Source organism: Lactuca sativa, chromosome 2 (assembly GCF_002870075.4).
Source record: "Lactuca sativa cultivar Salinas chromosome 2, Lsat_Salinas_v11, whole genome shotgun sequence".
NCBI lineage: Eukaryota > Viridiplantae > Streptophyta > Magnoliopsida > Asterales > Asteraceae > Lactuca > Lactuca sativa.
In genome coordinates this window covers 170,464,416-170,534,490 of record NC_056624.2, presented here as the reverse complement: position 1 = coordinate 170,534,490, position 70,075 = coordinate 170,464,416, and the positions used below count along the sequence as shown (strand labels likewise).

Genomic DNA, 70,075 nt, shown 5'->3' with positions numbered 1-70,075 from the left:
CCTCTCAAGGTCCAGATCTGATGTCTAAGCCTCAAAGGGACTTCACATGCTTCATATCTCAACTTAGAAGAGGGTAAAGAAGCCCTAAATTCATGAGATCTACTAATAATTTGAAAACAGGTATGGATTCTTACCTCCAACAGCAGCCTTGAATGAAATAATGGAAGATCTGAGCCCCCTCTAGCCAGTCAATCTTGAACCTTCTCCTTCTTCCTTGCAAGAATGCACCAAAATGAAGCAATTATCTCCCTCCATCTCTCTAAGCTCTCTGGATCGATTTGGGGTCTCTCAAGGGGAAGTGTGGCCGCAAATGAAGGCCATGAGAGCCTTTAAATAGGTTACAAACCCGGGAAATTAGGGTTTTCCTCAGCAGCGCTGACTCAGCGAGTCAGATACCCGACTCATCGATTCCATTCATTAAACACATCACCAAGCTGCGGCCCTACTCGACGATTTTAGGCACCAACTCGTAGAGTCCCTATAAAATTCTTAAATTAAATATTAAGAATAATATACCTGGAAAACCGGATGTTACACAACAAGTTACACCCTACTTAATTCTTAGCTACGCCATGCGTAGCAGCTATGCCCTGCACAACTTCCCTACCCCCTGCGTAGGACAAAATCCCCTAATTTCCACTTTAACTTCAAACAACCATAACTTCTTCGTTTTAACTCCGTTTTCGGCGTTCTTTATATGCACAGAAAGGTATTGAAGATCCCTATAATCCTATCTAATTACTGTGGACTTAAAACATACTGAAATAAAAACATAATCCATGAAAGAAACCTGGAATATTATTTTTTCCATTTTAACATTTTTGCTTCGAAGCACAATTCGATGGCTTTAATCACTTAACCCAACATTATCAACATCCGATAGGGTCTAAATTCAATTCCCTTGAAGTCCAAGGCTTTTACTTGAATCATTTATTATCCACAATTCTAAAATAATATACTTCTCGAAACAATTAGGGGTGAGCAAACCCAAACCAAAAAACCGAGAAACCGACTAAAACCGACAAAACCGAAACCAAAAAAACCGAAACCGAAGCAAAACCGACGGTTTGGGTTTGATATTTTTAGAAACCGAAAAATCGGGTTCGGGTTCGGTTTCTAACTAGAAACCGACCCATCCAACCCAAGAAACCGACCCATACTTAAAACCGACAAACCGCCCCAAGAAACCGACCCATCCAACCCGAAAAACCACCCATACTTGATTGTGTTTTAGTTGTAATAGACTATTTCGGGCTTTAGTTGTAAGTTGTAATTGACTATTTGTTGTAAGACTCATATTTTTTGAAGTATTTAACTTCAATTTGTTATTTTTTGAAGTATCTAACTTGTTGCTTCATTTATGGAAAATGGGTTAAAACCTTAAACCCATGGGTTTAAACCTAGAACCCGTGAGTGTATGGGTTGAACCCAAGAAACCGAAAAACCGCCCAAACCGACCTCAGAACCCAAGAAACCGAACCGACCAGAAACCGATCCTATTGGGTTCTAAAAACCAGAAACCGACCATTTATGGGTTGGGTTGGGTTTGAGTCCAAAACCGACCCAAACCGACCCATGCGAAACATGATGTTACACTAACCCAAATATGATGTAGATTCACTAACCCAATTGTCATGGAGATTCTCTCCCCCTTCTCTCTTACGTGCATAAAACCTAGACTTCATAAGTGTAACACCCAGAATCTGAAGGACCAAGAAAGGAAAGAAAATCCCTTAGTCAAAGGAGTCAACTCGTCGAGTCCAAGGAGGAACCCGACGAGTCGGAGCGTGACCCGTGTCGCGGATTAAGTGACCGACTCGGCGAGTTTGGGAGACTGACTCGACGAGTCTGGTCTGGGTTGAGAAACCCTAATTTCGGGATTTGGCACCCTATTTAAGCATCTCATTCTCATTTCTAGGGTTTCATTTATATCCTCCATTGTCCAGAGACGAAACCCTAGCCACCCAACTTCATTCTTGAGCTTGTGTGAGAAGATTAAGGCTCTTGGTGTGCATCTTGAAGATTGTGGAAGAAAGGGAGCAAGGAAAGGAGTATAGATCCAAAGATTGGGTGACATTCCAGATCATTTGAAGGTATAAAGCTTATACCTTGGCTGTTAATCATCTAGATCCCTTTTCTAGCTTATATTTTGTTACATTTGGACCATTTCCAAGTGGAATCCAGGTGATAAGCCTTGGAGGATGGATTGGACATTAGATCTGGACACTTTTGAGCTCTAGAAGCTTAGAGTTGTTGGCTTTATCTAGCTAAGGCTCCATGTCTTGACCTTGAACTTCTTATTTGCTTGGATTTGGTGTTCTAGCCTCATAACCCCTTGCATGCACGTAAAGTTAGCAACTTTACGTGCAATTCTAGAATAAGGAGTCCAGATCTATGAGTTGGAAGTGTGGTATAGGATGAAATCGACAGATTAGAGTTGTCACTAGGAGGACTCGGCGAGTCGAGTCGCAATCCTAAACTCTTCTATTATGAGTCGGATCAGTGAGTGGGGTTAGAGGAGGACTCAGCCAGTCTGTGTCTGTGTGGGACATGAGGATCATGGTACTCGACGAGTTCAAGGAGGAACTAAGCGAGTCCAAGGTAATCTCCTTAGCTGATGAAGATGGACTCGGCGAGTTGTAGAACAACTCGGTGAGTCGGTTGAAAATAGTCCCGAAGTGTTAGATGAAGGAGAACTCGTGGAGTTCTCGCTAGACTCAACGAGGGGAGTCGGGGATTGTTTGGGGTTTGAGGAGTATGGACTCGGTGAGTTAGTAGAACAACTCGGCGAGTCGAGTCAACTGGAAAGTTGACGTTGACCAGAGTTGACTTAGTTGACCTCGGGAGGACAGTTTAGGCTAAGTGTTATTATTGGTATTGGTAGCTCAGGGAGCTAGAGGAGCAGCATTTCGGAGAGTTGCCAGTTAGCAGCCAGAGGGTTATCGGCCGATTTCAGCAGTTCAGGTGAGTTTTCCTTCTAGTAGGAACGGGTCTACGGCCAGTTTAGATAGCAATAGTTCCGGACTTTGGTCTGATACAATAGTTCAATATGCTTGATGTCTTTGTGATTCAGGCATGTTTATGTGTTAGTTAGTCCGGACCTCAGTCCGATGCAGTATGCAGTATATGTGCTTATGTTATATGCTATGATTATGTTATGTTATGTTCAGTTAGTCCGGAATTCAGTCTGATGCAGGGGGTAAGACCCCAGTTAGTCCGGACTTCGGTCTGATGCAGGGGGCAAAGCCCCAGTTAGTCCGGACTTCGGTCCGATGCAGGGGGCAAGGCCCCAGTTAGTCCGAACTTCGGTCCGATGCAGGGGGAAAGGCCTAGTTAGTCCGGACTTCGGTCCGATACAGGGGGCAAGGCCCCAGTTAGTCCGGATTTTGGTCTGATGCAGGGGGCAAGGCCCCAGTTAGTCCAGACGTCGGTTCGATGCAGTGGGCAAGGCCCAGTATGTGCTTTATATGTTATTGTATGGTATGTGGTAGTTTGGGGGAACTCACTAAGCTTTGTGCTTATAGTTTTCATTTTTGGTTTCAAGTACTCAGTTTTCAAAAGAGAAGCTCGGGAAGATTGCAGTGCGCACACCATTTGTTCAGCCTGGGATGTTTATACTCTGATATACTTGATAGTTGTTATAATATTTTGAGATACATTGCTTATGATTTTTATATGAGGTTTATCGACTATGGTTTTTATTATTAAATTAAACGAAAATTTCAAACTGTGTTTTTGGGATGTTACAATAAGCTAAGGTTTTGGTCTTCTTGGTCCCTAATAGATTACAAAGGCTAAAAGGAAGAGTAATATGTTATTGTTTTGAAAATTGTCTACTTTTAGGTGTGAACTAATAAAGAAACTCTATTTTGGGATTTCAAAGATCATAATATATTCTTTTAATCTTTCTTGTAGTTGGTTTGTTGCTTTTTTTCATGAACATAGATCGTCTATTGTAGTTCCATTGGTCAATTTTGCTATGTTTCCATTGCTTTACTTTGTATTTTGAAAGACATCATAACAAAACATGTGTGTATGCATATGTTATTTCCAATTTTCTTATATATATATATATATATATATATATATATATATATATATATATATATATATATATATATATATTCTAATAAATGAATAGTTTTAATGTCCTTTTGCCAAGTGTCACTCTAATACAACACTTCATTAATATTATGTAATGTGTCATGTAGATATATTAGGCAACTCATTTCAGAATTCAAATTTATATTTTCTAATTATATGTTAAATTTAAAGTTATAATAACTTTAAAAACTTGATATATCTCTTAATCAATAATTTATTGACAAAATTACACAGATGGTCCCTGTGGTTGGCACGAGAGACCAAAGATAGTCCTTATGAGGAATTTTGGACGAGTGTGGTCCCTGTGGTTCCAAATTGTTGCACGAATAGTCCTTATGACATACTTCGTTTAATTGTTGCCGTTTATCTAAATCACGTGACCCTCACACGAGGGTATTTTTGTCTTTTGCTTTGTTACACGAAATGATCATATTCATAAATGATCCTTACATCTAGCTGCCATTTACATTACCCCAAGAAATCGTCCCTTTCTTTTCTCCTCTGGTTTATCATCTTCGTCACTTCAAAACATCAAACGGAAACTAGGGTTTTCATCTTCATCTTTTGCAATGGTTCTAACTTTGTGGAATGTCCGTTCAAAATTCTCAGAAAATCCTGACCTGATCAAAGCTTATGGTGAGTGATCAGTTAACAACTTCCAATTTTGTTAAGTAATTTATGCACATTCAATTTTGAGACTTCATTCTTTCCTCATATCATTATTTATTTGTTTTTCAGATGAGTTAAGTAGTTTTTGCACATTCAAGATTCACCATGGGGGTATGTTCACAAAATACCCAGGAAGACGTTACGTTGGTGGGAGTATTGACTATGTTGACTACGTAGACATGGACGTGTTCTCCGTACATGAGTTAGACGATATGATGAAGGAGATAGGTTATATCAACGGTGAGCCTATCTACTACCACTTCTTGATTCCAGAGATTGAAATCGATTATGGGTTACTTCCTTTAGGTAACGACTCAGACGTACTTTTGTTAAGTAATCATGTCGCTAATCATAAAGAGATTATGGTGTATACTGAACATGGAACTACTAGACTCCATACATACTTTATGTCTCCAAATAAGGTCGTATTGGAAGAAATCAATGAGCCTATTTCTCCGGAACTCAATCGAAAAAAGTTTACAAGTACAGAGGTAGGATCATGTAGTAGAAAATTGGACTTGAATGAGAACTATGACTTTTCTAGGTCTGTTGTACCTTTTGGACATTTTGATAGAGATGTATTGAAAGATGTTGGAGTTCAGCCTGCAAGTGAGGAGCTTAACAAAGCCCAAGATGTTGGACCTTCAGAAGACTTTGATCCTTTCTTTTATATGGATCATAATGATTACCAACAGATGGGGGACGATGATTACCAACAGATGGGGGACAATGAAAAAATTGGAGATGCTATTAGTGATGAGACTAGTACCAATGGAAGTATAAGCGACGATAGTGACTTTTTAGTGGATGAACTTAATATGGTGGAGGATGTCGAAGTGAATATGAAAGACTTCCACAGTGGTGTTTATTCTTTTCCAAATCTAGATAACCACCAATCATTCAATGCACCTGATGTCACAGTTGATGAGGATTTAAAGGTGATAGATACACAGTTGTTTGAATCATCTGGTGTAGAAGAAGATGAGAGGAAGAAGTTAATGAGAAGGTTAAACAAACCAACCACATGTCCATCAGGAGTAGTACATGAAACTGCATTCCATCTGGGTCAAATATTTAAGTCCTCATCAGAAGCGAAGGACTACATTAAAATGCATTCAATTCGAACTAGGAGAAACATTTATTTTGCAAAAAATGATAAACAAAGAATTAGGGAAAAATGCAGGGGTGTGGTCCCGGAAATGACAGGTCGGCCATGGACAAAAAGTAGAATCAAATTCAAGGACAAAACAGTCAGTTCACAAAAAGCAACATGCCCTTGGGTGGTATTAATTTCTAGATCTGATGAAGAAAGCGATTGGATGGTGAAAACTTTGGTTCATGAGCATAGATGTGTGCAATCAAGATCTATTAAAGTGTGTACTTCTAAGTTTCTTGCAACCACCATTCTTCAACAAGTGGAAGGAAGCCCAACTATCCCAGTCAAAGCTTTGCGTGTAGAGTTACAAAAGACATACGAGGTGGGGATGTCAAGAATGAAGGTCTTTAGGGCTAAACAGCTTGCACAGAAACATGTTTATGGAGATTATGAAAAGCAATACAGCCTTCTTAGGGATTACGTATTAGAATTACAACAGTGCAACCCAGGAACAACTGTGAAGATTGATGTATACAATGAACCAAATGCAAACTTGGAAACTAGGATGTTTAAGAGAATTTATGTCAGTTTAGGTGCATTAAAACTGGGTTTTAAGGCAGGTTTAAGAGATTTTTTAGGATTCGATGGGGCTTTCATGAAGGGACCTTACCCTGGACAGGTTCTCACTGTTGTGGGTCTTGATTCCAATAATAGGATCTACCCACTAGCATATGCCATAGTTGAAGCCGAGAACAAAAGCTCATGGAGTTGGTTTCTAGAGTGTCTAGGTGAAGATTTGGAGCTCTCTACAAATTCAAACTTCACATTTATTTCTGACAGGAAAAAGGTTAATCTTCTTATGATACTTGTTCATGACATCTGTGTAATTTTGTCTGCTACATTTAAAAAATAACATTTTTGTTACTTGTTAATTAGGGGATTTTACCTACCATTGCCAACCTATTCCCTAGCGCTGAACACAGGTTTTGTTTAAGACATATTCACGAAAACATGAAGCTACAATGGAGGGGGAAGGAGCACGGAGATCATTTATGGGAATGTGCAACAACAACAACAGTTAGACACTTTGACAGATTCATGGAAGATTTTAACAAGTTCAATTCAAAGGCATGTGATTGGTTAAAGAAAATTCCACCCAAACATTGGGCCAGAGCACATATTTCAGGTATATTTACCCTTATATAACAGTTAGACACCTTGATAGATTCAAGGAAGATTTACACTTTGACAGATTCTTATAAGATATTTTGTTGCATTGTACAGGAAGAGCACATACAGATATTTTGTTGAATAATTTATTTGAAATTTTCAACTCAAAGTTGTTAGATGCTCGAGACAAACCTATAATTACATGTTTAGAATATATTAGGGAATACTTAATGAAACGAATTTGTATTGTGCAAAATGTGATAGATAAGTCTCAAGGGCCTCTTACCCCAACAGCCACAAAACTTTTAGATAGAGTTAAGAAAGATGCTTCTCAATACACTTGCATATTTAATGGTGCTGAGAAGACTCAAGTTACTGGGACAATGGGGAAACAATTTGTGGTTAATTAGAGGGACAGGAACTATAGTTGCAGGCATTGGGAAATCACTGGGATACCATGCTCTCATCTTGTTAGTGCCATTTGGGATAAGGTTGAGCATGGGGCAAAAAATGTCCCACCTCTTGAGGAGTGGGTACATCCATGTTATAGGTTAAGCACATGGAATGAAATGTACAAGTACAAAGTTCAACCAATCAATGGAAGAAGTATGTGGCCAAAGTCTGATTGCCCCACAACACTAACACCCCCCAAGCATACTAAACAGGTAAATAATTTTCAATTTACAAGTTAGTATACGTTTATATTGTTTTATAATTTATTAATTATGCAGGTGTGGAGACCAAAAAAGAAGAGAAAGAGAGCTCAAACTGAAGAACCAAATAATCAAGGTAAAAGTTTGACCAGGAAGTTCCTTAAAGTTACTTGTAGCAAATGCAAGAACAAGGGTCACAAATCTAGGAGTTGCAAGGGACAAGAGGGACAAAATGAAGTTAGAAATGTGGTGGCAGGGGGCAAGCAGCTTAGCAAGGCAAAGAAGCAGGGAGATGGAAAAAAGGAGAAACCCAAAATGAAGGAGAAAACCAAAGTTAAGGATAAATCCAAAATGAAGGAAAAAGTTTGATTTGTTGTCTTTTGTGTTGTTTGTTATGGTACCTTAGAAAGGTCTTTTGTGTTGTTTGTTTTGGTACCTTAGAAAGGTCAGACTAAGTTGGTTCTTGTGTGTCTTTATCTTTTGTTGGTATTATGGTACATTAGGGTGCTAGACTAAGATGGTTCTTTTGGTTATGATACATTAGTCTACAAGCTCTTTTGATATTTTTTTGGTATTATGACTTTGCACTTTAAGGTTATGTAATGAACTTTATGACTATGCAAAAGTTTGCATTTTATTTTTGAACATTTCTAATGTTGTTATGGCTCTACAATGGTTTACACATTATACTACAATGGTCTAAACCCTATAAAAACCTTTCACTTTCATTTTTTATACTTTAATGGATCTGGATAGTTCATTAAGTTGCAGACCAATATTTTACACTCATTACGTTCCAGACCAATATTTTTCAATGGTTGCAGACTAAAAGTTTCCCAAATAAAAAGCATTCCATTCATACATACGAACATTTCTTACATCACAAACAAACAAAACGAAATCATCTTCAAATTAATACTACTATCTGATTCTACCCACAAGCAAAAGAACCATCATCTATCTACCCACAAGCAAAAGAACCATCATCTCCAGACTAATACTATTAGCATCTTTTGTACACATACATGAAAAAGAAAACCCAACTAAAAACTAGCATCATCTTCACTTTTTTTGCTTCAAAACTTGCTTGCAGCAGAGATTCTTGAAGCTTGTTCATGGATCTTAGCAAAACTGGAATGACAGCCACAGCCCTTCGACACATGGGCTCATCAAACCATGCAATGAAACCGCAACCGCTAGGACATTTCCAAAACCTACGCCCTGGGTTGAGATCTGTCCATGATGTCACTATCACCGCTTTCCTTCCACAAAAACAATTTACCATTCTTACGCAAAGTTTCTTACAAACACACAGAAGAGAGAAGAGAGAAGAGAGAATAGAGGAGACGATAAATAATGAAGGAAGTGATGGGGGTTTAATTTTTATAGGGAAAGGGAAATCTTTTGCAGATCATGAGAGAGAAGGGATAAGCAAAAGACAAAAATACCCTCGTGTGAGGGTCACGTGATTTAGATAAACGGCAACAATTAAACGGAGTATGTCATAAGGACTATTCGTGCAACAATTTGGAACCACAGGGACCATACTCGTCCAAAATTCCTCATAAGGACTATCTTTGGTCTCTCGTGCCAACTACAGGACCATCTGTGTAATTTTGTCTAATTTATTTAAAATGATTTATTTAAAATAATTGATTAATAATTATAATTTTTTATTATGAAAGTTTAATTAATTTTATAATCCGTGGTTTCCGCGGGTTATAAACTAGTATATATATATATATATATATATATATATATATATATATATATATATATATATATATATATATATATATATATATATATATATATATATATATATATGGAAAAATTCAATAGAGAACCATAATTATGGGTTCTTCAATGAACAAATTTTTTTTTTCAATTTCTAGAGCTTATTCTTTATCGAAAAAAAATCTAAAATCATATATTAACATTGTGAATGTGAAAAATATTTTTCGGATTCACTGTGTGAATCCGAATTCACGTTGTGAATTTTCGAAGATTCACATTGTGAATTTGACGTAAAAACAAAAAAAATCGAATTTTATATCATTGGAAAAAGGATGAAAGATTATGAATTTCTGTTTTTTTTTTTTTTTGATAAAAAATAAGTTCTAAAAGTTGAAAAAAAGATTGGTTCCTTGGTTAATTATGGTTCTCTATTGAACCTCACTATATATATATATATATATATATATATATATATATATATATATATATATATATATATATATATATATATATATATATCCATTTTTTTTGCTCTTGTGATGAGGGCCACAAAGGAGAGTGAGGGGAAGAGGGGGCAGCTCTCGACCCGATCATCCAATTCGCTCCAACAGACAGGCATGGTTCTGAAGTCAAAGCAAGCTCTAGTGATGAGGGCCTAGTGGTTGAAGAGTGAAACTCAACATAGGAGGTCCATCGTTTAAACTCAGACAAATCAAAAATATTGTTAGCGTTCCACGATTGAGTTTCCAAATAAACATTAAAATAAATTGAGGTGAGCATTTGAAATGATCCGTTTTAACCATTTTTAGATACATTTTCTTTTAGATTGACATATGCTTTTGTTCTCATCTTCTTTTGAAGCATCTTCAAATTGAAACTCAAATTCATGGTCATATGCCCATGTGTATATCAATATAGCCACTTGACAAACATGAGGTTTCTAAAAAAAGACAATGGATTCAATCTAGATATATATTAACTCTTTATTCTAAATAAAATAAAATAAAATAGTAAAAAAAAATCCTTATTCAAACTTGTCACCCAAATTTAGTCCAAACTATCACCCAACGGAGCCTCATTTATCGCCTCTATCAAATCCGGCCGATATCGATCTTTTATCTACTGAAATTAAAGCAAAATAAAAAGTTCATTTCCTTCCCATTTTTAAATTCCATCTCACCAGTAATATATGTATGTCATGCAGTATCTATGTATGTATGTATGTTTGCATGATACATGTATCATAAACGTGAGTGGTTTAACTTTGGAAACTTTGCCACCTCTTCTCTCCCACTCTCATCTCTCTACAGCCGTCTATCCAATTCTCTCTCTTTAAAAAATCACCTGAATCAGAACCAATTTACACGCGCCGCCACTCACCACCTCCAATAAAACCGTCAGTCACACATCGCAGTCCCATAATTTCTCCTCCACCCATTCAAGAACCAGCATCGGAATAACAAAAAGAGAGATCTGTCAGATTCATCAATCCACCTTTTTCGGAAGCTAAACCCAATACATAAAAACTTTTCAACAAAATCGAGTTTAATTTATGAATCGAACTCACTCAACCATTAAAAGAATTACAGATGGGAGTAGTAACATCATCAATCGCTGCAAAACTCGCTTTCTTCCCACCAACTCCGCCGTCTTACACGGTAGTCGGCGACGCTTCCGGCAACGGCAAACTATTTATTCCAGAGGCTCCCAGGAGAGAAGGTGTCGACGTATTGAAGCTTAGAACTAAAAGAGGAAACGAAATAGTCACTGTTTATATCAAACACCCTAAAGCTTGTGCCACCCTTGTTTATTCTCATGGTAATGCCGCCGATTTGGGACAGATGCTCGAGCTTTTCGTCAAATTAACTCATCGTCTTCGCGTTAATGTTGTTGGGTATTCACCTCTGTGTAATTACTTACTTTTCTGCATAAATTTGACCAATTTCTGATCTGATATTTATGAATAAGGGCACGAAATTTCTAGCCTTTATTTAACTTCACTGAAAACAAGAGTTGATTGTTGACTTTTTCGTTGTCAGATTAGTGTTTGATAATTAAAAGATTCTGATAAGTGATAACCAGAAGTGTATAACATTATTCGAATAGAAAGAGACAAAAAAAACTAAAACAATCAATCTCAATTTTATATTGGATTCAAACATCAACATCTTTTTTTTTTTTTTTTTTTATCTGCAGCTATGACTACTCTGGCTATGGACAATCAAGCGGAAAGGTTTGTGAATTGTCATCTTTAATTTTCTTGAAATGATATTAACACAACCCCTTGTCGTATATTTCATAAAAAGAGTTTCTTTTTTTCTTGTTTAACAGCCTTCTGAGTGTAATACATACGCCGACATTGAAGCAGTATATAAATACCTCAAGGAGAAACACAAAGTCAAAGACAATGAGCTAATCTTGTATGGTCAATCTGTTGGTAGTGGGCCCACCATTGATCTTGCCTCACGTGTATCTGGCTTGAGAGGCGTTGTTCTTCATAGCCCTATCCTCTCAGGGTTAAGGGTACTCTACCCTGTCAAACGAACCTATTGGTTCGATATTTACAAGGTACATTACACTGTCTAATCTGTTATCTGTTATCTGTTATCTGTATGTTTTATGCTTTTTTTTTTGGTTTTAGAATATTGAGAAGATTGGTTTGGTGAACTGTCCGGTTTTGGTGATTCATGTGAGTTTCTTTTTTAGAACATTGTTAGGATATTTTATAGTTGATTATTGGGCATTGTTAAAAGGTGAAAATGTGTGTGTGTGTGTGTGAATATTAAACAGGGAACAGCAGATGAAGTTGTTGATTACTCTCATGGAAAGCAGTTATGGGAGCTTTGTAAGGATAAGTATGAACCATTGTGGCTAAATGGAGGTGGGCATTGCAATCTTGAGCTTTATCCTGAGTTTATTGTACACTTAAAGGAGTTCAGTTTGGCTCTTGGAAGGAAATAATGTCTGTAAAGAATAGTTTAGATGGTAGACTTAAGTAAATGGAAACATCATTATGTAAGAAAAAAATATTTTTTTTCAGGTTAATTTTTGGTATTGAATTACTATGTATGACTTTGTAGTTTGTATATACTATATATCCTTGATTTTCAGATACAACAAGTCAACAAGTCAACAAGTAGATATTGTATTCATGTATTATGAGTATGTGTATGAAGTATGAACATGGTAATATGACATGAATACTCCATTAGTACTACTACATGAATCTGTTTGTTTGTTCTATTTCTATATATGTGTGTGAAGGGCATAAGTATGGTGCTGTTTGTTTTTCTATAAAAACCTCTTCAAACCACTTATTGCTGCGCGGCGCAGCACACGCGCAGCACTTTCCCTCTTGCAGCAGTTTGTTTTTTGGAAAACTTCAGACTACAAAACCTCTGCGCGTGTGCTGTGTGGCGCAACACTTGACTTGCCTCTTCTAACCTCTTCAGCTTTCATTTTTTTTAAGTGTTTTTTTAAGAATTTTTGTATAACTTTTTTTTTTTTTTTAAACTTTGATTTTCTTAAATTTTTATTTACGGATGTGACACATATTATTTTTATAATTTCCACGATTTTTTTAACATGATTTTTTTAATTTTTTTTACCGTTTTATTAATTTTTCATTTTTAGTTGCATCTTTTTTAACGTGTGTAATTTTTTACAAACTTTGTAGACAATGTTTGCAATACTTTCTTAATTTTTTTATTATTTTCTTTTTTAATGTTTTTTAAAATTAGTTTTTTTTTCTAGAATAAAACTATTAGCTTCTTTTACATTTTTTAAAGTTTTTTTTAAGAAAAAAAGTTTTATATTTTTGTTTTTTTACATGTTCTTTTTATTATTATTTCAACGTTTTAAAACTAGAATTATTAAATTTCGGTGTTGAGAACTATTTTCAGTTTATAAAATTAGTTTATTTAAATTTCAATTTACTGCAGCAGTCTGCAGATGTTAAAAAACAAACATGCTTCTTATTATAGGCTGCAGCCGTTTGTTCCACCTCTTCTGCTACAGAGGATTGCAGAGGTGGTCCGCAGACTTCATGAATTTTTGCTTCGAAAAAACAAACAGCACCTATGTGTCGTAATCAATTAATAAAGTAAGTGAGTACGAGATTGTCCCATGAAGACTTAATTGTAATTTTTCATAATGTTAGACTTAGAATTGTGATAATCCTTTTTCAGTAAAGTAAAATAAGTAGTGGATTGGAAGTCAATTTGTGAATAATATGAAAAAAAAGGACTAGGATGCTTAATATTCGTTGGTTGTGGGAACCATCCGAATGCTATGAAAATGTTGCAATGTCACGGATAAGAATAATGGTTGGTTGGATATTTGGAGGGTGGCGTCTAAAAGGATTAAAGAATAATACGAATAAGACATAATATATTTCATGCAATTTTAGAGGGAACCATAATGATGAGGAAATACAAATAAAAAAATACAAGTATTTAGGGTCTATAATGTAATCGGGGTGTTTGGCATTGCTTTTAGAATGACTTTTAACTTTTTTAAAAAGCCAAAAGATGTGTGGGAAATAGAAAAGTCCTTTTGAAAATGACTTTTTGCATAGAGGAAAATGAGGGATTTCAAAAGTCACAAAAACCTGACTTTTAGTGACTTTTTTTTATTGTACATGTAAAAATTACACTAAAAGTCATTTTATTAATCCAAACACATTTTAAATAGCTCATTTTGCAAAAAGTTGTTCTACAAAAAGTCCTACAAAAAGGCTTTTGATGTTCAAAAGCAATCCCAAACACCCCTTAAGATTTAAGATTGTCTATATCTAACTTCCCATTACGCCATTTTGGTATGAGATTTGGGTCTCAACTTTCTTTAATTAAATTATCATATTCTTATGTAGGATTTTAATATAATTCGACTTTTTCAGGTCCAAGTTAAACTTAGGTTTTTGGTCGGTCCATATTAAACCTAGCTGATGTGGATGCACAACATCATGGTTGATGGGTAGCGTTGTCTCTTGTATGTTTTTGTTTTTATTCTTTATAGTTATACCTTGCTTCTTGTTCATATATTTGTCTTCTGATTATTCATGTATTATTTTGTTCTTATTGATTTACATCATGTGATTTGTCATTTTTTTATGTTATCGGGTTCATATGCTTATTTATGATGTATATGTTTTTCTATATCCACCGATTTTTCTCTCATTTGCCTCATTCACAAATTATTGTTTTTGCACATGTCATATGTCATCTTTGTGAAGCAGCCATTGCCCCTCTATAAATACAGAACTGTCGACATCTACCTCACCTTACGATATGATGTCATCTTCATGGTTTGTTATTTATTTAGGTCAATGTTGATTGTAAGATATATGTGGAGTCATTGGTTCACTCTCCATAAAAACATTTATAGAAAGAAAATAGTCTCCAACATATATATAAAGACTGTGTTGTTCAATATGGAATACACTAACAAAACATCAAACGAACCGAAATAAACATTCAATCACATAATAAATAACAATATGAAAAAACCAATAATTTTGAACTATAGAAGATTCAACAAGTTTTTACTTAAAACATGTTTAATAAAAAGATAAAAAGCAAAAAGAGGAAATAAAAAATATATCTAATTGATGATGTCCTCTTCTATTTTGTCTTCGATCTTCAATGATTTCTCAAATACAAGTCCAAGCCAACTGTTCTTCTCCCCCCCCTCTCTTTTCCTCCTCCAAATTATATGGAGGCTAAAGACAAAAGAAAAAGACAAGTCAATTACCTCACCGCCCCTATTGTTAAAAAGACATAAAAGATGTCTTAATGGGCCAAGTGGGTAGGGGGAGCATTACACATTTGGATCATCCATCTTTCCACCTTATAGTTGATTTCCCTACAATAAAGCACACATAGATTAGCATCAACTTCTCCCACAATCTACCCACTTAACTCTAGAACAAATACTTTTAATAAAAAAAAATACAAGGGAATAAGAATAACAATAATAAATTAGAATCATCACCTTTTTCATTGTGTCAAAAAGGATTCACTTTGCAGCATTCCAGACATAACCATTCTCCCAATATCATATCTAAAAGCAAAGTAGAACTAGGAGAATATCTACATGCCTCAAAAGGATGAAAACTATTTGCTAAGCTTCTCCAATTTGCACTTGAGTTCATAAATAGCTTGTTGTCTCATATTTGCAAAAAACTTCAATGACTAAAACACAAACCATTATTTTAACCTTCATTCTATCTTTAAAAAAGAAAAAGATAAAACAACACAAACATGAAGATCTTTACTTTACTTTACTTACCCCAATTCTTTGCAACTCCAAAGATTTCTGCAATGCTTCTCTTTTACTAAGTAGATTTCTTGAAATCTTTAAAGGACGTTTATAATTCTTCCCACGATAAATAATTATCCCATACCCAAGTTTCAATTTCTCTATGGAAACAAGAATTCCACCACTTTCTGCTTCAAGACATTGTGAAGTGTACAACACCCTTGAAAACACTCTTTGCATTGTAACCACTTTCACTATTTCCCTATGCTTCCAATGTTGATGCATACCTTCTATTACTCCATCAAACACACCACGTCTCCCTAAAATCCAACATTTTTTAATCAATAATATAAACATAATCACCAAAAAAACAAAAACTTTATATCTTTTATATTCTTTAATTACCAAGAACTAATGTGCTATCCATTTTCAACCCCATCTTTCTGTAACACTCTCTTTCTTCACTTGTCATAATCTCTTGATCCTCATTTGGCTCTGTGGGCTTGCATGCAGAGGATAATTTCATTAACTCTTTTGATGCTTTGTTTATCTTCATCTTGAGCTACAAAATGAAACAAAAAGTAATTGATTATAAATCTTTAATATCCGTTTTTCGAATAAAATGAAATGTGAAAGTAATTTGAGTATAATATCCATACAATGAAATACTTGCGTTCTTGATTCCGGATTTCTTTTTCTAACTTAAACTTTTCAGCTTCGACTTCAACTTCGGAATCACTAATTCCGGAGTTGAATCCATGGTGTTTTGATTGAATCATTTCGAATTCTTTTAATGTACCAATTGTGCTAACATGATCAAGATCCGATAAAGTTTCATCAATATAGTCAAAGGTTTGACTTATGTTGGAACGTGTGGTTTCTTCTAGATGTTGGAAACTTCTGATCTCCATTTCTCTGTTGGAAACAAGGTCTGCAATGGTGGGAGAAAGGAAATCTTTGCCTCTATAAAGAATTATATAGAATTTATTACGTAGTAACAAGACTCCACCTGTCAAAACCTGCACATGTTAACAAATTATCACTTTAACGTCTAAATTTCCCTTTGACTTTTTGGTCAACCGAATATTACCTTCAGCTCATAAGCCATCTGTTCATTGTTTGTATTGGGAATTCCCCATTTCACTGCGATCTTTGCAATGTGACATTTCTCCCATAGCTTTAAAATGGCGGAAGCTAAGCCTTGCAGGTTTTGATTTCTTCCTGTAAAAAGGTTAACAATGGCGTCCTTGTTATCTCTTTGAATCATTAAATACACATAAGTTATCGAAAAGATTGATGAACATACCGAGGACAAAATGGGTAGGAAAATGGTAAGCTTGCTTCCTCAAGTGGGTTAACTCGTTGTCTGTGAGTTTAGATGGAGCGTTCATTAGAGAAAGTCTTGAAGGTGGTTTATATCCATGAACGATTTCAGGAAGCAAGTCTGCATCAATCGGCAATGGCTTTGGCATCCACCAATCAATAAAGCGAGGGCCCAAACCATCTAATAATCTATCAGTTTCTCTTTCGTAAAGCGACCCTTGTACAGGCTTCGTCTCCTCTTTTCCACCATGGAAACTAGATCGCATCTCTCTGTAATTGCATCCTCTGTAGATAACATGGGTATCTTTTTTACTCCATATCACTAAGCCTCCCGTTTTAATCTGCCATGAAGAAAATTTGTGGGTTTGATTCGTATGTTGCTAGAGAATTACAAGATGTGATTATGAAACATTACGAACCTCGACGATTTCGCGTGCTCTATCCATGTTTCGACACAAGGGCATATCGAATTTGAGCATAGCGAGTTCATCGGTTTTCCAAATTAACCTAATTTGTTCAAGAACACCGTCGTTTACTCCTGCTTTCTTAACATTCACCCACTTCCTCATCCTCCTAGCCTCGTCTCTCAATCTCTCAAGTAGTTCATCATTAAGGGTTATGTCAGCTGCAGTCACGGCTTTCACCCTTTTTGTCCTCCTAAACACCATTCTTTCCACCCTTTCCCACGGCAGTTTCCGGCGAAACAATCTCTTATCTGCTCCGTCGCTATCTTCGCCCAACTTCCCCAATGACAATTCAAACTCGATTGGTGTTAAATTTTTCTGGGTATCCTCTAATTGTTGATTTTCTTCTTCAAGAATATCTATACTGTACAAGATTTTCTTCATTGCGTGCTTGCCTCTTCCGCCACTAACTTTATGGGTCAATAATTTTTCGGCCTTTTCGTTTTTGTTATCAGAAGACTTCTTCCTGGTTTTAGGTTTTGAATAGTCAATAACTTGATTGGGTTCAAGAACAAGAGGACCTTTCATCCATGGAGCTGTTTTTGTGGCTGGAATCGGAGGATTTAGCTTAAATTCATTATTTGTGTCAGGGATTTCAGGGGTGGTTTGGATGGGAACAGAAAGGGAATCGGGATGATTTTGAGGGTTTAAGCAGTGAATCTTTTTGGGGAAATTCAAAGCATTTGAGAGCATGGTGGGGGAGAGAAACATCCTTGCTGACATTGTGATGGAAGCAAAATTCTCAAGCACAAACAGGTTTGCGTCGAAGCTGAATTTGGATGTCGAAAACTCGAAATGCGAGTGGCGAGATAAATCTATCCAAATGCAACAAAGGTCCCATAAAAATCTTGACATGTCATCATCTACGTGGCTGATTTGGCTGATGAGGCAAGCTCTTCCAGACTGTATGTATCTATAGATCTCTTTTTGTATCTACTTGACATGGACAAAGATTTACATTGTGCTGTAACATTTATAGGGTTGCACCGGTTACTCCAAGAACCCTCTAAATCTACCGCTACTTATGTCAACTAACAAAGCTCAATAACTTGAAGAAAGGTTTTAGAGAAATATGGAATTATTGTGATGAACCTTTTGTAGTTCTATTATAATATATGTTAGAAACAAACTTCTTATATTGTTGAAACAGATGACAAACAAAATTTTCAATGAGTTGAATTTATAACCACTTGTAAAATTTGTAAAATTTGGTATAATTCCTTATCCGATTCTCGCTATTTCCAATAAATACAATAATCAATGCCTATAATGTGGGAAACAATGTAGATCATAATCAATATAATAACCGCATAATAATTATACAAAATACAATGTGTCTAAATAGGCCCCCACAATTTGTGTGGGAAGAGGAGGGATACTCAAGCTGGAGTTGAAATTGAAAAAAGTTTACACGATAGACCTTTTGTGAAGATGTTGGCATGTTGAAAATCCGATGGCACATGGAGGACACATACATGACCGAGTATGACCTTTTCTCTGATGAAGTGTATATCCATTTTGATGTGCTTTGTGCGTTCATATTGTACAAGTTATGAGATAGATAGACAACGAAAACGTTGTCACAATAAATCAGGGTGGATAGACAAAGTGAGACATGTAGTTTAAAGAGTAAATTATATAGCAACACCCTTCAACAATGAAGTTTGCTACACAGTGGTACTCGGCTTCTGCATTGGACATGGACAACATGATTTTTCGTTTAGCCAACCATGAGATGAGGTTGTCTCCGAGGATTAGATTTTGGGTTTGTGCACCTCTAGTAAGAAGACATATGTAATGGGAATGGATTATGATTGTTTAAGGGTTGTTGAGATGTAGTGAGAAGACATTGATGATGGGGATATATAAGGAATGTTTAAGGGCTATTGAGATGTAGTAGGAGTATAGGGAGATGTGTCTATGTGGGTTTTTGGTCCTGTTTCAAGTCGGTATGTAGTATGGAGGAGGGTTTTTTGGGCCGAGAGTGTGAAGGTTTGTTGGGTTAGTAATTAGTCTGAGGTGGAGGGCTTTTCATGGTGGACCAAATGGTGGGAAAGATAGTGAACAAAAGTTGTTTGAAATGAGTGGAGTGGTGAGAAAGATGGTGTATAGTGTTGGTGAGAGGTTAAGTATGAGGATGGTTCAATAGAATCATAAAACTTGTATTGATGTGGTTGGTATTTGGAAAGATTTGAGTATGGGAGTGGAGGGGAGTTTAAGAGTGTAAAGATAGGTATCCTCGATGATTTATTCAATAGCCGAGAAAGACATAATGAGTTGTTAGTAGGGACAATTTTTGAGGGACAATAGAGGGAATGTTGGGGTACCACAAGCACCCGGAGGCGTAGAGGTGGGTGTTCATTGATATAGTATTTTGGTGGGTGTTTTATTGACAATGGTGAGAGACGGGAGAATGTTGAGTTGTTATGTCGATATTTAAAGGCTGTAGTTCCAAAATGAGGGAGATAAAGAAGCGTGCATGATTTTGTGTTTATCATATATTGTTATAGTTTGAATGATATGTTTGTCTTTACCATTTTGGGATGAGTTGTAAAATAGTGTTGGATGTCATTGGTTGTGCAAAATGATTAAACACGGTATTGTTAAATCCACACTCATTGTTACATTGGAATGTCTTTAATTTTCTTTTGAATTAGGTATGTATTCATGTATGAGCTTATACAAAAGTTTGAAATAATTGAGATTTTGTTTTGAGTAGAAAGGTCTACATGTAACATGAGAAATCATCAAGCATCACAAGGTAGTATTTGTGATTATGTGTGCTAGTGATGAGAGATGCCCAAATGGTGAAAAAGTAATAGAAAGAGAAATATAAATGATAACAATGTTTTCCCAAAGAACAAGCATAACACACAATGTCATTACTTTTGCTATTACTAGGAAACAAATTGCTACGATTGAGTAAATGAAAATTTGAAATTGCTGGATGGTCGAGTCAGTTATGATATCTGATTGGCAACACGATAAAGAGCTATGGGAGGAGAGTTGGTATGTTTGGGCTTGAGTAAGAGAATAGAGCTTGTTAGAACTATTGCATCTCATGATATGCTTTCGTGTGTTGAATTTCTTCTTAGAAAATCCAAACGAGTCAAATTCTATTGAGATGTTATCATCACAAGTAAATTTTAGAACATTAATAGAGGTTTTCAATGATGTTGGGACATGATAAAGTTGTTCTAAGTGAAACGGAAAATTAAGGAAGGGTTCGTTGTGTTGCCATGACAAAGAATTGGGACACGAGTATCATTTCCTACTAGGGATTGATCCTTATATCCTTTCTCAAATCATAGGGATTGTCTATTGTATTTATTCTCGAAAAATTAATGAGCACGCTATACGAAGTTATACCAAACTTATGGTATCATTACGCTAGATTGCCCCAGATTAAATACAATGGTCAGTCCCTATTATATGATAAAAGATATTCATCAGAATCAATATAATAATCGAAAAAATATAATAATCAAAGAATAACGAAACAAAATTCAATATAATAATTAAAGAATAACGATACAAAATACACCAAGTCTAATAACATGAAGAAAATGCCAACAAACCAATTCACTACCACCTCTTTTTTAGCAAAAATCTTAGCAGAAACAAGGGGATCATGATTCTTGACCACATATCACCATATCATTCTACACAACCCACAAAAAATAAAATGGAAAATAAAATACATGGATCTGGTCCAACAAACACATAAAGATATCTAACAGTTCTATTGATCAAATTAATCTAATTTAAACCATGAAATCGTACATTTACAATTGAAATTGGTCACAATCATATATTCTTAGCTTCTTCTTCTTCTTCCAAAGGATCACGAAGGGTACCAAACATGGAATCCATCCACACTGTGTAATGCCCATAATTATGACGATATGTTGTATGATGAATTGTGTGGTATCCTGCACCCATTACTGGCCAAATTTTTCCATGAATGCAATCATGAATGTTAGCTGTCCATATAGCTTCCAGAAATAAAAGCACAATGTGTGTTGTGAAATGTGTAGGCACTATAAATAGAGCAATTACATGTGGTAATGCTTGCAGAATTCCATCTATTGGGTGGAATGCCAATCCTGAGAAAAAAAAAATGAATTACACACCAATTAGATACTTAGTAAGAACCCTAATGTTTTCTTGTTTAACATGCCTAAATTTCAAGAAGACAAGAACCCTCAAGTTATATGCTTTAACATGCCTAAATGACAAGAACCCTAAAGTTTTCTTGTTCAACATGCTTAAATTCTAAGAACCCTAAAGTTTACATGCCTAAATTTCAAGAACCCTAAAATTTTCTTGAATACATGCCCAACTTTCAAGAACCCTAAAGTTTTCTTGAATACATGCCTAAATGACAAGAACCCTAAAATTTTCTTGAATACATGCCTAAATGACAAGAACCCTAAAGTTTTCTTGAATACATATGCCTAAATCTCAAGAACCCTAAAGCTTTCTTGAATAGATGCCTAAATTTCAAGAACCCCAAAAGTTTTCTTGTTCAACATGCCTAAGTAACAAGAACCTTAAAGTTCAGAACTTTGAAGATCGTCCTTTTTGTTACCAAAAAGAAATGAAGATTTTTAGCGAATGGTAAATTTACAACAAGAACCCCAAAGTTTCTAGTTTAACAAACCTAAATGGCAAAAAACTCTAAAGTTTTTAATTTTAGAAAACCATTATATTTTGGGCAAATTTGTAGTTTAACTAACCACTTATACTTTATTTTTTCCAACCAAACCAAAAGTTTCAGACATTTTTTCACAAATTAACCTTTTTGACCTTATATAATAGGTGTCAATATCAGGTCAAAACGGTTAATTTAGAAAACTTTATGAGACTTTTATGGTTTGAAATAAAGTATTAGTAGTCGAAAGGTAGACAAGGGTACTCACCAGCAAATGGAGAAAGTGTATTTTGCTTATTGTAGATATGATGAGTTGCATGAAGATATTTGTAAAGAGGCTTAATATCATGCAACTCTCTATGCATCCAATAAATCCCAAATTCTACAATTAAGAAATAAAGCCCAAAATTCCAAATGTATGAAGCCCATCCAACGTCACTTATTCTTGAAAAGCATCTTGTCCGTCCATTTTCAACCATGTATTCAGAGATTGTAGGAAGAACACAATACCATGGCATCGCCTTCATTGCTACATATATTTGTAAAAGCATTGCTTTTCTTGAAGGAATTGCATCTGTAAATCAATAAAGATTTCAATAATCATATAACACTACTAGAAATTTTATTTTCATTCATAACAACATGATACAAATCTTTATGTATAACCAAATTTGAATCTGAAAAGAGTTTAATATAGGCTCCTTTTAGAGGATGATGATGTAAAGACATGTGAATCACATTCAAATATGGGCAGTATCGTAAATCATACTAGATTCTAAAACATGTCCGAATATTCAAAATGGGGATCAAGATATTTATCCCGAAACAAATGGGGATCAAGTTCTTGAAAATCTAGAATGATATGGGGATCAATCGTTATCATTTATATCATAAGCTAAAGATTCGGTTCACACAAAACCCAAAAAAAAAAACTGAAAGTTGATAATTACACAAGCATCCATGAATATCGATATGTGGTTCAAATCGCAAAACAGAAGAGAACAATGAAGAAACTAAGCGATCTTTATATGTTCTGCATACAGCATACGACTACTGATTGAATTTATAATCGTAAAACGCCGACTTTCCCGATTGAATTGGAACTCACATTCATCAAATGGAGACAAAAACAAGCAACTTTTTTTATCAGCTAATTGCTAGATTATAAACAAAAATCTGACCTTTGGGTACGAAAACGTTACGCTTAATGTGATAGATGTAGAAGCACCAGAGGACGCCGGAGATAAAGTAAATAAGAGTGGCGGCAATGTAGTTACGCAGCCACCCTTGGACGAAGTGTGGAAGTGGGGTCCACAGCTTTTCCGGCAGTAAAGCACCGAGCACTATTTGATTATACAGATTGGTCTCCTTCACGAAGAGACCCAAGTAGTCATCCATCAGTAAGTATAGGAATTGCTACCAGTGAAGTAGGCGGCGGCTGAGGGTTAAACTCCGGCGATGGGTTTTTTACAAGAGTAATAAAAGGACAATCTTGAAGCTGGAAAGTGGGTTGGTGGGTGGGTTGGCTGGTCAGATGTGTGCGGACTCAAAGGAAAGATGGCGATATAAATAATAATAAGACGTATCATCATCGACAAGGGCCATGTGTCTGGGCTTTCGGCAGCATCTTGTACAAGTCATTAAGAATGAAGTACAACCCTAGAGTAATGAGTTTGAACTTTGAAGAAAAATGGAAGGCTACTATTACTAAATACTAGTGATTGTCTTGTATATATAACAAATAATTATCATAAAAAATAATAATAATAATACCCTTTTACAAAATGTACAACTAAAAGCATAATTTATAAGATAAATGTAATGTAACAAGTGCAAAATGTTATGAACACAAAAGGAATGGTTGGAATTTTTGAAAGAGATCTATATATGTTTCTAGGCTACAAAAATGTACACTTGAAAAAAAAGTTTTAAAATGGTAAAGATTACTTAATTGCATATAGGAAGTGGACATATCCAACTATACAAGATAAATATAGAATGACGTGAGGATTGCGATAGATAGGAAGTTGACTCATAATCAAACTTTTTACTTTTTGTTATTTAACTTATATAAACTTTGAATTCTTTTATACTTTTGTAAAAATAACTTTTTTTTGAAATTTTTCTTAAGGCTCTTGAGATCATGGTCTTACCTAAGATCGTTTTATGTGTTGTAAGATCAGATCATGATCGAGAGATCCTACCAAAATAAACTCATATTCAAAAATTTGTTCGTAAGTTCTTGGGTTTGCAGTATACATTATTACTTGATGTCAATTAAGACGTTGATATAGATCCAACTTTAACTTTTTAAACACAAATCATAACTTTGGTTGCTGCAAACCTTAATTTATGAAGAAAACATCTCAATTACAAAAAGAAACAAGATTACTATGATGTACAACTAAAAGCTTAAGATCACAAATGAAATATCATGAATGTAACCTGTCTAATTCATAATGATAATCTATGAGATTTGTTGCAACTTGCGATGTTTGATTTAAAGTTGAATAGACGAATTGTTCAGGTTCGACTACATAATAAAAATAGAGTGATGAGATCAGATTGTGTTAAGATCTTAATATCACAGTCGGGATCTTAAGATTCTACTATAGATCTTGTTTCATATATGTAGTGAGATCGAGATCGTTTTTAGGTTACAGGATCTTAAAATCACAAGATCTTACGATCAATATCAAGATCAGAATCTTAACAACCATTTTTTTCTATTGGTTAATGGTTATGAATGTTTTTTATGGATTTATTCATTGTATATATAAAAATATATTTCACCGATGTTATTTATTAACTTTTTTATCGACATGCAACTCAAAGTTAAAGCTTATGAGATTCGAACATAGTTTAAGTGATCATTATCAAGTCACGTTATTGGAGTAAGTTAATCATTAACTTCTTTATCGGTTTCACTGTCAAGTTTTACTGACATAATAATTACGTGATATAATTATTTGAAAACTAACTGAATGATCGTATGTTTTGCATAAATGAAATTATATATATATATATATATATATATATATATATATATATATATATATATATATATATATATAAGTCGTCTGACTTATGAACAATACCATTAATAAGCCACCTAAAGTTGTTTGTATAGCATTCCAAAATTCATGACCAAAAATTTCATTTTTAAAATAAATAATTATAAAAACCAGTAGTCTGAAACATCGATGGTGTCAATCCATATCAAAACCAATATGTCAATTAACCAAAACATGTCATAGAAAATATTATCAGAGTACAACTCCCAAAGATCTCATGTGCGGAAAATCATAGTGTGATGTGTTGTGATCATGTTGGCTCATTTCCTTTTGAAAAAGAAGTACCTAAATCCAAAACTGAAAACTGTAAGCACGAAGCTTAGTGAGTTCTCCCATCATACTGCATACCATACAATAAATACATTGCCAAACATATCTGGGTGTCAGCCTCCCCTTCAGTCTATTTCAACCGGATACTGTCACACCCCAAAACCATGAATGGCAAAAACATTCTGGGGCGGAGGACGTCATGTACAGTATCACAAACAATGAATAGTAGTAAACAAGCAATAACATCATCCATTGCATTAATAATATAATTTCATACATGTGTGTTCTGTCAAGTTACATAGACACCAAAATATACATATCAAGATAAAAGATGAGTCTTGAACGAACTCCATCTTCTCAAAAGCCTGGCACCTGTACTTGTCTAGTGGTGACCTGAGAATACAAGTTATTTTGAAAGTGAGTATCAGCTTAATGCTGGTGAGATCATAAGTATATTAATGTCTGTCTTTGTATGAAAGCATTTGTAAGATGTTTTGTACAATGTTTTGTAAAATGTTTGAACTCTCCTAGAAAACCCTATGTTTCCTACTAACTGTAGCCTTCTACCAAGGGATCTAGTGTCTGTGCGTATGTCTCTTGTTAGAGTGTGTGTTTTCCCAATTCTGACTATCATTAACCAAAATATAGTTACTACATTCCCGTGCATCGTGTGAATATTCACGAAGTGAATGTAATGGGAAAATATCAAAGTACCGTAGTATTTTGTAATAAGTGACTACCGTTGTACTAACTACCTTAAAACAAAAGGTGTTCAATGTAACATGTGATCGATCTGTATCCTGCTACCGACTCTAGTAAAATGACGATGTAAGACGCCGTAAGAAATGACATTTGGCACCCGTAGACTTGCAAGTCCCACTGTAGCGAGCAACAAGGTGTAAGATAGTCAATCCAGTATAGATCTATACGCAAACTCATACGCTCCCCAATTAAGGAGATTCGGGATACAAAAACGGTCATGGCAGGAAGTGTCATGCCCCGCTTGATGGTTCACATAACTGCATAAATGTACATGTAATGAATGTGCTAACTGAAAGGTGTACTCTTTCTCTGTCTAGCTTGTATGTACTAAAATGTTCTGTGTGTGCTAGTTGTAATGTATGTTCTCTCTATCTAGCATGTATAGTAATGTACTAAAATGTTCTGTGTGTGCTAGCTGTAATGTATGTTCTCTCTATCTAGAATGTATAGTAATGTACTGTGCGTACTAGCTGTAATATACTGTATGTATTACTCGTACTGACTCATTGTATGTTTCATTGTTCTAGTAATAGTAATAGTATCCTCCTGTGCTACCCCTATGGTAACTGATAGTTTATTTTAATTACTTATATTTTATAGTTTATTTTAGTTTATTTCATCCATAATTTAGTTAATTTCCATGCATATTTTCCTTTTTGTTATTTTATGACCATTTCGGGTATTTTCTAGTTTCGTGAACTTTATTGCAGATTTCATGGAAATTAGTGGAGCGGGAATGTTCGGGACGTGGGGAAAGCGATTGGAATAAGAGGGCGTCAAGGATTTTGGGCTTGATGGGTAGTGGAGATGATGCATGGAGCGGGCTTGATGGTTATTTGAAGGCTTAGAGAAAATGAAGTTTGAATTTGCAAGATGCGGGAGAATATTCAAGCGCGCGTAGATCATAAATCGGGCGAGTTCACGAGCTTTGGAGGATTTGGAGAAATCAAATTGGGCTTAAAATGAAGAAAACTTGAAGAAAAATGGGCTAGGAGCTGATTGGACTCGAACTGGACCAAGTGGGCTAAGCTATGGAGGCCCAAACCTCAAAGATGCTACATCCAGGGACCACCCGCGCAGCAGCACGCGGGTCGCGCAACCTCCTGCAGGGGCAATTTCGGAAATCCATTTGGAAGGCTATTTGAGGAAGGTTGGTGCCCATCTTTTGGGGACTCTTGGACATCCGATTTTTGGAGATTCTCTCTGGAGTTTTGAAGACTTTTGAAGGCCAAGAACACTTGAAGAACATCATATTTTTACCTCTTGATTCTTGCTTAATGTTTGGTACAATTTTCTCTAACTTTGTTTCTTTGGGTTTAGCCATGCTTGGCTAAACTAATCTTGGTTGACTTTTGGTTAATCCTTTGAACTTTTGTTGAATGTTGAAGAACCCATGAACATGTTCTTAAATCTTTATGGGAATGTTTTGTGTTTTAACATCTTATCACTACTTGTATGTTTTAGTTCATGAGTTTAAATGTGTTTGTGGTGATTAGTTGGCTAATTTCTTGATTAAGTAAAGGATCCTCAAATTAGCAAGCAACAAATGATTTTTGTGTTGTTTTTGCTTCACACAATCATAAAAACATTTCCTCCAACATGGTGGTGAAAGCATTTGACCCCTCTTGGATTTGGTGACTTTTTGGTTCTTAATGCTAGTTGACTTTCACTAATTACATGCTATTTGGAATTAGTGACTTTGACTAAGGAAATTGTTATGAGCTTCTCTAGCCATTTCAACAATTAAGAAAAGTCTAGGTAATCTCAAGCTCCTTGGATTACTATAGCCAAATTAAGGATTTAAATCAAAGTATTGCACCATTGGATTCTAATGATATGTTCATCAAAAGTCAAAGTGAGGAAACTTTAAGTCAACCATCTCTCCCTTATTGATTTTACATCAAACTCTTATTTTTGTTGCATTTGTCTATTTAAATCATAGTTAATTCTAGTTTGTTTCAAGTATTTCAAAACACCAAAACCCCCCATTTTATTTTTATTGTCATTTTACAAGTATTTTTACAAAGAGATTTTTCATAGAGTTATAAATTGAACAAATCTCTGTGGATTCGATCCCTTTACCACTATACACTATTTTAGTGTGTATTATTTAGGGTTATTATTTTTGTTGGCCTCGACAACCACCAGTAACTTACTAGTGATGTAACTGGTATGTATGAACATGGAAGTATACCCTTGCTACCCAAGGGTATTGAATGAACTGGAAGAACCTTTATGACTATATATGTACACATGATATATAACTAATATTTAAACGACCTTCGGACGGATACCCGATACCCCACCAGACCACATCTCAACGGCGAAAAGGAAATAAGGCGGGCAAACCTTCCTAAGCTTTTTTAAACATTGCTTATATAACTATACATACATAGACATGCAATTGATAATAAGTATAACAGAGCTTAGGTAAATGTATTTGATAAGTATAAGAATTTGTAAAACAGTTTGAAGCAAAACAGTTTGATAAACAGCTTGAACCGTAAGAAAATCATTGTTTTGTAGTTATTAATCACATGTGATTGATGTAATAACTATAAGTATTTGACTTGTATCCCCCCCCCCCCCCCACTAAAAGCATTTAAAAACATTTAAACCATTGATTAAGGGGTATGAACTCACCTGTAGTGAGTGGTACGGATGTACTGAAGATGTAGGATTGCTAGGTGTCAAGTGAAGTCTTGAACACACACTATGATCCTAGTTAACATATAATCACACATATATGTACCCAACTAGCTTTAAACTACTAATTGAAAATGTTTAGACCTCCTAGAACATGTTAAACACCTATAATAAATGTTATTAGCCCTAAGGATTGCATCTAAGTTGTTGTAGGACACGGCTAGTGAGTTTAGGGTTCCAAAGGACCCCATTCTTGAGTTTACTCTCCAAGAATCATCACACAAGGAGTTTACAGTCGTAAACCCTTGAGTTTACACCCATAAGCTCCTAAGCCTTAGGGTATTTGGTGTTTTGAAGTTCTAAATGTTCCCTAGAAGCATTCCTACTTGGTGGTTTAGTCCGTGGAAGATATTAGGGCACCTTTCAACTCCTTTGAGGAGTTCACGGCCCTGGGACCAATTCCCTTAGAGATTATGGCCCTAATCTATCATGGGGATGGGTTTTTGGTGATTCCAAGTCCCTAAATTAACTAGGAGTGAATCTAGGCTAGTGTCAAGGCTTTTGGAGGGTTTAAAGCACCTTTTGGCCCTTGAGTTTGGAGTTCACGGTCCAAGAACTTCTTAGGCCGCGAACACCTTACTCTTGGTGTTCTTGAGTGATTTATAGTCCTACACACACTAAGATACAAGCCTAGCATGGTTTCATTGCACAAGGAAAGGACTAGGCACTCATTTGCCCCCTTAAAGAAGGGTTTACGGTCCAAGAACTTCTTGGGCCGTAAACTCTTAAATCTTGATGTTTTGATATGATTTCTAGGTTATTAAGCACATAATAAGCTATATAATACAACTAGATAGAAGTACTCACATTTTGGGACGAAAGTCCGAAGATCCGTGAGAGTGAATTTGGCTTTTCTCTAGTTGGAAATGTAACTAATGAATAATTATGGCTCAGAATCATATATATACTCCTGGGTTTTTGGCAGAAAATATTTTTATTCAAGCAATGAACCCTAATATCATAGAATTTTTGAAATAACAAAGTTGCACAAAACCCTAGTGCATCCTCCTTCCTGATATCCCTTTAAGTGTAAAACCTGAAATACTCAAACTTATACTAAAAAGTTTGAAAATTTACTGCAACTGTTCTAACTTCTATTGAAGTGCTATTATTTGTACAGAATAGAATTTCGGGTTGTCACAGATACTGTCGAGCATATCTGGGTGTTGGCCTTTCATTTGGTCTATTTCAACCAGATATTGGGTCTATTTTACGCCCTACCACTACCACATAATATTGTAGCAAATAAGCATGTAAAACATAACAAATAGTGGCATACCAGACAATTATCACAAAGACAATCATCTCTACTACAAAAAACTACTAGTGGGTCGGCATTGGTGCCTTCGACCCACTCATACATAAAGGTAACTCACCTCACACTGCTGGAGTTTACTGCACGAAATCCTTAGTTGGTGTCCTGGCAACTCCTCGAACTATCAATACCAAAATATCACCCAATTAGCAATTGGGTCCCAAACCATGATCCATAATCCATACTTGGGGTAAAATGACCATTTTACCCCTGGTCCAACAAGATTCATAAATAAGGCCCAAGCCCAAAACCAAACAAGTCTAAAACTCCAAAATCCATATAAGCCCACTAATGGCCAAATTTTCCAAATTGGGCCCAAACCCTTACATGGGCCTTATCTCTAAACCCAATAACTTATTCCCAATCCAAACATACATCCTTAGTTGGTCCAACAAAGTCCATGCACTTACAAGCCCATAAGAAAGCCCGAACCCGAAATGGCCCACAAGGCCCAATAAGGCCTAAATCCATCATGGACCTAACCTAAGAAGGAATAATATCCAAAAAGGCCTGAAATACTGAATGGTCAACCCTAGTCAACTCCTGGTCCAAGGTCCAAAGCCCAAAAAGTCAATAATCCAAGAAAGCCAAACCTGGTCGAGTACGCCATGCGTACTCATCTGGTACGCTAAGAGTATACCTACTAGGGCTAGTACGTGCCACGTACCAGGGTACGCCCAGTGTACTCCCCTGTACTCCAAAATTTTCCAATAAGCACTTAATCACCTCAGCCCTTGCTCCAACTCTCCAGTCTGACTCCTAAAGGTGACTTTTCAAGTAAAGTTGGCAACTTTACTAATATGCATGGCTTAATAGGACCCTAGAGCTCAAAAGAGCTTAATGGATGGTCTTAATTCATGATTGAGCTCGAAATCTCCACAAATCTTGCACCTTTATGAGAGATGGAACCTTAGAATGTCCAAATCTACTAGCTTGAGTCCCTAAGACGACCCTAGCTCACCAAAGATCAAGCAAAAGGGACTAAAATGGCCGAAACCAACCCAAAGTAGATCTATGAAATGAATGGCCAAGGTAGAGACTTTATACCTTGAAATTATTGAAATGGAGATGTTAGCACTGGATCTCCAAGCTCTTCTCCAGAGGTTGAGTCTTTCACATCCTTCTCCTCTTGCACAAACACTCAAAGTCTTCTTTCCAAGCTCCAAGCTTCATCCAAGGCAATATAGGGTTTTATGGACGTAAGAAGAGGTGGTGGCTGACTTAAAATGACCTAAGGAGTGGTATAATGCTACTTATATAGGGTAGGAACCCCGAAATTAGGGTTTTGGTCTGAAAGGAGTACGCCATGCGCACCCCTTAGGACGCCCGGCGTACTGAAGAACCACCCATGTCCATTCAACCTTATATGTTGGGTGTACCCAGCTAAACACGTGCATGCATCCTTGCATGCATGGGACTGATCTACCAAGTATTTCCATTAGGGGCTAATTCTACCAAAACCTTTAAATTACCATAACTTCCTCATTCTAGGTCCGTTTCCAACGAACCTTATATCCACGGAAAGGTTGCGAGAAGCCCTACGCTCCTAAAAACACAATCGAGCCTTAAAACCTTCTGAACAAAACTCAAAACCCATAAAAGACCGAGATATCGGTTTACAGTCTTACCCTTGGCTTCCAAAGACACAATCGAATACATGTATCACTTAAACCATGGCAACTACATCTGAGATGGGGTAAATCCTTCCTTTACCAAAGACCTAAACCCCATGACAACTGATGATTGGCCGCAGCCCCAAGCAACAAGGCAAATTTGAAACCGGGTGTTACAGTTTGGTTTCGGCTAAAATATCGGCTCACCACCTCTGTCTCCAATCAACCACTTCCTATCCATCCTCCAATCAACCAATGTCTTATTCTTATTCAAAGTTCTTAAATATCAATCTCAATATTCTCGCAATTTCATCTCTGAAGTCCAAGACGAACTCAATTTGGCTAGGAAAACAAAACAAAAGAAAACCTACAGGAAAACCGAAGGTGGTGCTGTATGTAGGTTCCCATTTTGTCGATTGGATTGGTGCGGAAATATAATATCAAGAACATAATCATATGAACAATGAAGAACATAATATGTGAGTAAAACTTTAGTGGATAGATAGAGAGATACAAAATACTATAAGAACAACACTCATAAATGAGGAGAATCCCCACCTAAAAACTCTCTCTAAACTAATGTCTACATAAGTGAACACTCTTACAAACAAATGACCTTCACCTCCACTTTATATACTAGTGGAGGGAATATGCTTTTCATACAAGGGAATATTCTAACTTAATAAACACTCATAATTGTAGAGCACTTTCATGCGCCAACAATCTCCCCCTAAATGCTTGAAAATGGTGAGGGTAAAGCAATGATAAAAGGCTGAACATCCGACGGGCAGGTCCGGTAGGTCTGGTGTTGAAGTGTCTCTTAAAAGTTGAATCTTACGTGATCTCGGAATATGGAAATGAAATCTCTATCATCAAGGAACATATAGAGGAACCCAATCTCTGAATAAATGATCCAACTCGGCGGGAATTAATGAACCAACTCGGCGAGTTGAGGTTCCTCAACTCGGCGAGTTGGCGGTTGGGAAGGAAACCCTAAATTTTAGGGTGTTGCACCATATTTAAAGGCCTTAAGTCTCTTGGATGGCCTCCTTACCAGCCTCCTATGTCTAGAAAATCCTAAAAGCGTGTATCATCGTCCTTATGAGTGTGTGAGCTTGTGGAGGGCTTTACATGTTGATATTTTTGTACACTTTTGGAGAAAGCTTTGAAGTTGAAGGTGCATAGCTTTGAGGGAAGACTTAGATCCAGAATCTCCCCACTCATTTCAATCTTTTTGGAGGTATCAAGTTTATACCTTGCTTTGTTATTGTTTAGATCTCTTTGTTTTGGGGTTTTATCTTGATTTTGGGCTCATGGTTGAGTTGTCCGAGAAGTTGAAGTGTTCCACGGGTTGTCATGTTAGATCTAGCCATTTTATGGCCTTAATTAGGTTAAAGTTGCAAGATTTACTAGGTCCTAGGTCCCATTTATGCAATAAGTCCTTTATTAAGCCCATATTGAGCCCTAAGGTTTCTTTTTAGCATGCATGGACATAAAGTTGGAATTTTACATGATTTTCCAGCCTTTGGAGGCCAGATATGCATTTTGGGACTTTGTCTTTAGAGTTTAAAGGCTTAATGGGTCATGTAACACTTTAAAAATTCCAACCAATTTAAACTTTTCAAAAACAACCCAATTTCATAAAGTTATTAGAAAAAGGTTTTTAATATATTTATTATCAGAGAATTTCCCAGAAACCACATCGTAAACACATAAAAACTCGAGGAGCGGTACGATCATGCCTTTGCCTTGCCACGATCTCCTGAAATACCTGAAACATTTAAACCACAACTGTAAGCCCGAAAGCTTAGTGAGATACCCCCAAAGTACCAACGCCATACATACATAACAATATCATATAATCAATACAGAACAACCATGCACTTCGGGTCTACTGTGTGACTGGTCCGCCGCACCGGCCTACAGTCCACCTGGTCCACCCTCCGAGTCTAGCCATATACATCGAGTCTACAATGTGATTGGTCCGCTCGCATCGGGCCTTCAATCCACTTGGTCCACTCTCTGTGTCTACAGTATGACTGGTCCGCCCGCACCGGGCCTTCAGTCGGCCTGGTCCACTCTCCAAGCCTCGGCACGTCTGGTCCGCCCTCGTGGGGCCTACAGCCTATCCGGACGGCTTGTTGGGCCTGCGGGATAACCGGTCCGCCCTGGGTATGTTGACCTACAGTACAAAGTAGGACCCGCCTCAACCCAACTCTAGACCAACAACCATGTGCACATAAATATACAATCATATAACAATACGCATCCAACCAAACCGATCTAGCAGATCACATAACATAACATCATCCTAACCAGTATACCGACCTAACCGGTCACTAGCATAGCATCATCCTATATACCAGGATACCAACCTTAACCAGGTCTCTAACATATACCATCCTAACTACCAGGATGTAAGCATAGCAAAGCAACAACATAACAATAACACCTGGATTACAATCCGATAAAAGGACCGGTCTTGGTGCCTTAGACCCTGTTGATATAGTGAGGATAACTCACCTCGCAACTGCTGACTGAAAATGATAAGATCACGCTGCTCCAACCTCCGACACGAACTCCACCACTGATCAATACCAAAAGACTGAACTCAATAAATACCCATAATTACCAAAATACCCCTGGAAGTCAACTGATCAACTCTTGGTCAAAGTCAAAGTCCTCAGTCAAAGTCAACCCTCCTGACTGACTCTGCTCGCCGAGTCAACCCGCTGACTCGTCGAGTCCCCATGCTCTGAAACTCCCATAATACGACTCAACTCGCCGAGTCGCCCCAAGACTCGCCGAGTCCCACAACTCTGAGTCTAACCGTACTCAACTCACTGAGTCATCCCTTGACTCACCGATTCACAGCTTAACCAGAAAAGGTTAGGACCTCACGACCAGACTCGCCGAGTCCAAGGCTATCTTCAACCAACTCGCCGAGTTGTTCTTCCAACTCGTCGAGTTGCTGCCCATCTTCATGTAACTCGCCGAGTACATCCATGTGACTCGCCGAGTACCGCTAGTTCCTAGCTCATACAAAGGCTTTCCAAGCCATGCAGGGTCTCAAATCCATAAATCTACTCTTATACAAGCCATCCATCATGTAAAGTAGCAAACTTTACGTGAATCCAAGGAGATCTAAGCATAACACACTCTTGACTAAGGTTTGGGACTAGAAGGCTTCATCAACAGCTCTTGAACAGGGACTTTATGCTCTTTTGGATCGTCACTACTCTAGAGCTGAGGTAGCAACCTCAGATCCAACCTCCAAACTCAAGATAGCACTAGATAAATTCCCAAAAATCCCACAAATGATAGATCTATATGGATAACAGCTCAAGCAACGAATCCTTACCTCCAAAGAAGACTCTAACAGAAGAATAAGCCAAAACCTTGCAAAGCCCCTTGCTCCAAACCTCTTAATCTTCAAAGATTTCTTCAACCAACACTCCTTCAAGACCCAAATGCTCTCTAATTCTCTCACACATGAAAAATTAGGGTTTCTGGACTTCAAGGGGAAGAAAAGAGGCTGGGGAGAGGGTATTATGTTCTTTATATAGGGCTCAAACCCTGGGATTAGGGCTTTCTCCACACAGCACCAACTCGCCGAGTCCAGCCACCGACTCGCCGAGTTGGCCACTTAACACGCGACCAGAATCGCGACCCTACTCGCCGAGTCCACCCATGGACTCGCCGAGTTGACCATTCACATTTTCACTTTGAACCCTGAACTTGCACTCCTGAACTCAGGGATGTTACAATTAAGCCTCTCCCTAATGAGTCTAGGGTTTGGGTTTGACTCATTTTGATGGTTCCTAATGGTAAATTTTGAAACTTTACCCTTCTAGACGTCATTTTGAAGGAGATATGAGAATTGGAGTCTCTAGATTTGATGGAAACAACTTAATGCGTTAAGTTGTTAGATTTTTGGCTAACTTGGTGAGTTCATTAGTGAACTCGGCGAGTTGATAGGATTCTTCCCGATCTGTGCAGTTAATGGAGAAACACAATGAGTTGAAGGATAACTTGGCGTGTTGGGTCAACACGGGTCGTTGACTTTGACTTTTGACTTTAGTCTTTGACCAAGTTTTACCTATAAGGGGGTTTTGGGGCATTTTGAGTTGTATTTAAGGAATTGCTTCTGTTTAGGGGTTGAGTATAGCTGATATTTGGAGCCGGGACCTAGTCAGTTATCGTTCAGTATTCGAGGTGAGTCTTTTCACTACACTCATGGGTCGAAGGCACCAAGGCCGGCCCATTAATTGATATGAAATGCTTAGTCATGGAATATGTAATGGTTGTTATTTGATCTATATCTGAATTATGTGAATACCATAGGAGGAGCCTATGGTACTTGGCAAGACCAAGGGAGGAGCCCATGGCTTAGGGATATAAGACCATGAGGGTATCCCATGACATTCTAAATGAAGACAATGGAGGGAGTCCATGGCGAACTTATATGTACGTGTGCATGACATTATGTGATTGTATATTTTGTGTGTTTTGAGAAACTCATTAAGCGTGTGCTTACAGTTTTGTTGGATGTTTTAGGTACTTCTAGCTCTAAGGGAAAGGGCCCGACTTGATGGCGCAACGTGCACTCTCCAACATTTTTCCCCACTAGTTATTATGAACACTCCGATCTTTCTGAATGATATGTTGATGTATTGGATTTTTGGAAACAATTTATGATGGGAATTTCTAATTATTAAACATAAATTGTTAATATTTAAATGAAAAATTTTACTTGAAATTTTGGGTTGTAACATATAACAAGACAAATAAGTCATAATATAAAAGGAAGCCCTTTTTGTTAATTTTACACATATAAGCAGATTTTTTTTATTTTTTATTTTTGCCAAAACACTAAAAATAACTTATCAACTTATAGCTTTTTGACACCGAATAAGCTTAGCCAAACACTTTTTTTAAAAATTCTGTTTTGATACCGCTATAAATTAATAAGTTATAAATTAAAAAGTTAAAAGTTATTTTAAACTAGTTGTAAGACTCGTATATTATACGGGTTGATTAAAACAAAATGTTAAATAAAAAAGATTAAATGGAAAGTTTAGTTGAATTTGAAATCTGAAATAAATGAAAATTATGAGAAAAAAACATGCAAAAAATAAATAAATTAAAATTATGTGTTTAGTTGTTAGACTCGTGTACTAAACGGGTTAATTCTAACAAAATGTTAAACACAAAGGTTTAAACTGTAAATTTATTTGAAATTTAAAATTTAAAATTTGAAATTAATAGTCATTATGGTAGGTTTAATTTATGGAAACTAAATTAATGATATATTGGAAATTAAAAATGAAGTAAATGACAAGCAGAAAATAAATATATCTCATAATTATGACAAAATGACATGTGACCAATTGAATGAAAGAATGACATATGGCAAAATCATTCTTATTTAATGGGGTAGATAAGCTTTGCCAAACACCCTCTTAGATTAAACCTTGAAATGAGAATGGAGGAAGACGAAAGGAGAGAAGCAGCCACCCGCCATCGTCAGCCACCATACACCATCACCAGCACCAAGATGGTTCTCTCCAGCTATATAGGACCATCTCAGATCTACTAGATGATCTAACTTGATCGTTGGAGTCCGCTCCCGGGGCACAGTCCATGGGGCGACTCTAACGTATCTCTCTGATTGTGACCTCGCAGATCTGTCTTCGGCGTAGAAGCATCTCATCAGAGCAGGTGGTCGGATCCGATGTCGCATCAGGGACCATAACCAGGAGTAGGCTAGATCCAACGATCAAGTTAGATCGATGTGTATGAGGAGATGGTCAAGGCTTGGGCCATCCCATTTTAGGATCAATTAGTGTAACGCCCGGGTTTCAGGGCTAAGCATTTTTGTCAATGTAATAGTCTAGGTCAACTCTTGTAACTCTTTTTTTGAAGTAATAAAGATGAAATATTTGAGTATTTTGTGAATTATGTGAATTTATATGCTTATTATTTAATTATAAAGATATAATTAATAAAGAATAAAAACAAGCGTCAAAATTAAATTGTGAGATAAACCTGATATAATTACATAAAGTTGGAGAGTACGTTTCTGCCTACGCGTGGATATAAAGAACGTCGAAAACGGAGTTCGTATGCAAAAGATACGGCAGTTTTACGAAAATCAGACAGTAAAACACTGTTTTTCTTTAATCGCGTAAAACCGAATCGATCCTTTGCGGTACTTATGCTTTGCCGACGGGATTTCCGAGGGCGTTTTTGGACTCAAGATATGGTCTAGTATTTGATTTCATACTCGAAATATTTTTAACGAAAATATTTATAAAAGTTGCGAAAAAGGACATCGAGTGTCGTTTAGACGCAAAACTTTAAGTGCGATTTCCCGGGGTTCCATAACTCCAAAAATTAATCCGTTCGGGTTTATGGAATCCTTGAATTACCCTCTTTCATAAGAAATTTTCAAAAACGCAATCCGATGTTGAGATCTCGAGACACCCGATTTTGTGTGTTTTGGGCAATTAAAGGAGGAAAAAAACCCATGTGGACCCACATGACTTGCATGGGAGAAAAATCCCCAGCCAATTGCTTCTCCTCTTGGTCTTATCCACGTGATCTTCTCCTCATCCTCACTCTTTTGCTTGCACACTTCAATTTGTGAGTACATTGCTTGGCTGGAGGCATGGCCCAAACTTGTATGTGAGTGTGTGTGTTTACTATAAAATGAGGCTTAGACACCTTCATTTCTCACTCACAAAATCTGCCATCATCTTCCTCTTCTTCCCCTCTCTCTCTCTCTCTCTCAATCTTGATCTCTATATCCCTTTCTATCTCCCTTAGATTGAATAACCACCATTTCCACCACCTACTGTTGTCACAAGCTCCTCCGTCCAGCACCAATCTTGCACCATCACTACCATATTGGTGCCACCGTATGTCCTCCATTGCTAAGATTATTATTATTATTATTATTATTATTATTATTATTTTCCTATGTTGTTCGAACTCACTAGGGAAGCAAGGCAAATTCATGTGTTTTCTTTTTTTAAAACCTCATGCACATATGTGATGTATTTTCGATCAGTAGCCAAAAGAAAGAAGCCATTCATTTCTTTTATTAGCCATACATACAAATTGTTTGTTTGATCAGTAAAATCTGAAAATAAAGCTCAAACTTCCATTTATTTTATTGAAAACAAACCCTCAAGTTGTGTTTAGTTTACAAAAGTAGCCCATTCTTATTTCCTAATTTACAAACAACATATATATTTATATATGTAAATACGAAAGAAACATATATACATATTTTTCTTTTTTCCTTTTTCTTTTCCAAACTTCCATTTCAATTAACTACATATAGTCCTTATAGTAATTCAAAATAATTAAAAGCCCCCTCCATGGAATTTCATCGCAAAATAAGTCCAAGATGCAAACTTGGAATTTATATAATTCATTTTAGCCATTAATTTGAAAAGTATTGACAAACATAACACCATTTGATTTATTAAATTAGTAAATGGACCCCATACCTTGGTTAATTACCAAACTACCCTCCAAATATTAATTATATTAATATTTCCTTAGGAAACTAAATTTTCTCGGAGATTCATATTCACGGAAATACTACTCGACCTCCTCGCATCCATTCCAGAACACTAATCGTCTATCGAACGTTAAGGTGAGTGCATAGTTACTTTCAGCTTACACATAGATATGAAGTATTTTATATAAATTACGTGCTATATGTGCATATTATCTGAATACTTGCTATCTATGCTAGATGAACATTGTTATACATGTTTTCAATGATTTAAACTGTATATGTATTTTATATCTACGAAAATGTTGGGGTAAAACATGGGTAGATGTAATAGCTGATGTGTGATAAAATGATGAGAGGCCTCGATGTTGATGTTGTTGTTTCTGTCATCTAGCGGAGTATGGATGACGACCACGAACTCTTCTAGACAGTCCAGTGGAACGCTAGCAAGCTCGCAACCTGTAGGTGTTTGTGAACGACGTGTTCACCGGTGTACTCCATCCCCCACATGGTTGCCTTTAGGACATTTATTGCTGAGGAATCCCCTTAGCAGTAGTGTCCGTCCCGATGATGATCCTTAGGCTAGGTCCCTTATGATAGGTGTTTAGGGACGTAAAGTGAGGATAACGGGAACGGGTAATCGGGTTATTGTTGATTGAATTAATAAACTTATTTATTGTGGGTTGAAAACCCTGTGTGCTCACCAGGCTCCCAAGCCTGACCCACTTAGTTTTATGTATTACAGGTAGTGGCGCATGAGCATAGGTGTGATGTTTTGGACGAGGGATTACGGATATAGGCCTGTAGATATGAAATAATGTAGTAAGGCTTATATTGTACTGTTTATGCTTTTGATCTGTACGAACATGACATCCCGAGTCTTTTAATGAAATACATTTCTATGGAAATGCTTTTGATAAATCTTTATCATATTTTTGTTTTGGGACAAATTCCGCAACACTTTCATTTAAAATGTAACTCTGATTTTTAAACAAAGCATAAACAAACCGGTCTTTTGTGGCCGTGATTTTGGGGATGTCACAGTTGGTATCAGAGCATTAGTTTAAGCGAACTAGGAATTTGTAGGATTTCTAGACTTAAACTTAGAATGCTAAGCGATGATTGTGAGGTGTGAGCACTAGCTTATTTTAGGAATTGTGCCTAAAATGCTTTTATGTGCTAAATGCTTTATGCATAATATGCTGTTAATTGTTCGGATCTATGGTCTGTTGCCGACCGGATCTGGAAACCTTATGTGTTTAGAATTCTAAACGTACGACTACGATATTAGAACTAGCATGTAAACGTTTCGGAGTGATAAGGACGATTTAAACGTCTATCCTAAATAAAGATCTAAATTCACCTTATTCGGTGTATAGATCAAGATGGCAAGGACCCGTAGCGGAAACGTGAACGCGAATGGAGATAGGAACCAACCCCCAGTGGTTCAACAAATACCTGTTGTAGAAGAAGTTGCACCTGAACCAGTCACGATGGCCGGAGTGCAAGCGATGATCCAGGCTATGTTGGATCGTCAAATGGAGGAAACTAGACGTTTGCTCCAGCAAAATCGAGAGGAAGGCACTATTCAAATCGAACAGCCTGAGTTGAACGAAGGGCAGACTGAGGAAGGAGACTACAGTGGAACTGTTGGTCAAGTCAACCAACCAATAGTTCAAGAAAATAACCAAGATGACGGATTCGAGAGAAATGGATGCAAGTACAAGTATTTTCAGACTTGCAAGCCATCGACTTTCACGGGAAAGGAAGATCTAATCGGAGTCATGGATTGGATCTCGGAGATGGAGTTAGCTTTCATGACATGCGGTTGCAGAGGGAAACTACAGACCACGTTTGCAGTGCGTCAGTTTCGAGGAGGCGCTGTACGTTGGTGGAATACTTTGGGGAAGACTTTAAGCCCCAACAAACCCCTGGAACTGACATGGGCAGAATTTCTGGTACAATTCAAACGAAAGTACTGCTCAGCTCAAAACCTGCTCGAGCTAGAGAACCAGTTTCTAACCCTAAAGAAGGGGAGCATGTCAATCGATGAATACACGAACAACTTCACAGAAAAGATGGAATTTGCCTTGCGTCTTGTTCCGGATGAGCTGACGAAAATTGATAAGTACGCAAAGGGATTACCATGGGAGTACGCGGTGCCAGTGCGTCAGGCACCTACTTTGGAGGCAGCTATCTGGGCTGCCAAGTCTGTGGAGGATATGATTAAGGGAAGAGCTGCCAGCAAAGTCGAGGTTGGCGAGAAAAGGAAATTTGACGGATCCTCAAGGTCCGGTAAGAAGGGTAGATTCTCGAAGTTTGGTTCGAGAGGAGGAGGATCAGAAGCGAAGTGGTGTGACAAGTGCAAGAAAAAGCACTCTGGGAAGTGTGATGGAGGGGTCACTTGTTACAAATGCGGAAAGCCTGGGCACTATGCCAATGAATGCACGTTCACTAAGAAGGTCTGTTATGAGTGCAACGAGGAGGGGCACATTTCAAGGGATTGCCCGAAGAAGAAGGAGACGGGAAGACCCAACATACCACCGAAGCCGAAGGCAAGAGCCTTCCAGATGACGCTCGAGGCTGCAAAGGAGGCAGCAGACGTCGCTTCAGGTACCTTTCTTGTAAATGGTTTGCCTGCAAATATACTATTTGATTCCGGAGCCAACTACTCCTTTGTATCACATAAATTTGGTGGGAAATTAGCATTGCCTATAGAAAAACTAGATAATGCCCTGATTGTAGAAGTTGCCAGTGGCAAATTCGTACATGTTAGTAATCGTATTAGGAACATCGTCATTGACCTAAACGGAAACGAATTCCACGAAGAGCTATTACCCATAGAGTTAAACGGTTTTGACATCGTTTTGGGTATGGATTGGCTTAGCGCTAACGATGCTGAGATTCAATGCCGGAAGAAGATAGTAAAGGTGAACCCACCCGGAAAGGAATCATTTATGGTGTACGGGGACAAACGCAGAGTGAATTCTGGAATCATCTCCCTGATGAAAGCCAGGAAATGTTTGTCAAAGGGATGTGCATCATACTTGGCATTCGTAATCGATGCCAAGAAGGAGAAGAAAGAGGTGCAGAATATACCGGTTGTGTGCGATTATCCGGAAGTCTTTCCCGAAGATCTTCCCGGATTACCACCTGATAGACAAGTGGAGTTTCGTATAGACTTGTTACCAGGAACAACACCGATAGCAAAGGCACCTTACCGATTAGCACCGACGGAGATGAAGGAGCTCATGACGCAACTTCAGGAGCTGTTGGACAACGGTTTTATTCGACCTAGTTCATCACCCTGGGGAGCTCCGGTGTTATTCGTGAAGAAGAAAGACGGAAGTATGAGAATGTGTATAGACTACCGAGAGCTGAATAAGGCAACGGTGAAGAACAAGTATCCATTACCGAGGATTGATGACCTATTCGATCAGCTGCAAGGTTCGAGCTACTTCTCAAAGATCGATCTTAGGTCAGGATATCATCAGCTAAAGGTGAGAAAGCAGGATATTGAGAAGACTGCATTCAGAACGAGATATGGACACTACGAGTTCTTGGTTATGTCATTCGGGCTAACCAATGCTCCCGCAGCATTCATGGATTTGATGAATAGGGTTTGTAAACCATTCCTCGATAAATCCGTGATAGTGTTCATCGACGACATTCTCATCTACTCGAAAAGCCAAGAGGAGCATGGTAAGCATCTACGGGAAGTATTAGAAGTGTTGAAGAAGGAGAAGCTTTTTGCAAAGTTCTCCAAATGCGACTTTTGGATACGGGAAGTCCAATTCTTGGGTCATGTTGTTAACCAGGAGGGAATAATGGTTGACCCCGCAAAGATCGAGGCTGTGATGAAGTGGGAACGTCCGAAAAGTCCCACGGAAATTCGAAGCTTTCTAGGATTAGCCGGATATTATCGACGATTTATCCAAGGCTTTTCTTCGATAGCTGCTCCATTAACAGCTTTGACTCATAAAGGAGCTACATATACGTGGAGTGAGAAACACGATGAGGCATTCGAGAAACTAAAGAAGAAGTTATGTGAAGCACCGATACTTTCTCTACCCGATGGAGTCGAAGATTTCGCGGTTTATAGTGATGCTTCTGGAGTCGGGTTGGGTTGTGTTCTGACCCAAAGAGAAAAGGTGATAGCATACGCATCTCGACAATTGAAAGAGCACGAAAAGAACTACCCCACTCATGATCTGGAGTTGGCAGCGGTAGTTTTTGCCTTAAAGATATGGAGGCATTACCTCTACGGCACAAAGTGCAAACTCTTCACTGATCATAAGAGTCTCCAGTATCTCTTTAATCAGAAGGAGTTGAACATGAGGCAACGACGCTGGCTAGAACTTCTCAAGGACTACGACTGTGAGATACTTTACCACCCAGGTAAAGCAAATATTGTTGCTGATGCTCTCAGTCGGAAAGTCAATCTGGAAAGGAAAAGGCCAAGGGCGTTAAGAATTGAAGTCGTCTCGACGATTGTCGAAAGTATCAGGAAAGCTCAAGAAGAAGCTTTAGAGAAAAATGACCGAAAGGAAGAACGTTTGGGAAGAACGTTAGTGTTCGGTACAAACAGTCGTGGACTGAAGGTATTCCAAGATCGAATTTGGGTACCTAAGACGGGAGGAATAAGAGATCTTCTGATGGAAGAAGCACACAAGACCATGTACTCGATTCATCCCGGTAGCACTAAAATGTATAGGGACCTAAAACCCTACTACTGGTGGCCGACGATGAAGCTCGATGTTGCGAAGTATGTGGCCGAGTGCGTAACATGTGCGAGGGTTAAGGCACAACATCAGAAACCGTATGGGAGTTTAGAACCTTTACCTGTACCCATGGGTAAATGGGAAGACATCACCATGGATTTTGTGACTAAACTGCCCAGGACGAAGAACGGTCACGACATGATTTGGGTAGTCGTGGATCGTTTCACCAAGAGTGCACACTTCATAGCAGCCAACGAGAAGTGGTCTATGGATAAGCTCGCAAATGCTTACGTGAAGGAAATTGTAAGACTTCACGGTGTTCCTCTTACGATTGTATCAGATCGTGATAGTCGTTTCACGTCAAGGTTTTGGAGGAGTCTACAAGAGGAGTTAGGTACAAAGTTGTGTTTGAGTACTGCTTATCATCCGCAAACTGATGGTCAGAGCGAAAGAACGATTCAAACATTGGAAGATATGCTAAGAGCATGTACCCTCGAATTCCAAGGAAATTGGGACGAGCACTTACCTCTGGTAGAATTTTCCTACAACAATAGTTTTCACTCGAGCATCAAGATGGCACCTTACCAAGCCTTGTATGGACAGAAGTGTCGTACGCCGTCTTGTTGGCTTGAAGCCGGAGAGAAGCAGTTTATGGGCCCCGAGATAGTCCATGAGACTGCTGAGAAGTTGAAGGTGATTAGGGAAAGAATGTTAGCAGCCCAGGATCGTCAGAAGAGCTATGCTGACAAGAAAAGACGACCGATAACCTTCGAAGATGGGGATTCCGTTTTGCTTAAAGTCTCACCGTGGAAGGGACTTATAAGATTCGGGAAACGAGGAAAGTTGAGTCCAAGGTTTATTGGACCATTCAAAGTTCTTCAGAAGATAGGGAACCAAGCTTACAAGTTGGAATTGCCCGAAGAACTCAATGGTATTCATAACACTTTCCATGTGTGTTATTTGAGGAAATTCACGGGAGATGTTCCCGACATAATTCCAATCTCAGAGTTAAGGATGGATGAGAATAAAAGGCTGGTCGAAGAGCCTGAGGCAATTGTTGACCATAAGACTAAGAAGTTACGACGCAAGATGGTCGACTTGGTGCTAGTCCGATGGAAACATTCGAATGGGCCGAATCTCACTTGGGAAACAGAGGATGACATGATGAGTCGCTATCCACATCTGTTTGCTGATGCATGATTCCGGGACGGAATCATCCTAAGGGGGAGAGAATTGTAACGCCCGGGTTTCAGGGCTAAGCATTTTTGTCAATGTAATAGTCTAGGTCAACTCTTGTAACTCTTTTTTTGAAGTAATAAAGATGAAATATTTGAGTATTTTGTGAATTATGTGAATTTATATGCTTATTATTTAATTATAAAGATATAATTAATAAAGAATAAAAACAAGCGTCAAAATTAAATTGTGAGATAAACCTGATATAATTACATAAAGTTGGAGAGTACGTTTCTGCCTACGCGTGGATATAAAGAACGTCGAAAACGGAGTTCGTATGCAAAAGATACGGCAGTTTTACGAAAATCAGACAGTAAAACACTGTTTTTCTTTAATCGCGTAAAACCGAATCGATCCTTTGCGGTACTTATGCTTTGCCGACGGGATTTCCGAGGGCGTTTTTGGACTCAAGATATGGTCTAGTATTTGATTTCATACTCGAAATATTTTTAACGAAAATATTTATAAAAGTTGCGAAAAAGGACATCGAGTGTCGTTTAGACGCAAAACTTTAAGTGCGATTTCCCGGGGTTCCATAACTCCAAAAATTAATCCGTTCGGGTTTATGGAATCCTTGAATTACCCTCTTTCATAAGAAATTTTCAAAAACGCAATCCGATGTTGAGATCTCGAGACACCCGATTTTGTGTGTTTTGGGCAATTAAAGGAGGAAAAAAACCCATGTGGACCCACATGACTTGCATGGGAGAAAAATCCCCAGCCAATTGCTTCTCCTCTTGGTCTTATCCACGTGATCTTCTCCTCATCCTCACTCTTTTGCTTGCACACTTCAATTTGTGAGTACATTGCTTGGTTGGAGGCATGGCCCAAACTTGTATGTGAGTGTGTGTGTTTACTATAAAATGAGGCTTAGACACCTTCATTTCTCACTCACAAAATCTGCCATCATCTTCCTCTTCTTCCCCTCTCTCTCTCTCTCTCTCAATCTTGATCTCTATATCCCTTTCTATCTCCCTTAGATTGAATAACCACCATTTCCACCACCTACTGTTGTCACAAGCTCCTCCGTCCAGCACCAATCTTGCACCATCACTACCATATTGGTGCCACCGTATGTCCTCCATTGCTAAGATTATTATTATTATTATTATTATTATTATTATTATTTTCCTATGTTGTTCGAACTCACTAGGGAAGCAAGGCAAATTCATGTGTTTTCTTTTTTTAAAACCTCATGCACATATGTGATGTATTTTCGATCAGTAGCCAAAAGAAAGAAGCCATTCATTTCTTTTATTAGCCATACATACAAATTGTTTGTTTGATCAGTAAAATCTGAAAATAAAGCTCAAACTTCCATTTATTTTATTGAAAACAAACCCTCAAGTTGTGTTTAGTTTACAAAAGTAGCCCATTCTTATTTCTTAATTTACAAACAACATATATATTTATATATGTAAATACGAAAGAAACATATATACATATTTTTCTTTTTTCCTTTTTCTTTTCCAAACTTCCATTTCAATTAACTACATATAGTCCTTATAGTAATTCAAAATAATTAAAAGCCCCCTCCATGGAATTTCATCGCAAAATAAGTCCAAGATGCAAACTTGGAATTTATATAATTCATTTTAGCCATTAATTTGAAAAGTATTGACAAACATAACACCATTTGATTTATTAAATTAGTAAATGGACCCCATACCTTGGTTAATTACCAAACTACCCTCCAAATATTAATTATATTAATATTTCCTTAGGAAACTAAATTTTCTCGGAGATTCATATTCACGGAAATACTACTCGACCTCCTCGCATCCATTCCAGAACACTAATCGTCTATCGAACGTTAAGGTGAGTGCATAGTTACTTTCAGCTTACACATAGATATGAAGTATTTTATATAAATTACGTGCTATATGTGCATATTATCTGAATACTTGCTATCTATGCTAGATGAACATTGTTATACATGTTTTCAATGATTTAAACTGTATATGTATTTTATATCTACGAAAATGTTGGGGTAAAACATGGGTAGATGTAATAGCTGATGTGTGATAAAATGATGAGAGGCCTCGATGTTGATGTTGTTGTTTCTGTCATCTAGCGGAGTATGGATGACGACCACGAACTCTTCTAGACAGTCCAGTGGAACGCTAGCAGGCTCGCAACCTGTAGGTGTTTGTGAACGACGTGTTCACCGGTGTACTCCATCCCCCACATGGTTGCCTTTAGGACATTTATTGCTGAGGAATCCCCTTAGCAGTAGTGTCCGTCCCGATGATGATCCTTAGGCTAGGTCCCTTATGATAGGTGTTTAGGGACGTAAAGTGAGGATAACGGGAACGGGTAATCGGGTTATTGTTGATTGAATTAATAAACTTATTTATTGTGGGTTGAAAACCCTGTGTGCTCACCAGGCTCCCAAGCCTGACCCACTTAGTTTTATGTATTACAGGTAGTGGCGCATGAGCATAGGTGTGATGTTTTGGACGAGGGATTACGGATATAGGCCTGTAGATATGAAATAATGTAGTAAGGCTTATATTGTACTGTTTATGCTTTTGATCTGTACGAACATGACATCCCGAGTCTTTTAATGAAATACATTTCTATGGAAATGCTTTTGATAAATCTTTATCATATTTTTGTTTTGGGACAAATTCCGCAACACTTTCATTTAAAATGTAACTCTGATTTTTAAACAAAGCATAAACAAACCGGTCTTTTGTGGCCGTGATTTTGGGGATGTCACAATTAGTTAGTGGCTAGGTTGTATGCGCTTTAGAGGTCTGGGAGCACAACCTAGCCCATAACTAGTTGGGCCTGAACTGGGTTGGCTAAATCATAATCTAATTGTCTATTGACTAGATATATAAATAGAGCACCTCCTCCTCCACAAGGAGGATCTCTCATTCTCAGACATAAGCCTCCATTGTATAAATACACCTTTCCCATCAAAATATTTCTCCATAGAGGAGAAACCATCTCCCATACACATCGATCTGACTTGACTGTTGGAGTATGCTTTTAGACACAATCCCTAAGACAGTTCTAACAATTTTGTTCTTTGATGGAAGGTAGAAATCAAGTCAGGAACCCGCTTATGACACCTACTCCAGACCTGACACCAAGACTCGATAACCCAATTCTTTGTCACATCAGTGGATCTTATGATTACTTGCACTTAACATAAATAACCCAATATTACAAAAACGGGTAAGGAACTTTGGTTTGGTCATAATAAGGTAATATCATATGTAATTACCAGTCATATTATTCTATTTTGAACAGGCCAAACAAAATTAATAGTCAATTATATAAAAAAAACATGGTTATAAAGACCAAAGTTTTAGTTAACCAAAAAAAGATATCGATTATTGCTACGGGTGTTGTTATTAGCACCTAAAACCACCTTCATGACTATAATTAACCTACCTTCATGACTATAATTAACCTAATGACATGACTTATTTTTTTCAATTTCCATTTTCATTATTAAGGGGGTGTTTGGATAGGACAAAAATAGGTTGTTTATTGCTTAATCCCACCAAAATAAGTAAATTTAAGTGTTTGGATAGGAGTCTTTAAAAATCAGTTTATTGCTGTAGGAATAAGCTAAATAAGTTGATTTTAATAAGCAAGGGGTGAATGTTTATTGCTTATTGCTTATTGATTATTTTACTCATATAAGCTGTTTTATTTGCCAAACACTTCAAATGCTTATTGTTTATTGCTTATTCTCACCGCAATAAACTAATTCGAACATATTTTAAAAAAATGTTTATTCCCACCATAATAAGAAAATAAGCAATAAACTAATAAACTAAAAATTATTTATCCAAACACCCCCTAATAACTAAATTTCTATTTTAGATGCACCTTAACTAGATAATTGACTGTAACACTTGTGAAAATTACATAATTACATGTTTAGTCATTTTATTTACATTCATATTTGATTCCTAATTTTTTATTTATAAAATTACTCTTACATCTTTATTATTATTATTATTATTATTATTATTATTATTATTATTATACACACACATTGTTTATGATACGAGGAACGACGAACATAGTTATATTATTATAATGAGTAGCGAAGACTCTATTTATACAAGAAGTATTTTGAGATTATTCAGATTTGGTAATTATAAAAAACAATAATTTTGAAAAAAATATAATATATATATATATATATATATATATATATATATATATATATATATATATATATATTATTCGTGTTCGTTTGCTTATTTAAATGAACAAAAATCATATTTAGATTTGTTTATTTATTAAATAAACAGAAAATAATTGAGTTTTTATCAAAACTTATAAACATTTGGATATATGTTGGGTTTGTTTACTATTATAGTTACATTTTAGTAATAACATTAAATTTAAAAATACAAATGTTAAAAATATATATCGGATTGAAACCGAACCGCACTGAAAAATTTTGTTTTTGCAAAGCTAGAAGCCGCAACGTAGGTTAAAAATATATATATCATATTTAGATTCGTTCCTAACCCGCATACTATTCAAACATTAGTTATGTGGTCTGATTCTATTAGATTGATTGGAAGTCAACGAAATGCGTTAGAGACTGTGTTGATGATTGTTTTTGGTGTATTTCGAATTTTAAAAATTTCATTATTGTTTGAACGGTAAATCCATCATTTTTTTATGAGGTGGTTGATAGATCGTTTTTTTTTTTTTTTTTTTTTTTTTTTTTTTTTTTTTTTTTTTCTAATAGATGTAAGAAAACTAAGTTGTGTTTTAATTTCTTGGTTTTAAAACCCAATTTTAGCTTCTATTTTATTGTAAAGTGTATTTTTAACTCTTCATTAGTTTTTAAATAAAATTACGTTGTTATAACAAAAATTAATGAATTTTTGTCAAACTATATAGAACGCTTGAATATATATTCGGTTTGTTTATCATTATATTTTTGGTGAATAACTATAAATTTAAAAGTTTAAATAATATATATTTGGTTTGTTTATCATTATATTTTTGGTGAATAACAATAAATTTAAAAGTACAAATATTAAAGGACATTGTAATTAAAAATTTATTAAATAATACAAAATATTTTATTATAATATAAATATAATTAAATAAAAGTTATTGGAAAATACTTAAGTTGAAAGTTTGTATATGTTATAGGTTCTTATACTGTGCCATTAAAATTCCCCTGTCGGTACTAATGGTGTTTCGGTAGAAAATTCATACAAAACATGCTTATTAGATTAAACCTTGAAACGATAATGGAGGAAGACGAGAGGAGAGAAGCAGCAATCGCATCAGCTGCGTGTCTGAACCCTAAATTCAAGCCCTCATCTGCTGTTGCCCAAGCTCGCCTTTCAAAATTCCAGGTTCCATGATTCAACTTTTTTTATCAAAATTATGATATTGGGTCTGTGATAACTCGTCGATTCCTCCGATTATCTACAAACAGTAGCTATATCGGATTTATTCTGATATCTGATTCTGCTTCTCCTATTCTCTTCGATTTAGGAATCCAAAGTTCTATTTGCATTACCATGTCGGAATCTATTTTGGAATTCCAATTCATAATAATAGGAACTGTAACTGACTATGATCTGTTTGATTGTGACCCTTTCATCGATAGGAACTGCACAAGAGGCGATTACAGATAAAAGAAAAATCCAAGGTCAAAAAGAAATCACAAGGTTCGTTCGACAGCTTCCATTAAAACTAAATTTTATTTATTTTGTTGTTCACTGTAAGGTGATGAATCATGGTTCTTCAGGGAAGGCATCTAGGCCAAACAGATTAGAAGAGAAGGATAGCCATGTTGATGAATTTGCAGCAAGCAAAATCCCATGTAAAACAGCTGAAGATACAAGCAGTTCTACTTCTACCTCATTAGATGTTTCTTCAATGTCAAAACCACAAATACCATCAAAGAAACCATATAAGTTACACTGGGGGTAAGTTATTATCATTTTTTTTATAGCTTTTGGTGTTCATAAATGGTTTTTAGTTTTACTAATTTTGCATATTAATTTGTAGGCTTGACACCAAAGAAAGATGGGAAAGGAAATCCAACATGTAGTCCAGAGATCAAGATTCTTAGGATCACTGTGTAATGTGTTTTCACTTTTCCGTTCAGTTCTGAAGGGATAAATGATGTATGTTTGGAGTAAGTAACAAGTGTCAAATACACAAAGAATCTCTTTTTGTTTGAATATGAGTAAATGACCGTTTTACCCTTCTGAATGAAAAACTGTCCTATATATCTATATGCATAAAGTCCTATTCTCATTCAGTAAAAAAGAAAAACAGTTTAGGGGTTTCGTTTTCTTTAACCAGTAGTTGAATAGGTAATGACCGTTTTACCCTTACAATCTCGAAGTAAATATCACAACATTCATCAAATTTTTACTTTGATATATCTCAAGAAACACTGAAATCCCAAAAGTCAAATGTGTCAAAAAAGTGCCCATAGTATCAGAAAATTTACAATGTGAGCACAGATTGCAGAAACTAACTTATTATTAATATGAAGATGAACACCTAAAAATGTGCATATAGATATAGTGAGCTATATCTATATATGTTATATAGCTGGGCTAAGTTCACGTTCAATATCTTCCAAAGATCTCCCCTTTGTTTCAACAACATTGGCAGCTATGTACATAACTGCAAGAACACAAATCGATGCAAATCCCAGGTACACTTTGCTTATCCCAAATTTAGTCACCACACTCAAGAAATACAACCCAATTACAAAGTTTGATATCTGCTCATTAAAAAACATCACCATTTGTTAGTAAAAATAATCATTTTTTATTTTTTTAAAAAGATTGAACATAAAATAAACTTACCCAATGCATTCCAAGTGATAAGGCAACTGCTTTTGCTCTAATTCTGGAGGCAAATATCTCTGGTAATAGTAGAGCAGGAACAGGTCCAGCACCAAGTGAAAATGATAGCACATACCTAAAGAATTAATAATTAATATGTTGTGATTAATTATATGAATAAATTTATATAATTTGTTAAAAAATTGAACTTACAAAATAGTCCCGATGACAGCAAGTGGTCCGGAATATGGTGCTAAAACTTTCCAAGTGAAGGATAATGAGAGCAGCATCATGGAAATAGCCTTGCAGACAAAACACGTGTATCAAATATTTTTTAAATGTTTTTGAACTTTATATAATTACAAAAATGATATTTAACAAAATTCACCATCTTTTTTTTACCAATTTAAATCATGTGCATACCATTCCAGAAAAGCTTGTGATGAGAAGACTTTTCCTCCCTTGTTTATCCATCAAAGAAGACGCAATCATTGTGCCTGAAATTAAAATCAACTTCCATCCTTCAGAAAAAAAAAAAAACAACATTTTACCATTTTCCATCTCCAAATTTAAAAACCAAAAAAAAAAAAGTCATCAAACCAAAAACATTCGCAGCTCCAACAGCAGCACTTGCTGCCACATCAGATGCAACGCCAGCTGTACGGAAGACAGAAGTGGAATAATACACAACCGCATTTATTCCAGCCAATTGTTGGAACAAGAAAAGTGCTGCACCAACACTCACAACTGCCATCAAAAAATAAAAAATAAAAAATAAAAATGTTAAGTGTTTTATAATGGAATTAAATTATTAAATGTAGTGATTTGATTTCACCTTTGAAATAGCGGGAACTGAAAAGGTCAAACCAACCAGCATCTTGTTCTTCTGAGCCTTGATTGGATGCACTCAAGTCCGCCATAACTTCGGTGACCTTCCCCTCACCGTATAATGTCTTTATTGCTTTTTCAGCATCCGAGATTTTCCCATGCTGAACAAGCCAACGAGGGGATTCTGGAGAAAATGCCATTCCAATTGCCAATAGAACTGAAGGGATCACTGCAATACCAAACATTGTTCTCCACCTGCAAAACAAAACAAACAGACTGAGTACTCACAGGACAGAACAGAACAGGCTGTACTGTGTTTTGAAAATAGTGGAAAACGTTAAATCACCATAGAGGGTTTCCGGCTAAGGGTAGTCCAGCTACCAAAGCTGCAAGGATTCCAATGCAAATGAATAGCTGGTTGATAGATCCAAGTGTGCCACGGATTTCGGTTGGTGATATCTAAAAAAAATATTTAATGTGAGAAATGTAAAGTTTTTGAATAAAAATGTAGAATCTTCTTTTTACCTCGGATATGTAGAGAGGGACAATAGCAGATGATATGCCAATTCCAATGCCAGCAAGCAAGCGGCCTATGATCATGGTTTGTACATTTGTAGCTGTGGCACTGGAAATTCGGATGATCATATTTTAATAACATGTGTAAATACAGAATCATAACCACAATTGTGATAGCTAAAAGATGGGAGAATCTCATATCAAACCAAAGAAATGCTCCAACTGCAAGTGGAATTGCATCAAGTAGAAAAGTTTTTGTTCTTCCGAATTGGTCAGCTAGAGATCCTCCTGTAAATGAACCAACTGTGGCACCAGCAAGAGTTGAGCTAACAATCCATCCTTGTAGGACTGTGTTTTCAGCAATACCAAGATCCTTGGCAAGATACTCAAGTGCACCATTGACAACACTGAAGCAGAAAACAGATTGGAAATTAGATGAATTATATTATAGAACAGTTTTATGATATGTAAGAGTTATGCGATGTACCCTAGATGATATCCGAACAATATTGCTCCCAGACTTGCAATACCAACATAAGGCAAAACTGATCCAGAAGACTTTGATTGGATCTTGAGAGGAGTAATATCTCCATCTGTATTTGATCATTTGTGTTAGAAAATGGTGATTCTAAATTGAATGTCTAATGGTTTTGACAAGTAGATGATTGCCAGAATACACAAGTTGATTGCAACATTCAAAATCTCAAACAACATTAAACTTTTATGATGAACAACTTAACCGAACTAATTGATTCACAGAAGAATCAAATGACATTAGGTCAAACACCAACACACAGAATACTTGTGCGCAAAATTGGAACGAATTATGAAATAGAGAGCATAATCCAATGAAACTAACCGGAAGCTTGAGCTTTGACTGATCTGGACTTTGTAGAGGAGCGGAACACACTTCCGGCGCCGGCGCTACCAGGCTCTATGCGGCGCATATGACCGGCACCGAGTCGCGAGACAAAATCAGAATCTCTCCCGTTCCCAATCATGCGCACCGTGCTTTTTCTGTTCCTGAATTGACACGAACCCGACGAAACCCTACTGCTACGATTTTGGACATGGAAACCATTGACACTGACGCTTAGAGCTTGCATCTTCAGTTACAAAATTTCCAGAAATCAACACGGTTTATAACTTGTGAAAGCAATGCTTGTAATGAACAGGATCGAATGTAGGGAAAACGCAGAGAATTTAAACAAATTGATTGAACTCGAGTGAGTGTTGATCTGAAGGTGGAGGAGGTATGAGGGGTGGGAGTGGGACCCTGACGTGTTCTTGTTGTTTCCGTTGCTTTGGTGGCACCGATCCAATCGACATGTATTTTATTTGTAGTTTGAGAAAATATGTAATGTTGTTGAATTTGTTGAAATTTGGTTAGATTTCGGATTGGATTTTAGTACACGCAGATGTCATGTGACTTTCTTCATCCTAATCGGATGACACTTCCACGTGCTTCTGCGTATTATACAGTACATAATAATCACTTTGAAATATTTCATTATTAATTGAAATAATTACTAATCATATGGTCATGTCATATCATTTTATATTACGTGATTAACAATAAAATTATAAATTAAAGAGAAATGATCATAATTTGAAAAAAAATAAAATATATTCCTTTTTTTTTTTAACAATTAAATAAGAAAGGTTAGCGTAAATCTAACGAAAAATTCAAAAGAATAGACAATATCAAATTTAACCTTCAAAACATCCCACTAACACTAACACTAACTTTCTTTCCCATGCAGAATCTAATTATAGGAACAAATTCCTTCTACTATCATAAAAAAAAACATAGTTACGGAAGTTTCAAAGAAGCCACCACATGGCCACAATTATAAACTCCAACACTGTTCGTTTTACATTAGAAATTCGACCCTTATTGATCCAATTAACAACATCTTCGACCCCCACAAAGGTAGGGTGGTCCAAATCACATCATCTGTCTAGAAAACACAACTACACAACCACAAATGATAATATGCGACATATTTTCAAGTCCGAGTTACAAATGCCGCAAACAATTCAAAAACATCCCATACTAAAATTTTGGATTGTGGATAGAAAAAAGAATTCCGAAATTTCAAGAAAAAAAATATGAAATTCAAAAACAATTTTGAAATTTCGAGAAAATTTGTTTTTTTACTGAAATATATCTAAAAAGTTAAACAAATATAATAAGCTTAAAAGGCAACATTTGACTGAAAAATATATGATATTATATCTTTCGAAGATTTCTGACTTAAAACTGTTGCATGTGTGCTGGGTGACACATAACTAAACCCTCCATTTCAAATCACTTATTACCTTAGGCCCCGTTTGATATGCATCTTTCCAGGTCTAAACAGATCTTTCTGGCTGAATGGACCGGAAAGACTGTTTGATTTGCACAAAAGAAGGGGTCTTTCCCGGTAAAATATGTCTTTCCCAGAAAGCCTCAAAATCATATCTTTCTGGCTGAATGGGCTGGAAAGACAATTATACACAAAACCCCGTCTCTTTCTTTCTTTATTGGATTATTAACTTTTTTAAATAACTTTTTTTAAATTTATTTTTTATTGAATTATTACTTTTTTTCATCATTCAGCACAATCAATCAGATGTACAATCAAACAACATGGTTTCTTTCCCAAACAGAAAACTTTCCCAGACAACACTTTACCAGACAACACTTTCCCAGACAGAACCTATCAAACATGACCTTACTTTAAGTTACATTATTCAACATAATTTTTTTATACAACATGTTTATTATTTTGTAGCCTATTTTTTATATAGATATATATAAATTAGATTTATTCTAACTTTATCTATGATAAACAATTAGAAAAAAAAAGTTACAATGCTTGAAGAAAAAAGGTTCTGACGACACAATCATGACTTTTGTGACAAATTTATAAATGAATATTTAATTAAAATAATGATCGTTAAAACTATTTATATAGATATGAAAAAAAATCATAATATTGTCTTATATTTGTTGTGTCAAATTTTATAAAGCATTATTTAATATAGTATCTTTCATTTCTTAGAAAAAATATTTATGCTTGATTTTTAATTGATTTAATTAAAAAATTAAAATGAAATTTTGAAGATTTTCATTTAAATCAATGTTTATTTCCGTCCATTTTATGTGTTAAATCTTTTTATCCTTAATTACAATGTTTAGATATAACTTTGTGATCAAAGTTTGTTGGTTTTTATTAAATATATAAGTTAATTCATGCCATTTTTTATTTTCACTTTTTATATAATAATACATAAAAATTGATTTATACTTGTTAATTAAAATTTTAATTTATTCTAACAGCCCGCAGATGTTAAAAAAACAAACAATCTTTTTCTTTCAGACTGCAGACGTTTGGTTTACCTCTTCTACTGCAGATGTGGTCCATTGACTGCATACATTTTAACTCAGAAAAAACAAACAATAACTTAGTATTGCGCTATCATTTTCACTTGCTATAACAATTTCTATTATATTAAAAATATTTGGTGAAGTTTAGTAAATTTAGTGTCAAATCTTTTATTAAATGACCTAATTTTAGTAAGTGTTTTTGGTATAATCATTTTAATAGCATATAAAAATAATTGATATGGAATAATTATAATGCTTAAATGATTTTCATTAATAGAATTAAAATATAAAAAAATAAAAAATAATAAAAATATAGTGGTAAAAATGAAAACTTTAGGGGGTTTGGTCCAAGCCCAGCCGTTTACAGAGAGATCTGAGCCCAACGATGAGAGGAATGGAAGATGAGTGTCATCTTGTTGCTTACGAGATTCAACTTCGTTTTTGAAATTTCTGCAACTCGAAGCAATTCCTTCTGGGAGACTAGGTCGCTCGTAGACTTTTTACATGTTTTTCAACTCTCTTAAGCTTATTATCATTCCAATTTCGTTCAAATTTGACCCTTTACGATGATGTCCCCAAATCTTAGCCCCGACGATCGAGGCTCTTCTCATGCGGCTAATTTCAGGTATATTTGTCTGTTGATTTCGTATCAGTTATAAGGTCTTTTGATTTGGTAACCAATGCCCAACCCTTGCAAATGATTATAGAAAATTAGGAGAAAATTACACACAAGAGAATGAAACTGCCCTCAGGTATTGTTGATCGGGGTTTTACAAATGATGTACTTCCAACTCTTTTTGGCCTATGTATTCTGTTGATTTAGCTCACTCACATTCTTTACTATTCACTAAACATTGAAATTAGCACTACGGAGAGTAGAATGTGCACGATGAAAGCTCATTTCAGTCGAATGGTTCTCTTTCCTTGTGGTACCCTAGTTTTCTCCTGATGTGAATGTGCCAGTATTGTTTGCTATGAATATGAAAGCAGTTTCAATTTCTACTTGGTTTTGCACACACATGTTCATCATATCAAAATTGTAAAAGCAACGAATTAAGAAAGAAGCGAACAACTTCTGGTTCACATTTCTACAAGCATCCATTGAAACAACATGTAGAGATTAGAGATAGACTGTTCCTATTCTTTTAACGTTCCAACTTTCAATCACAGTGAAAGGGACAAACATAATGAATAACAATGTACAGATTTTAAGTCCTATGCTTAGTTATATCCTCTTATTGGATTTGCTAGTTGAACTGATTAGTGATTAATATGTGTACAACAGGCACACTCCCTTGCAAATAATCCATTTCATTGGCAACTTCTTGAGGATATGGTCTGTGTATTCCATGTACAGCTATCTGTCTCAAACAGGAGCTTCTGTTGTACTTTTTATCTTCAGTTGTCTTGTTCCATCATCCATCCTCTTTTTAATTCTGCAAAAGCCATGGAAGGGAAGGCCACTCTCAAATACACAGGTAGAACTGAATCCTTCAGACATAATATATCTGTTACAATATTTCTTTTTTCTTTAAAAATGTCTTACTTTTCAGGTAGTCCCTTCGCTTATTAATGGGGTGATTACAGCTTTATACTACATCTTATGGGGAATAGGCCTTAAATCCTGTGGCCCTGTTAGGTATGTCTTGCTGCTTGATAAAACAGTTAAGTTGGCTACATTTTCCCTAAGGTCATTTTGGTCATTTCAGGGCTATTTTGGCAGAGTACTCAGGTGCTGTTCTTGGAGTTCTTTCTGCTGTTTTGTATGGCAGAAAAGGGCATATTTGGAAAAAGGTTGGTGGGCTGTTTGCAATGTTGGCATCTTTCTACTTCTTGTCTCAAGGATGGGCCACTGCTACATATTCTCCATTCTATATCCTCTCATTAATAAAAAATCTTACTTTTTTTTTTTTTAAACTTCTTCTGTAAATCTGTTGTGAGTTTGATATTTTATGAAAGACTTAACTAGAAAATACCATATAATGATAGCGATGATACTGAAGGTAAAACACAGGAAATATTAAACATGAAGAGCATGATTGCTCCTATATCTGCTGGAGTTTTATCAGCATTAAGAAGGGTAATCACAAGACGTATCTCACTCAAGGTATTTAAACACCTTGAAACATCTTATTTTTTACAATTTCTAGTAACTAAAACATGATTAAACATATATTTTTAATTTGCAGAATCAACTAAAAAGAAGGCTTCATGCTATAACTATTGCATCTGCCACTTGCTTTCTGTTTCCAGTAGCCATGTGGGACATGATTGTAGTAAGTTTAGCTATTAACTCTTTCTACTTTCCACCACTTAAAAATACAACTTTTCTTTTTAATTTTTTTTTTTTATATAAACAAACAGGGTTCTAGCTCAACCAATGTGGAATTGCCATTTTCTGTTTGGGCTTTTTCAAGCACCATTCTCTTTGGTGTAATATTAATATTTTATGTGGATAGCATTGCTGAAGAAAGGTATCCTATCCTAATTCCTACATGATTTCTCAATTCTGATTATTATTATTTTTATTTTATATAATATTAATGGTATGAATGTAATATTTAGGCTGCATATGGTGTTCTCATCTCCAAGACATTTAATGGTTGCCGGAGGATGCTTAATTCTCATGGAAATCTTTTACAAAATGGACTTCTCATTACCAGGCTTTTTGATTTGTTGCATTCTATTGGGCTTTGGTACATCACTTTTATATCAAATTTCACTATTACCATGACAATAAGAAGTTAATAAAATTCTTTCATGGTTTTAACAATGTTTATTTTTTCGTGTAGGAATATATGAAGCAACTTCTTTGGAACGTGGGAAAAAAGACAATTTAAATAATATTGATGTTGGGAATGGGTTATTTGATGATCAAAGTCAAAGGTCTCCTCTTCCAACTTGATATATTTGAGACTCGTATCTTTGTTAATTGGTAAGTTCTGAATGGGTAATGACGTAATGATGTCTGTCTGGATAAAGTGCTAAATATGTTTTGTCTCACTCTTTTTGTCTTGTATTGCAGCATGGATTATGTGTATGTACATCACGAGAGAGAAGATTAGAAGCAAATGTTGCATTATTGATAATATCTTTATATTCACAAGAACTCAAGAAGCCAAGAAATTTACTCAAGAAGGAAGAGAGCTCAAGTGATGAAAATGAAGTGAATGTGAAAGTTGATTACTAACCAACTATTTTGAGTGTTATTATAAGATTAGTCACTCTTTTTTTTTTTTTTCACATTTTAATGTATGAGAAAGTAACCAACTAACAAATTTGTTCAAATTATGAAAATATGACTTTCAACGGTTTTATCGGTTACCCAGCTTCTACAATCTATATGGTGCTTACGTAGCATCGAATTTATCGACATCAACATTAATAATACTATAAACATCATGAATGAAAACAACACACATTTGTCGGTTAATATGTTACTATAACTGTTACTGTTACAAAACTTGTAAAGAAGAATGTTAATCGAATATACTTTAATTCAAAAAAGAGTAATGTTACTAGTTGTTTCAAGGTCTCTATCCTTCTCAACTTCATCAATGTTGTATGGCAACAAATCTTTCTCTTTCCTTAAACACAATAACCTCAAAACACAATCTATATCTTCCCATTGAGGATGCGAATGATCTCCCGCCGAAAATGCAAAAACACAATCTTTAACCTTAATCCAAGACCACCCCGGTTCCTTAACAACACCTTTTATCCTCATTAATCTCCTCAAATCCGCCGCTTCTTTCCACCTTCCTTTAGCCGAATACAAATTTGCCAAAGTAATATAAGTCGAAGGGCAATTTGGGGTTTTCTCAAGAATCTTGGCAGCTGCCCGCTGCCCAAAGTCAACATCACCGTGTAATCTACAAGCTCTCAACGCGGTTGACCACACAACATCATCGCCACTGAACGGCATGTCATTTATCATGTTTTCAGCCTCACGTAATCGACCCGATCTACAAAGTAAATCGATCATACAACCATAATGTTCTTTAGATAAACTTAGGTTATATTTTTTAATTAGGTCAAAGTATCGAAAACCTAAGTCAACTAAACCCGCGTGGCTACACGCGGTTAGAACCCCAATGAATGTGACCCCGTCCGGTTTTAAACCGGACCTAATGAGCCTCTCGAAGAGGTCAATAGCTTGTTGACTCAACCCGTGTTCTGCGTACCCGTTGACCATTGCAGTCCATGACACAATATCATTACATTTAACCTCATTGAAAACCTTTAAAGCTTCTAAAATGGACCCACATTTCGAATACATATTGATTAAACCACTTTGAACCATGGGTTCACGATCAAGACCTACACATAGACAATGAGCATGAAGTTGTTTGCCTAAATCAAGAATCGCCATGGTCCCACATACGCTTAAAACACTAGCAAAAGCGAACTCATTCGGTTTTAATCCTTCGGTTCTCATTAAAGAAAGATACTTAAAAGCTTCATCTCCAAAACCCATTTGAGCATGTCCTCCAATTATAGTGCTCCATGAAACAATATCTTTTACTCTCATTTCTTGAAAAACTATTGATGATGAATCTAACTTTCCACATTTTGAATACATTGTCATGATGGAATTAGCCACAGACATAAACTTTATAAAACCATTGCGTAAAACACGCGCGTGAAATTGTGTACCGAAATCGATTCGTGCAAGATTTGCACAAGCAGAGATGAGTCCTGCGAGAGTGTACTCATTAGGACTCACCTCTGATTCTTGCATACGCAAGAACGCGTTAATCGCGTTATGTTCTTGACCGGTTTGAACATATGATGTGATCATTGTTGTCCATGAAACAACATCTTTTGTTTTGATTTTATCAAATAAGTGTAACGCGTATTCACCTTTTCCACATTTGTTATACATGGTGGTAAGAGAGTTGGCCACAAATGAAGTTGTATCAAAACCTTTCTTCAATGTTTGTGTGTGAATTTCTTTACCACTACGTAATAAACAAGCATCTGCACATGCTTTTAATGCGATAGCTATTGTGTAGGAATCATATGACATACCATTTTGTAATAAGTTAGAAAAATATGAGATCCCTTCGGTGTTGAAACCAGCACGAACTAACCCAGTTATGATTGCAGTCCAGGAGACCACATTTCTTATAGGCATTTCATCGAACACTTTACAGCCTTCGTATACTTTCCCGGTTTTCATATACATGTCTAAAAGAGCGCTGCCTACAAAGACGGAACTCACGAGATCGGTTTTTACTGAGTACCCATGAAGTGATTCGCCTTGTTTAGCACTGAAACTGAGAGCGCATGCCTTGAGTGCTAGACTGAATACGAAGGGGTCCATTCGTTGAGAGGGGTCGACCCACATGTTGGAGAATAAAGACAAGGCTTCAGATGAATTGGAGGTCTTTACGTAGCCAGATATTATGGTGGTCCATGTGATTTCATCTCTGTGAGGTAATTTATCAAACAGTTGGCGGGCGTCACTCAACCTGTCTGATTTTACGAGCTCCTTGAGTTTGGAGTTGACTTCGAACATGTCGAATTGAGTGACATTGTGGGTTTCTTGAATTGATTGGGGTTTGAATGTTTGAGCGTAGGCAATACATGAGGTTGTATAGGATCTTTTGATACAAAATCTGGCTGATATAACCATGATTCGTCACTTATCTGGCATACATCGTTGATTGTTTACGCACCTACGAAATGTATAGCAACCATCAACAATGCTTCTGGTTCTAGCCTCCCTATTACAATAAATTGTCTTTGTTTTGTATTGTTTACGTTGATACAGGTATATTACGTAATTATGTTTCCAAATATGTTTGACAATGGAAAACTAAAATAACCATTTTTTTAAATCGTTATTTTAACTATTTACTAAAAAAAATCATTTATATTGTAAAATGGACTTTATAATTTCTTCTATGAAATTGCTGTAATCGGATAGTTTTTCCCGTGAAGTCTCTTCTCACTCATTCAAAAACAATGTATACAAGATAGGCCTTACACCAATGGACCAATATAACAAATATGGCTATACAAAGTATTGGAAAACTATACAAAATAAATTTATCGAGACCACTATCAGCCCCCCGCAGTGATCAGAACGGGAGGACAACGAACGTTCAAGCTGGAACGAAAATCTAGAAACAACGGAGACGACAGACTCTTGGTAAAGCTGATGATGGGACATGAAGAACACGAACTTGACCCAAGGCAACCTTCTCACGAACAAAGTGAATATCAATTTCAATGTGCTTCGTGCGTTGATGTTGAACCGGATTAGAAGCGAGATAAACAACACTTACATTGTCACAACATATAATAGTCGCCTTCGTTGGTGAGTTATGAAGTTCACGTAATAAATTTCGAAGCCAATAAGTTTCAGCGACCGCGTTAGCAACACCTCGATATTCAGCTTCGACACTAGAACAGGATGTGGTACCTTGTTGTTTAGAGGACCATGACAATAGATTATCACCAAGAAATACACAATAGCTGAATGTAGAACGCTTGGTAGACGGACAACCTGCCCAATCCACATCAGAGTAGGCGATGAGATCTGGGCCAGACTTGGAATATAACTGAAGCCCATATTCTGTGGTACCTCGAACATATCGTAAGACTCGCTTTAGAGCTGTAAGATGTGGTTCCCAAGGATCATGCATAAATAAGCAAAGTTGTTGAACAACATATGTAAGATCCGGGCGAGTGAAAGTGAGATATTGAAGATCACCGGCAAGGCTACGGTAGGTCGTGGGGTCTTCAATTTTAGTACCGGTCCCATCAAGTTTGGAGCAAAGATCAGTTGGGGTGGAGGCCGATTTGCAATGTGACATGCCTGCACGGTCTAGAATTTTAGATGCATACTTCTGTTGCGATAAGAAAATTCATCGAGAGTCACGAGAGGCAACGATACCGAGGAAGTAATGAAGATCACCCAATTTAGACATAGAAAACTTGGTACTCAGGATGGTGATAATTTGAGAAAGAAATGCCTCTGAGGATCCTGTCAAAACAATGTCATCTACATAGAGAAGTAGGTAAGCTGTGTGAGACCCATGACGATAAATAAATAGAGACGAGTCACAACGGCTGTGAACAAAACCCATGTTTAAGAGAAACAAGGAAAAGCGATGAAACCATGCTCAAGGAGCTTGCTTGAGACCATATAGAGATCGTTGTAGGAGGCACACATGATTAGGTTTTTCCGGATCTTGAAAACCAGGAGGTTGATGCATGTACACTGTTTCTTGAAGATGGCCGTGTGGGAAAGCATTTTTGACATCAAGTTGTTTAATGAGCCATTGATTTGTAGCTGCAAGGCTAAGAACAGTGCGGATTGTGGCTGGTTTGACCACATGACTGAAAGTTTCATCACACTCTATGCCAGGTCTTTGACTACGGCCATTAGCAACGAGCCGAGCTTTATAACGTGAGAGGGTTCCATGAGCATTGTACTTCTTCTTGAATAACCAAATACAATTTATAATATTTTCCCCCGTAGGCCGAGGAACAAGAACCCACGTATTATTAGTAACAAGAGCATTATATTCATCCTGCATAGCATGTAGCCAGTGATGGTCCTTAAAGGATTGAGAGTAGGAGCGAGGGAGACGAGATTCAGACTTAACATGGAGATTTAGTTTTTGAATGGGCTTAGTGATGCCAAGTTTGGATCTCGTGATCATTTTGTGAGTGATGGGAGGAGGAGGGGGCGGAGGTTAGGATTGAGGAGTATCAGGTGAAGAAGGTGAAGAGGGAGTAGACGGAACCGATGGCGCTGACGGGGAGGAAGAGCCAGCCTTAACATGAGTGGTGGGGGAGGAGGGATTGGGGTCAAGAGGTGGAGGAGTTTGAGGAGACGGGGATGTGAGAAATTTGGTAGAGAAGATATTTGGAGAGTCATAGGAATCAAGAAACGAATAGGAAGGGGGTTGGTTAGGTGTCAAGGAACCGAAAGGGAAGACAAATTCATCAAAAACAACATGACGAGAGATTATGATTTGCATGGTGGATAAGTTTAAGCAGCGAAAATCACGATGGTTGGATGGATATCCAAGGAAAACACATGGAGTGGTTTTTGGGGTAAGCTTGTGAAGAGTAGGTATATGAGGATGACATAAACAACCAAAGACTCGGAGGTGAGAGTAAGAGGGTGATTGGTTAAAGAGTTTTTGGTAAGGGGTGTTATTTTGGAGAGAGGTGGGTGGAAAAATATTAAGGATATGAGTGGCCATGTGAAGGGCTTCAACCCAATATGAGGGTGGAATGTGGGCATGAAATAAGAGAGTACGAATGACATTGTTAATGATTTACCATTTTGTTGAGATTTATAGGGACAAGAAAAGCGAATATGAGTCCCATTAGCATCACCAAAATGTTGAAATTGTTGGTTATTATATTCTCCACCATTATCACATTGAAAAGATTGAACATCACATTTGAATTGCATTTGGACATATGATCGAAAATGTAGAAATTCAGAAAACACTTCATATTTTGCACACAACGGGTAAACCCACAAGAAATGACTAAAATCATCCAGAAAAATAACATAGTATTTAATACCGCTAACACTCTCCACAGGGGAGGTCCAAACATCAGAATGAATAAGTTGAAAAGGACTCATAGTAATAGAAGTAGACAGAGAAAAAGGTAACTTAACATGTTTACCCAATTGACAAGCATGACATAAAGTAGACTCTCTTTGGTTTTTACAAGAAATACGATTATTGGAAACTAATTGTTTGAAGATGTGTTGACCTGGGTGACCCAAGCGTTGATGCCATAATAAAAGGAGTAATTACATGGAAGGCTTGCAGAGAGGCGATGGTGACGGGATAGAGGTCACCCGTGCTGTCACATCTAAGGAGCGTTTGTTTGGTGCAGTAATCCTTCATAGAAAAACCAAAGGCATCAAATTCAATACTACATTTGTTATCACGAGTGAAACGACGAACATAAATTAAATTTTGTATGATGGAAAATGTTATTAAGATTGAGAGTACGATAAGGGTTGGGTTGAGAGATAGTAGAATGGCCACTTTTATGAATAGGAATTTGAGAACCATCACCAACTAACACATATGAAGATGAATAAATGTTATTATCACTAATAGTTTGAAGCATACCTTCGTTAGAGTGAAGATGGGCGGTGGCTCCCGAGTCCATGTACCATCCATGATTACTGGGGTCGTTGAGGTTCATAGTGTTGAACATTTGAGGCAAGCTGGTAGCTTGATCAGGAGCATTATTTTGGAACCAATTCCAAGGTGGTGGGACTGTTTGTTGGGACGTAGAAAAGGCAGCCGGGTGGGTTGCTGGAGTGTTGGGTCGAAAGTGAAGTTGGGCCGAGGAAGCTGGAGATTGGGCCCACATCTGATGTGGAAGGGGAAGAAGTCCATAAGAGAATTTCCACATCATTTTGCCAAAAAACAAAGAAATGTATTTTACAAAAACATAATGGGTTAATTTCTTTTACAGAATTTTACAGCTTGTTGATTCTCAAAAAATGGCCAGTATGGTCATTAACCGCTGTATTATTTTTTAGTTTGAAAATTTATCGAATCTAAACATTAAAGAAAAAAAATAAAATGATCATAATAGCCATGTTTTTAATTTTTTTTACCAAAAAATAACCAACAAAATAAAAAAAATACCTAATAGCCACGATTTTCGTAGATGAACATCTACAAAAATCTGTCATCTGCGATCTTTTTTTTTTTTTTTCAAAACGACATCGTTTTGAGATGTTAATTGCGAAAATTGCAGCGTTGAATATGAAAATCTTCCAAGATATTCGCAGATTTGGCTTACGAAAGTCTAGGATCCCCCATAACTTTGAACCTTTATAACCTTTCCTACGAAGTCGAGGTTAATTTTTTCTCATTATGTTCTATGTAATCGGGGACCATATTGTAAAGTCCCAATTTTAGAATAAAATTTTCATTTTTAAAGTAGAATAAACACCCATTTTTAATAAAGTTACATTAATGTCAAATCACTTGTTCATAAACAATTATTCAGAAATCAGAGTTACAAAGAAGATAATATGGAATCTCGAATTATAAAACTGTTGATGTGTGTGTACAGTCCCGCCTTCGCAATCCGATAAGTACATGAAAATATTTAATCCAAAACTGTAAGCACGAAGCTTAACGAGTTCCTCAAAATATCACATACAACACATCATAAATAAACAACTATGAGTTATTAGTAACCCTAGGGACTATTAGCAGTTCCAGTAGGCTAACAATACGTCCTGTGGGCTAACATCATGTCTTGTGGGCTAACAACACAATGATTTGGGGCTAAAAGCTCATAAAATGAACTAGAACTAGATCTACAAAACTAATGATCAATGTAGAGACTTTATACCCCCAAAGATGCAGAAATGAGATGTAGATAATGGATCTAAGATGGAACCACACTTACAAGCAACACCAAAAGCTTATTCTTCCTTCAACCTTCACAAAATGGAGTTTTAGCTCTCAAAACACAAAAGGAGGATAGGGTTTGGATGAGGATCATTTCAGAGGGTGGAGGCTGCCAAATGAGGCAAACCTAAGAGTTAGTGTCCTTAAATATGGAACCAACCTTGAGATTAGGGTTTTAGGCCCAAAACGGCTGCCACGTAGTAGCCACACAATACCACGCCGTGGCCAAACGTGGATACACATTTTTCATTAACTGTCTGCCATGCAGTGACACTTCGAGCTACGCTGTGGCCATGCCAAATTAAAACAAAATAAATAATTTAAGACTAAAAAATTAATACCTGGAACAAGTATGTTACAAAGGAGTTGAGCAAGGCCACCCGGAGGCGCCGGGCGAGCACCAGGCGCGGCCGGGAGGCGCGCACCAGGCAAGGCTAGCAGGCAGGCGCCAGACAAGGCTGACAGGAGAGTGTCAGGCAGGACTGGTAGGAGAGTGCCAGGAAGGGATAACATGAGAGTGCCAAGCGGGGCTTGCAGAGGAGTGTTAGGTGGGGCTAGGAGGCGAGTGCTAGGTGGGGCTAGCAGGAGAGCATCAGGCAAAGCTGACGCACCAGACCTGTATGGGCCATGTTAATGGACCTAAAATCAGCAAACCCCCCCCCCCCCCCCCCCCAGTACGATGTGACTGGTACGAGTAATGAAATTGGACTGGACATAGTCATATAAATCGTACGTCATCATAAGCCGTATGAAATCTATGTGCTAAGGACTTAACCGATTAAGAGTTTGAGAAATAAGTTGTTTGTAGCTTATTGTCATGACGTGACAAATTGGGTGCCACGACGTGGCGAAGATGGGAATCGTGACTGTTTTGTAGAGAAGGTGCCACGACGTGGCTAAGGAATGGCCACAATGTGAAGGTCAACCGATGTTAACTGTAACGCCCGTAGATCCGGGCTAGTCAATTTAGAGACGATAAGCGTCAAAACTGACTTTTTTATGGAAGATTATTTTTTTATGGAATTAGCCTTTATGACATGTGGTTGCAAGGGAAAGTTACAAACCATATTTGCAGTGTGTCAGTCAGAGGTGGCGCTGTTCGCTGGTGGAACACTCTGGGGAAGACCCTAAGCCCTAACGAGCCACTGCAACTGTCCTGGGCAAAGTTCTTGGTGCAATTCAAGCGCAAGTTCTGCTCCGCCCAAAACCTGCTAGAGTTGGAGAACAAATTTCTGATATTGAAGAAAGACAACATGTCAGTGGATGAATACACTAATGCCTTCACAGACAAGATGGAGTTTGCTTTGCGCATCGTCCCAGACGAGCTGACAAAAGTCAACCGGTACGCAAAGGGACTCCCATGGGAGTATGCGGTGCCAGTGCATCAGGCACCTACTCTAGAGGCAACTATTTGAGCTGCCAAGTCTGTTGAGAATATGATCAAGGGGAGAACCGCCAGCAAGGTTGAAGTTGGTGAGAAGAGAAAGTTGGAAGGAACTTTAGGTTCTAATGAGAAAAGAAAATTCTCGAATTCTAGAGTAGGAGGAAGAGATGAAGCAAAGTGGTGCGATAAGTGCAAGAAGAAGCACTCGGGAAAATGTGGCGCGGAGGTGACATGTTTCAAGTGTGGAAAGCATGGGCACTACGCTGATGAATGTATATTCAACAAAAAGGTGTGTTACGAATGTAACGAAGAGGGGCACTTTAAGCAAGACTGCCCAAGGAAAAATCAAGCAGCAAGGCTAGAGGCACCGCCAAAGCCAAAGGCAAGAGCATTTCAAATGATCCTTGATGAAGCAGACGACAATGAAAGGAATCAGGAATAAGGATTTTATATCTAAAGATCAAGTTATAAAGTAGCGATGTGAATAGTAACATGTGGTGTAGCCTATTAGAGGCATATTATAGGGTGAACTTGAACTTTTGTGTAATAGTTTCAAGGAAATAATATAAACCCTAGTTTTTTTGTTTGGTGTGTTGAATGATTTGTTGGATTAGGTGTCTAAGCCCATAACTATAATTGGTATGTACTTGAATTGATAGCAGCACAGTCCTTTTGGGTTGCCCTCAAACCTAGCAACCGGATAAGGAAATTATGAAAGGAGAGATATTAATTTATTATAAGATTAATAAATTAATATAAATGAATTTATTAATATGTTAAAAGATTAATATATTAATAAGAAATTATTTTGTTTAATTAATTGTTAGCCAGAAATTAATTAGAATTAATTTCGGGGTTAAAAGAATTAGTTATAAGGTGCAGGGACTAGTTTGCAATTATCTAATAGTTGAGTGGAAGGCTAGAGAACCCCCTTGGATAAGGGTGGACGAAATCTTTAGGGGAAACCCTAATAATTTCGTCCGTAGGGGCTTGGATAAGGCCCTTGGGTTTGCTTAGACCCTAAGCAAAGGATAACTAGGGTTTCCCCTAAACCCTAGATCCCTCAGCTATATAAGGAGCCTCCTGGTTCATGTTTTGGTCACTCTTTTCTTTGGAAGAAACCCTAAGGGCCGAAATTTTGTGTAACGACCCAATTTTTACGTCCGAAAATTTCATTTTTAAAATATTACTTTGGAAAACATTAATAAATAAAACATTGTCTAAATAAAAAGAAACATTGTTTGTTCACACCATAACACATTGCAATCATGTTCTCAAAAGCCTAACCGTACATCCCATCAAATATCAGAGTACAATCCCAGTAAGTTTCATAAATGCGGAAACCGAAGAGTGTGTGTATGACGTGCCGCTACCGCGCCGGCTCCTTCCCC

General features: G+C 36.7%; 8 protein-coding genes across 16 annotated transcripts; 4 read left to right on the top strand and 4 right to left on the bottom strand.

The window, feature by feature from the left end:
• Positions 1 to 10,541: 10,541 nt before the first annotated feature.
• Positions 10,542 to 12,549, top strand: LOC111880302 (uncharacterized). Its single transcript, XM_023876716.3, has 5 exons — positions 10,542 to 11,323; positions 11,626 to 11,662; positions 11,761 to 11,997; positions 12,071 to 12,118; positions 12,220 to 12,549. Exons 1-5 carry the CDS (start codon positions 11,019 to 11,021, stop codon positions 12,388 to 12,390), a joined length of 798 nt encoding a protein of 265 aa, XP_023732484.1. The 5' UTR covers positions 10,542 to 11,018; the 3' UTR covers positions 12,391 to 12,549.
• Positions 12,550 to 14,927: 2,378 nt separating this feature from the next.
• LOC111880299 (chloroplastic group IIA intron splicing facilitator CRS1, chloroplastic) lies at positions 14,928 to 18,473 on the bottom strand. The gene is made up of 8 exons (XM_023876713.2): positions 17,430 to 18,473; positions 16,994 to 17,351; positions 16,778 to 16,908; positions 16,347 to 16,706; positions 16,093 to 16,249; positions 15,718 to 16,007; positions 15,421 to 15,620; positions 14,928 to 15,291 (listed from the first exon to the last, which is right to left on the bottom strand). Exons 1-7 carry the CDS (start codon positions 18,327 to 18,329, stop codon positions 15,543 to 15,545), a joined length of 2,274 nt encoding a protein of 757 aa, XP_023732481.1. The 5' UTR covers positions 18,330 to 18,473; the 3' UTR covers positions 14,928 to 15,291; positions 15,421 to 15,542.
• Positions 18,474 to 20,966: 2,493 nt separating this feature from the next.
• On the bottom strand, positions 20,967 to 23,767 carry LOC111880301 (delta(7)-sterol-C5(6)-desaturase). Of its 2 annotated transcripts, XM_023876715.3 has the most exons (4): positions 23,310 to 23,767; positions 22,397 to 22,702; positions 21,534 to 21,580; positions 21,185 to 21,418 (listed from the first exon to the last, which is right to left on the bottom strand). In XM_023876715.3, the coding sequence occupies exons 1-4, from the start codon at positions 23,524 to 23,526 to the stop codon at positions 21,416 to 21,418; spliced, it is 573 nt and encodes a 190-aa protein (XP_023732483.1). In that variant the 5' UTR covers positions 23,527 to 23,767; the 3' UTR covers positions 21,185 to 21,415. The 2 variants fall into 2 exon arrangements, with proteins under 2 accessions (XP_023732482.1, XP_023732483.1); XM_023876714.3 differs by having other exon boundaries at positions 20,967 to 21,580; positions 23,310 to 23,763.
• A 13,987-nt stretch (positions 23,768 to 37,754) lies between these two features.
• LOC111880306 (transposon Tf2-1 polyprotein) lies at positions 37,755 to 53,613 on the top strand. Of its 8 annotated transcripts, none has more exons than XM_052768505.1 (10): positions 37,755 to 38,788; positions 39,441 to 39,534; positions 40,776 to 46,425; positions 47,078 to 47,171; positions 47,779 to 47,852; positions 48,405 to 48,539; positions 50,496 to 50,704; positions 50,962 to 51,022; positions 51,103 to 51,283; positions 51,366 to 53,613. In XM_052768505.1, exon 3 carries the CDS (start codon positions 40,782 to 40,784, stop codon positions 45,315 to 45,317), a length of 4,536 nt encoding a protein of 1,511 aa, XP_052624465.1. In that variant the 5' UTR covers positions 37,755 to 38,788; positions 39,441 to 39,534; positions 40,776 to 40,781; the 3' UTR covers positions 45,318 to 46,425; positions 47,078 to 47,171; positions 47,779 to 47,852; positions 48,405 to 48,539; positions 50,496 to 50,704; positions 50,962 to 51,022; positions 51,103 to 51,283; positions 51,366 to 53,613. The 8 variants fall into 8 exon arrangements, with proteins under 8 accessions (XP_052624465.1, XP_052624463.1, XP_052624464.1 ...); XM_052768503.1 differs by having other exon boundaries at positions 47,779 to 47,855; XM_052768504.1 differs by having other exon boundaries at positions 47,779 to 47,855; positions 48,401 to 48,539.
• LOC128125856 (uncharacterized) lies at positions 50,597 to 51,408 on the top strand. Its single transcript, XM_052768978.1, has 3 exons — positions 50,597 to 50,704; positions 51,081 to 51,283; positions 51,366 to 51,408. Exons 1-3 carry the CDS (start codon positions 50,597 to 50,599, stop codon positions 51,406 to 51,408), a joined length of 354 nt encoding a protein of 117 aa, XP_052624938.1.
• LOC111880305 (plastidic glucose transporter 4) lies at positions 51,723 to 54,841 on the bottom strand. Its single transcript, XM_023876720.3, has 11 exons — positions 54,363 to 54,841; positions 53,991 to 54,096; positions 53,710 to 53,910; positions 53,513 to 53,612; positions 53,334 to 53,446; positions 52,995 to 53,242; positions 52,760 to 52,906; positions 52,583 to 52,656; positions 52,373 to 52,461; positions 52,181 to 52,295; positions 51,723 to 52,095 (listed from the first exon to the last, which is right to left on the bottom strand). Exons 1-11 carry the CDS (start codon positions 54,607 to 54,609, stop codon positions 51,913 to 51,915), a joined length of 1,623 nt encoding a protein of 540 aa, XP_023732488.1. The 5' UTR covers positions 54,610 to 54,841; the 3' UTR covers positions 51,723 to 51,912.
• A 2,386-nt stretch (positions 54,842 to 57,227) lies between these two features.
• LOC111880304 (uncharacterized) lies at positions 57,228 to 60,200 on the top strand. Its single transcript, XM_023876719.2, has 10 exons — positions 57,228 to 57,501; positions 58,162 to 58,354; positions 58,430 to 58,515; positions 58,586 to 58,749; positions 58,853 to 58,983; positions 59,066 to 59,152; positions 59,241 to 59,350; positions 59,442 to 59,572; positions 59,669 to 59,811; positions 59,902 to 60,200. Exons 1-9 carry the CDS (start codon positions 57,443 to 57,445, stop codon positions 59,779 to 59,781), a joined length of 1,074 nt encoding a protein of 357 aa, XP_023732487.1. The 5' UTR covers positions 57,228 to 57,442; the 3' UTR covers positions 59,782 to 59,811; positions 59,902 to 60,200.
• A 78-nt stretch (positions 60,201 to 60,278) lies between these two features.
• On the bottom strand, positions 60,279 to 62,823 carry LOC111880303 (putative pentatricopeptide repeat-containing protein At3g47840). The gene has a single exon (XM_023876718.3). It carries the CDS (start codon positions 62,512 to 62,514, stop codon positions 60,376 to 60,378), a length of 2,139 nt encoding a protein of 712 aa, XP_023732486.1. The 5' UTR covers positions 62,515 to 62,823; the 3' UTR covers positions 60,279 to 60,375.
• Between the last annotated feature and the right edge of the window lie 7,252 nt (positions 62,824 to 70,075).

What these genes read in the sequence shown, in the direction of transcription:
- LOC111880304 (XM_023876719.2), top strand. Translation starts at nt 57,443, where the DNA reads ATGATGTCCCCAAATCTTAGCCCCGACGATCGAGGCTCTTCTCATGCG. An exon ending in CCATGTGGGACATGATTGTA is followed by an intron (nt 59,153 to 59,240) that starts GTAAGTTTAGCT and finishes ATAAACAAACAG; the next exon opens with GGTTCTAGCTCAACCAATGT. An exon ending in TTGCATTCTATTGGGCTTTG is followed by an intron (nt 59,573 to 59,668) that starts GTACATCACTTT and finishes TTTTTCGTGTAG; the next exon opens with GAATATATGAAGCAACTTCT.
- LOC111880305 (XM_023876720.3), bottom strand. Translation starts at nt 54,609, where the DNA reads ATGCAAGCTCTAAGCGTCAGTGTCAATGGTTTCCATGTCCAAAATCGT. An exon ending in AGTCAAAGCTCAAGCTTCCG is followed by an intron (nt 54,097 to 54,362) that starts GTTAGTTTCATT and finishes GATCAAATACAG; the next exon opens with ATGGAGATATTACTCCTCTC. An exon ending in TTAGCCGGAAACCCTCTATG is followed by an intron (nt 53,243 to 53,333) that starts GTGATTTAACGT and finishes TTTGTTTTGCAG; the next exon opens with GTGGAGAACAATGTTTGGTA.
- LOC111880301 (XM_023876714.3), bottom strand. Translation starts at nt 23,526, where the DNA reads ATGGATGACTACTTGGGTCTCTTCGTGAAGGAGACCAATCTGTATAAT. An exon ending in TAACGTTTTCGTACCCAAAG is followed by an intron (nt 22,703 to 23,309) that starts GTCAGATTTTTG and finishes ATTGATTTACAG; the next exon opens with ATGCAATTCCTTCAAGAAAA. An exon ending in TACACTTTCTCCATTTGCTG is followed by an intron (nt 21,581 to 22,396) that starts GTGAGTACCCTT and finishes TTTTTTTCTCAG; the next exon opens with GATTGGCATTCCACCCAATA.
- LOC111880306 (XM_052768508.1), top strand. Translation starts at nt 40,782, where the DNA reads ATGGCAAGGACCCGTAGCGGAAACGTGAACGCGAATGGAGATAGGAAC.
- LOC111880302 (XM_023876716.3), top strand. Translation starts at nt 11,019, where the DNA reads ATGGGAGTAGTAACATCATCAATCGCTGCAAAACTCGCTTTCTTCCCA. An exon ending in ATGGACAATCAAGCGGAAAG is followed by an intron (nt 11,663 to 11,760) that starts GTTTGTGAATTG and finishes CTTGTTTAACAG; the next exon opens with CCTTCTGAGTGTAATACATA. An exon ending in GTCCGGTTTTGGTGATTCAT is followed by an intron (nt 12,119 to 12,219) that starts GTGAGTTTCTTT and finishes AATATTAAACAG; the next exon opens with GGAACAGCAGATGAAGTTGT.
- LOC111880299 (XM_023876713.2), bottom strand. Translation starts at nt 18,329, where the DNA reads ATGTCAAGATTTTTATGGGACCTTTGTTGCATTTGGATAGATTTATCT. An exon ending in AAGAACGCAAGTATTTCATT is followed by an intron (nt 16,250 to 16,346) that starts GTATGGATATTA and finishes TTCATTTTGTAG; the next exon opens with CTCAAGATGAAGATAAACAA. An exon ending in GGATAGCACATTAGTTCTTG is followed by an intron (nt 16,008 to 16,092) that starts GTAATTAAAGAA and finishes GTTGGATTTTAG; the next exon opens with GGAGACGTGGTGTGTTTGAT.
- LOC128125856 (XM_052768978.1), top strand. Translation starts at nt 50,597, where the DNA reads ATGGAGGAAGACGAGAGGAGAGAAGCAGCAATCGCATCAGCTGCGTGT. An exon ending in CTCGCCTTTCAAAATTCCAG is followed by an intron (nt 50,705 to 51,080) that starts GTTCCATGATTC and finishes GTTCACTGTAAG; the next exon opens with GTGATGAATCATGGTTCTTC. An exon ending in CCATATAAGTTACACTGGGG is followed by an intron (nt 51,284 to 51,365) that starts GTAAGTTATTAT and finishes ATTAATTTGTAG; the next exon opens with GCTTGACACCAAAGAAAGAT.
- LOC111880303 (XM_023876718.3), bottom strand. Translation starts at nt 62,514, where the DNA reads ATGGTTATATCAGCCAGATTTTGTATCAAAAGATCCTATACAACCTCA.